This window comes from Nicotiana attenuata, unplaced genomic scaffold, assembly GCF_001879085.1.
Source record: "Nicotiana attenuata strain UT unplaced genomic scaffold, NIATTr2, whole genome shotgun sequence".
In the NCBI taxonomy this organism is placed as follows: domain Eukaryota; kingdom Viridiplantae; phylum Streptophyta; class Magnoliopsida; order Solanales; family Solanaceae; genus Nicotiana; species Nicotiana attenuata.
This window is the reverse complement of record NW_017673755.1, coordinates 18909-90997: the sequence shown is the minus strand read 5'-3', so window position 1 is coordinate 90997 and position 72089 is coordinate 18909. Positions and strand designations below refer to the sequence as shown.

Sequence of the window (72089 nt, the reverse complement as noted above, 5' to 3'; positions counted from 1 at the left end):
AACTCATCGGGGTAAGTGATTCTAACTCACATTTGGCTAAAGTACATGAATCTATCATTGAATTCATCATTTATTTCATGATTGGGATGGAATTTGGGGAGAAAATTGGTGAAATCTTCCAAAATATAAAATGATGATTTGAAGGACCAAATAGTATCGGAATTGGATAATTTTGATATGTATAGACTCGTGGCGAGATGAGGAATCCATTGATGTGAATTTTATAATTTTTCGAGAAGTGAGCTCGGGGCTCGGGTTTTGCTAGTTTCGAGATTTTTGCTATATTTTGATTGTTTTCGATTGGGTATTGTTCCCTTGGCATATTGTGATGTACTCGCTCTGATGTTGGATAGATTCGACGCGCGTGGAGGCCGATTTGAGGGGCAAAGGTGTCGCGAGCTAGAGATTTCACCGGTTCGAGGTGAGTAATAATTGTAAATGATAGTCTGAGGGTTTGAAACCCCGGGTTTGCACATCATAGTTCTTGTATTGAGGTGACTTGCACGCCGGATAGCGAGCGTGGGGTAGAGCACCGTTGGGGATTGTGACTTGGTCCGTCCCGATTGATGAAATTACTACGTATTTGACTGAAACTACTTGTTATCATCATGATTTGGGCTGATTGCCATGTTTTGGGCTTCGTGCCGATTATTTGAATCCTTCAGGGATTGCATTGCATTCAATCATATGCATTGCATTGCATTCATGCATTGGTTCCTGTTTGTAATACGTGTCATGACATTCAGCACTCTCATTTCTTTGGCATTCATGCTACTTCTTGCACTGTTTACTAGACGCCCTGGTGTTAATTGTTAGTGGAGTGCTGTGCCCGAGGGGCTGACTTATGTGCTGACTTGCACTATCTGATTACGCATTCATTTGCTTAATTGTTGGAAGGATATTTTCAAAAGAAGTTTTAACTGAGTCCAGATATTTTCTAAAGGATTTTCACTGTTTTACTATTTTCTCAAAGATTTGCACTGTCTTATATAGCATGATAGAGTGTTTTTACGTGATTTCTTACCGCTCAGTTATTATTTACTTTTATTGCTCACTGAGTTGGAGTACTCACTTTACTCCCTGCACCTCGCGTGCAGTTGCAGGTATTGTTCACCCGGTAGCGGGTTATTAGCTGATTGAAGGTATTACTATTGTAGCTGAGTAAGGTGACCGCCAGCGTTCGCGGCACCGGACGTTGTCTTTAGCATTCCAGAATTTATTTTTGTATAATATTGGCCCTGTAGTTGTGTTCAGGTTTCTTTAGATGCTCGTGACTTGTGACACCCCGGTCGGGTTGTGTTGGGTTGTAAATACTGGTTATTATTGTCGTTAAGCTATATTTATCTATTCATTTATGTTTAAAAAATTGTTAAAGAGACGATTTGGGTTAGTTGGCTGGCCTTGTCTTCACGAGAGGCGCCATCACGACCGGGTTTGGAAATTGGATCGTGACACATAACCTCAAGAACTCAAATATATAATTTACTCTCAACTTCATGTCCAAAATCGTGGTCAAAATCCAAGAATACTAATTTTCTAGGTTTTCCCTCAAACCCCAAGTTTCTGCCAATTTCCATACTTTAATCCGTAATAATATCTTGTATTTAACTCACAAAGGGTGGAATCAACTTACCTCATGTTTGATGATGAAATCCCTCTCTTGAAGCTCTCCAAAATCGCCCCAAACAAGAGAAAAATGAAAGAAAATGGCCCAATCCCGACTTTAAAATAACTCACTACCTCCAGCCCTTCCGCACCTGCAGTCACTTGACCGCTTCTGCGGTCCCGCAGGTGCGGCCCCACTACCGCATCTGCGGTCTTTCTCCGGCTGCCTCAAACCTCTTCTACGCTGCCCAGACCGCATCTGCGACCTCGCAGGTGCGGGAAATCCATCGCACTTGCGGTTTCTGACCCTTCCACTTCCATCCGCTTTTGCTGGTCACCCCCCCCCCCCTTCCGCTCTCGGTGCTCCTCACGCAGGTGCGGTTACACCAGAAGCCCAGCTGCTTCAGCCCTTCCTCCAACTCCATTTCGATCCGTTGACCATCCGGAATCCACCCCAGGCACCCCGGACCCCGTCCAATCACACCAACCAGTTCCAAAACACATTACGGACGTGCTCGAGGCCTCAAATCATATCAAACAATGCTAAGATCACGAATCACACCCCAATTCGAACTTTATGAACTTTAGAACTTCCACTTCTACATTCGATGCCGGAACCTATCAAATCACGTCCGATTGACCTCAAATTTTGCACACAAGTCATGTTCGACATTACGGACCCACTTCAGCTTTCGGAATCAGAATCCGACCCCGATATCAAAAAGTCCACTTCCGGTCAAACTTCTCAAAAACCTTCAAATTTCTATCTTTAGCCAAATGACCCACGGACCTCCGAATTCACTTCCGATCGCGCTCCCAACACCAGAATCATCATACGGAGCTGTTCCCAGGCTCAGAACCCCAAACGGACATTGATAACACTGAAATGCACTTCACCCCAAACTTATGAAATCCCTCCAAAATGCTAACTTCCACAATAGGTGCCGAAAATGTTCCCGGGTCTTCCGAAACCCGATCCGGACATACGCCCAAGTCCGAAATCATCATACGAACCTGCTGAAACCTTCGAATCCCGATTCTGAGGTTGTTTACTCAAAAATCCAATCTTAGTCAATTCTTTCAACTTAAGGCTTCCGAAATAAGAATTCTCTTCCAAATCAACTCCGAACGTCCCGGAATTCAATTCCGACCATGCGTGCAAGTCATAATACCTGAAATGAAGCTGCTCATGGCCTCAAACTGCTGAACGACGCGGTAGAGCTCAAAACGACCGGTCGGGTCGTTACAGTAACTGATTATAAAAATTTACACAAATATTATTAAAAGTTATCTATCGATCTATAATATAGAAGCTTAAAAAGCAGTTTAAATTCCGTCAAAAAATAGATATTGATTCTGTTTAGCAAACTCAATAACGAAACAATATTGTTCCACATAAGTCCTCATTGCCGTAGCTCAAATTATTTACCCATTTATTATTTGACGAAATATTTTATTTATTCCAGTAGAACGACTTGAAATCAGAATTGAAAATATATACCGACCATTTAGCTATGGAGTATGTTTGTTCAAGCGAGATTTGTATTAAGAAATTCTATTAGTATTGCTTAACTTCAAACTCTAAATATCTTTTCCTACAAGTTTTGGACTTTGAACCCCCATCTTTGTAGTTGTGTAACCACTCTAATATTAGTAGACTCTATCATTCCATATACTTAAAAACGGTGATAAAACTTTATGAAAAATTCAAAATGTACAATAGCTAATTTTGCAAATAAATCTCCATTTTTTTCTTATGATATGGTTCTGGCAAAGAAGTACTAACGTGAACATAGAATATGTACAAACATGTATAAACCTTAACAATATAAATATAAACATTATAAAAAAAATAAAATACGGAAAAAAACTTGCCTTTAAAATCCCATCCTAATCAACACTAAAACTCAATCACATGCTCCACGCGAGTGTAACGATTCGAACGATTGTTTTGAGCTTCTACACTTTGTTCGTCAGTTCCCGGGCATGACTTGTCCCGTGTGATGTATTACGACTCATGTAAATCCTTGGTTTTGGTTTTCAGGGTAATCGGAATGAGTTTGGAAAAACAGTTCCCAGTTTGGAGCATGAAATTCGAAAGGTTTGACCAATATTTGACTTGCTTGTATATGATCTCCGATCGGAATTTTTATGATTTGGTTAGCTCTGTTAGGTTATTTGGGACTTAGGAATGTGATCGGAATGCATTTTGGAAGTCCGTGGAAGGTTTAGGCTTGAATTGGCGAAATTGAGATTTTGGCGATTTTCGGTTGGTAGGCGAGATTTTGATATAAGGGTCGGAATTGAATTCCGAGAGTGGCAGTAACTTCGTGTGTCATTTTGTATGTGTGTACAAAATTTTAGATTATTCGGACGTGGTTTGGTTGAGTTTTTTATCAAAAGTGGAACTCGGAAGATTTTAGAAAGTTTGGCTTGAATCCAATGTGTTTTGGGTGATTTGATGTTGTTTGAGGTGTTTTGAAGATTGGAACAAGTTTGAATAAGGTATTAGAATATGTTTGTGCTTTTGGTTGAGGTCTCGGAGGCCTCGGGTGATTTCGGATGGTTAACGGAGAAGTTTGGATTTTGTTGCTGCTGCTGAATTTGCTGCTTCTGGTATTTTCGCACCTGCGGATTGGGGACCGCAGGTGTGGCACAGCATGAGCGGTTGATTGGTCGCAGAAGCGAAAAAAAAAAGCTTGAGTGGCAGGAACCGCAGAAGCGGCTATGTGGGTCGTATATGCGGAGTCGCAGATGCGGAAGGGTGACCGCAGATGCAGTATTTTGGCTGGTAAGTGATTACCGCAGAAGCGGAGGTAAGACCGCATATGCGGTACCGCAGAAGCGGGTATTGTGCCGCAGATGCGGAAGTGCTAGGCAGAATGTATAAAAATGCCTCTTCGTGATTTTCAGTCTTTTGTTCACCACTGTTGTGCGATTTTGGAGCTCCAAGCTGTGATTTCAAGAGGGGATCAAGTGTATCCACAGAGGTAAGCTACTTGGGCTTTATACCTTGTGTTTATGGTGAATATATCATTGTTTAATCATGAAAATTTGTGAGAAATTAGAGGAAGAGTTGGAAATTTAGGACTTGAAATTAGAGAGTGAATTTTAGGATTTGAGTGACCATATGAGGTCGAATTTTGGTAAATTTGATATGTATGAACTTGTGAGAGGATGAGGATTCCATTGATGTTAATTTTATCGGATTACGAGACGTGGGCCCGGGGGTCGGGTTTTGGTAATTTCGAGATTTGTGCTAATTGTTGATTATTTTCGCTTGGGCTTCGTTCCCTTAGCCTATTTTGACATCCTCGTTCTGATTGTGGATAGATTCGACGCGAGTGGAGGCTGATTCGAGGGGCAAAGGCGTCGCGAGCTAGAGATTTGACCGGTTCGAGGTGAGTAATGATTGTAATGATGTCTGAGGGTTTGAAACCCCGGATTGCACATCGTAGTGCTATATTGAGGTGAGGCACACGCTTGATGATGAGAGTGGGGTCGTGCACTATTGGGGATTGTGACTTGATCCGTCCCGATTGAAGATTTTTCCGCGTATTTGATTGAAATCTATTTGCTATCATTATTATTTGGGTTGAATGCCATATTTGGGCTTCGGGCCAATTATTTGAACCCTTCGAGGATTTTTGTTGATATTTCCTCACTGTTTCAACTTTATACTTGAACTCAGTCATGTTATTTCCATTGTTTCCAAAACTCAGCCATGTTCACTCAGTTTTAATACTCAAATGATATTTAAATGACGTTTTGGGCTGAGAAACATTGTTTTACTGTTGCCCGAGAGGCTTATGTGATTTTGACTAAGTAAGGCCAAGGGCCTATGTTGTGAGGATATCTTTTGGGTCGGGCTGCACGCCGCAGCGGTGATACACTGATTTTGATTATGTGGCCGAGGGCCTGAGATTGTGCGCCACAAGGTGGCTTGATATTGATATGAGGCCGAGAGCCTGTTTATGATTCCACGAGATGGCTTGATATTGCGTTTGGGCCTTAAGGGGCCCCTCCAAGAGTCTGCTAACCCCCAGTGACACGGGTACCCATTGTAATGTGAGATATAGCCCAAGGGGATGGTATTGTTTTATGTGATTGCCCGAGGGGCTGGTATTGATCTGAGATATTGCTCGAGTGACGGAGTTGTTGAGTTTTAGCCCGAGGGGCGAACCTTTATGTGTTTATCTGTTCATTTACCTGTCATTTACCTGTTTAGTTGTGTGACTGTGCCCGAGGGGCGGATTCTCTATGCTTATCTGTTCTAGTTGTTTTGCATTCAATTGCTTTACTGTTGAAAAGCCATTTTTGAAGAAGTTTTAAGCTGAGCTAAGATGCTTTAAGAGATTTCACAGCTTCATTGCTTTCTTACTAGTTTTGTACTACTTCTATACAGCATGTTGATGCACTTTTCGTGATTTCTTATCACTCAGTCTTTATTTATGATTATTACTCACTGAGTTGGAGTACTCACTTTACTCTCTGCATCTTGTGTGCAGATTCAGGTATTTTCTAAAACCGGTAGCGGGTATTGGTTGATCGGAGGCGGAGTCATCGGAGTTTAGCAAGGTAGTTGTCGGCGTTCGCAACACTGTTTTTCTCCCTCTTTATTCTATTAGTCTGTACTTAGTACATTTCAGACTTTGTCAGTTGTATTTAGACCTTAGTAGATGCTCATGACTAGTGACACCCCGGTTTGGGCTGTGTTTGGGTTGTACTTCCGCATTGTTATGATATTATCTGCTACTTAGTATTACTAAATCATGTTTTAGCCTGTTTTATTGTTGTTTAGTTGTTTAACCTCGAATTGGAAATGTGTCGGCTGGCCTTGTCTTCATGAGAGGCGCCATCACGAACGGGTCTGGGTTTAGGGTCGTGACAAGTTGGTATCAGAGCCTAGGTTATATAGGTCTCACGAGTCATGAACAGGTTTAGTAGAGTCTCGCGGATCGGTACAGAGACGTCTGTATTTATCCTCGAGAGGCTGCAGAACCTTTAGGAAAAACTTCACATTCTTGAAATTCTTATCGTGCGTCCTTGATTCAGCTTGAAATATAACTCTTTGAATTCCTTCCACGCATTCGTATGCACGAACGAGCGCTCAGTATCAAATGTGCATCGATGGCTTGTGATTCCCTGATCGAGGGGCGAGATATGATATCTGTGTGTTGATGTTGGGCCAATCTGGAAGACTTGAGTCCGAATTTCTGCCTATAGCTTGAGCCCCGAGCTGTTGATTGCGTGGGCGCGTGTTCCTGGATCTATATGTGTTATTGTGTCCCTATTAAGGGAAGTAATGACTGGATAGCTACGTGATGAGTGTGATGTGACTGTGAGATGTATTCATATGATTTGGAAGAAACGAGGAGGGTCTGCTGGAGGATAGAAGAACTATTAGGTCCGGGATGTTCATCTTGATTTGAGGTATGGCCCCGAGTTATGGGTGCGTGAAGAATCTTTTCATGTTTCCTAGTTGGGACTGAAGTAAGTTTCATGATTGCGGTATGAGTTCAGTCTCAGGAAGACTAAGTGACTGCGTAATGTTTATGATGGTGGAAGGTATACAGAAATGTTAGTTGGAGGCAAAACAGGTGGGTTATCTCCTGCGGAGCGTTCTGAGGTTGCGTGATCCTTATGTTGTCTGTTAGAAAATCTCATTTACAAGTGATATATATGTGTGTTGAAATTTAAATTTGGGTCGCTTAAGAGAGTGGGTTTAACTATTATGAGAGTGAATGCGAGATTTGCAGAAGATTTAAAGTATCAGATGGTCTGTGTTTCACGAGCTTATGAAGGATTGAGTTTAATCTCACTATGGTACTGTGGCAGCAATAGAGTATATGCGTTATGAGTTATTGTGTGTGTTTTGGTCTATGGCTTCGAGCCAAGTAGGGGGAGTCTGCTATTGATTAGGTGATTGCACGGTTAGGTGCTATGTTGGTTCCAGTTGAGGCGTGCTGGTAAGTCAGTTATGGCTTATGGAGAGTGAGACCGAGGATGGCTCGAGTAAAGGAAAATTTTGTCAAAGGATATATTATGCTTCATAGGTGTATGAGAATCACGGAATGTCTTGAGTGGTTATTGGTAAGGGTGTGCAGTGCATAGACTAGGAAGTTGCTTGATTACATTAAATTGAGGTTACCTTATGCGGTGTCGGAGTGCTAATGAGGCACAGGTTGTTCGGTTCATTTGATCAGTCTAATTGAGGTTTGAGCAGAGTGGATGACTCTCGAGAATGGTCCTAATGAGTTCAAGATTTCACATGTAAAAATTGGAAAGTTTCAAGTGTATAATTTGGCTAGAAACTAAGGTTGCACTGGAAGGGGTCAAGACTAGTGGTATTTCTATATCATTATGGGATTTTATATATCAGCATTAGGAAGTTAAAGGTAATGGCTTTGGATTCGCAGAAAGTCCCTTCAGGGTAGGTATGTTGAATGTGTTGCTTTCAGGAATATTTGAGAGGGTAGTCAGCGGCTTATGAGCCTTAAGATAGTGTGGTTTTATGCTTGGGTCTCGTGTGGTGAGTCTGGGTTGAGGAATTGTGGTGTTATAGCAAGAAGGAGTATCAAGTTGAAGGTAAATCGGAAGGAAATTGGATAGACGGGATAACTTGGTAATAGGCCGGATCGGCATGGTAAGAATATGATTAGTTCTTTGGATGTTTACGAGGTAATGAGTTTCTGCAGGTGTTTCGCGGCAATGCTCTAGGGTTTTAGTGGCCTGCGTAGCTTGGTTGAGTTACAAGGATTCAGTCCTGACGGTTTAGTTTTGTGCAAAGGGAAGTCGAAGAGTTCTTGATAGTTTCTACCACGGTTAGAGATGTATATTTGCTACGAGCATGAGGAGCATGGGATGTGTAGTGATGTTCTTCTAGATGGGATCAATGGAAAGTTCTTGGCTAGTTGAGTACGTAGCTGCTTGTGGCTCGGAAGGGACATGAAGTTCTCATGTTTATCCTAGGATGGTATGGTGTATGCGGTATGTTGTGTAGGATTGAGATTTGTATGTGTAAGGTCACGGTTCAGTTCTGAAAGGAAGGTCATAAAATTCTTAGGCAGCGGGTAATTTCGGATGATTAAGGAAATGGCGTTACTAATTGGTGTGACTTGACGGGGGTATATGTTTCAGAAAAAGGGCAATGTGATTGAGATTGATAACACTTCATTAGTATTGAGGCATTCTCTTGTTGGATCGGCTGCCGATATTCGAGTTGCTTGGTGGCACAGAAGAATTATAAGAGTACCTCCCGTGGAATGCTTGGGTATTAGAGGTGTGTTGTATATTCGGACGGCGAAATTGGGATTGGATATAGAGATTCGTGTGCTATATGGAGTTGGGGACAGAGAGTTCTCATATACAGGTTATGTTGTGGTTGTGGACCGCGTATATCGGTCTTGTGTGGTAACTATTGCAGGTTTGGAGACCCGAGTCGATCCTTTGTTGCTTGGTATGTTAGATTATGGATGTGATATTGGGTATAGACAGGTTGCCTTCGTGTTGTGTTATTCTGCGCTATTGCGCTAAGGCGGCAATGTTGGCTATGCCGGGAATGCCACGGATTGAGTGGCGAGGTTCGATGGATTATGTTCTTAGTAGGGTGGTTTTATATTTCGAAGACCCAGCAGATGGCTGGGAAGGATTGTCTTCCTTATTTGGGCCTTCGTGATGGACGTCAGTACAGAGACTCCTACCATTGATTTAGTGCCGGTGGTGAGGGACTTTTCGGATATGTTTCTTGTGGGCGGGCATGTCGCCGGATGGGGTTGTTGATTTTGGTATTGATTTGGTGTCGGTCACCGTAGCGTATGGCACCGGTGGGGTTAAAGGAGTTGAAGGAACAACTTTAGGAACTCCTTGATAAGGGGTTCATTAGTAGACCTATATGGATGTGTGTTCTGCATCGAGACGGTATTGTTGTCTTGAGTTGTTATTGGTGAGAGATGTGTTGATTCGGTTGTTATTGAGCTGTTAGTGTTCTGAGGTGATCTATGGGTTACTTTTCTGTGTTGCGAGGCGCTATGATTTGTGGTTATAGGCACATGTGGTACGGTTCTTTTGGGGTTTCGTAGTGGAATTCGAGCGAGAAGAGTATTGGGTATTGCTCGGTGAATGGCGTATCGGTTATGTCCTTTCGGGTTGTGGTGTATGTTATTTGCTTCACCGTGGGTATGATGATTTGCTTTGGTTCCAGACATCAAATTGCGTGTGGTTGTCGATTTCGAGCATAGTGACTTGAAGTGTTTCATGTGGACCAGTGTTTGGATAGGGCCGCACATTGCAGAGAAGTTATGTGGGGGTATGACCCTTCGGGTTAGATTCGCGTATTCTGTTTCTACGACGTGTGATGGGTTCTCAGCGTTTTTGTTGTGGTGGTACTGGTGAGTTGGTGGTACAGCCCTTTCGTTCGTGTCGTCTTCATGATTGGGGTACATTCAGATTGTTGTTTATTGGTGCACGGATTGTGCGAGTTGTGGCTTTAGATTGTATTGATGTGTCATGTCACCAGAGTAGTGGTGTTGGATTAGATGAGACTTTCGGGATCTGAAATGAGTACAAACTGATTCGATCTCAGCATGTTGGAAGGGTAATATCAAGGTTTGGCTCAGAAATTTGCTATGGTCTTTGCAACGGAGAAGTGGCCTCATTAATGGTTGATCTGAGAAATGGTTATGGCTTATTGCGTGTTTCATTTATCATTGGCAGTATATGAAAGTGACGAAATGAGTCTTTAGTTGATAAGAGGTTTTCTATCGATATTCGGTTGTTGTGTGCAACTGCTGTGATTAGAAGTTATTGCACCTGAGGTTACAGATATGGTTTGTTGCAGCTTGTTCGGACTTATTCACAGTATAAATATGAGATTCTGATCGTAATTTCCGAAGTGGAAATGTGGTTTTATGGTTTATGGGCTAGATTGGATTGTGAAATTTCAGTTACAATGTGTTATCGGACCTATATGAGATAGGGTGACGTGGAATCGCCCCCGGGTATATGCATGGTAAGGCTATTCAGTGAGTGGTTGGCTTTTGGAACAACTCTGGGCACGTTCGAGGACGAACGTATGTTTAAGTGGGGGAGGATGTAATGATCCGAACGGTCGTTTTGAGCTTTTACACTTTGTTCGTCAGTTCTCGGACATGACTTGCCCCGTGTGATGTATTACGACTCATGTAAATCGTTGGTTTTGGTTTTCAGGGTAATCGGAATGAATTTGGAAGAACAGTTCCCAGTTTGGAGCTTGAAATTTGAAAGGTTTGACCAATATTTGACTTGCTTGTATATGATCTCGGATCGGAATTTTTATGATTTGGTTAGCTCTGTTAGGTGATTTGGGATTTAGGAGCGTGATCGAAATGCATTTTGGAAGTCCGTGGAAGCTTTAGGCTTGAATTGGCGAAATTGAGATTTTAGCGATTTCCGGTTGGTAGGCGAGATTTTGATATAAGGGTCGGAATGGAATTCCGAGAGTGGTAGTAGCTTCGGTGTGTCATTTGGGATGTGTGTGCAAAATTTCAGATTATTCGGGCGTGGTTTGGTTGGGTTTTTGATCAAAAGCGGAACTCGAAAGATTTTAGAAAGTTTGGCTTGAATCCGATGTGTTTTGGGTGATTTGATGTTGTTTGAGGTGTTTTGATGATTGGAACAAGTTTGAATAAGGTATTAGAATATATTTGTGCTTTTGGTCGAGGTCCCGGGGGCCTCGGGGTGATTTCGGATGGTTAACGGAGAAGTTTGGATTTTGTTGCAACTGCTGAATTTGCTGCTTCTGGTATTTTCGCACCTGCGGATTGGGGACCGCAGGTGCGGCGCCGCATTGCGGTTGATTGGTCGCAGAAGCGAAAAAACAGGTTGAGTGGCAGGAACCGCAGAAGCGGCTATGTGGGCCGCATCTGCGGAGTCGTAGATGCGGAAGGGTGACCGCAGATGCGGAATTTTGGCTGGTAAGTGATTACAGCAGAAGCGGAGGTAAGACCGCATATGCGGTACCGCAGAAGCGGGTATTGTGCCGCAGATGCGGAAGTGCTGGGCAGAATGTATAAAAATGCCCCTTCGCGATTTTCAGTCTTTTGTTCACTACTTTTGTGCGATTTTGGAGCTCCAAGCTGTGATTTCAAGAGGGGATCAAGTGTATCCACAGAGGTAAGCTACTTGGGCTTTATACCTTGTGTTTATGGTGATTATATCATTGTTTAATCATTAAAATTTGTGGGAAATTAGAGGAAGAGTTGGGAATTTAGGGCTTGAAGTTAGAGAGTGAATTTTACGATTTGAGTGACCATATGAGGTTGGATTTTGGTAAATTTGATATGTATGAACTCGTGAGAGGATGAGGATTCCATTGATGTTAATTTTATCGGATTCCGAGATGTGGGCCCGGGGGTCGGGTTTCGGTAATTTCGGGATTCGTGCTAATTGTTGATTATTTTCGCTTGGGCTTCGTTCCTTTGGCCTATTTTGACGTCCTCGTTCTGATTGTGGATAGATTCGACGCGAGTGGAGGCCGATTCGAGGGGCAAAGGCGTCGTGAGCTAGAGATTTGACCGGTTCGAGGTGAGTAATGATTGTAATGATGTTCTGAGGGTTTGAAATCTCGAATTGCAAATCGTAGTGCTATATTGAGGTGAGGCACACACTTGATGATAAGCGTGGGGTCGTGCACTATTGGGGATTGTGACTTGGTCCGTCCCGATTGATGATTTTTCCGCGTATTTGACTGAAATCTATTTGCTATCATTATTATTTGGGCTGAATGCCATATTTGGGCTTCGGGCCAATTATTTGAACCCTTCGAGGATTTTTGTTGATATTTCCTTACTGTTTCGACTTTAAACTTGAACTCAGTCATGTTATTTCCACTGTTTTCAAAACTCAGCCATGTTCACTCAATTTTAATACTCAAATGATATTTAAATGATATTTTGGGCTGAGAAACACTGTTTTACTGTTGCCCGAGAGGCTTATGTGATTTTGACTGAGTAAGGCCGAGGGCCTGTGTTGTGAGGATATCTTTTTGGTCGGGCTGCACACTGCAGCGGTGATACACTGATTTTGATTATGAGGCCGAGGGCCTGAGATTGTACGCCACGAGGTGGCTTGATATTGATATGAGGCCGAGAGCCTGTTTATGATGCCACGAGATGGCTTGATATTGCGCTTGGGCCGTAAGGGGCCGTGAGCGCGGGTACCTATTGTGATGTGAGATATAACCCCAGGGGCTGGTATTGTTTTATGTGATTGCCCGAGGGGCTGGTATTGATCTGAGATATTGCCCGAGAGGCGGAGTTGTTGAGTTATAGCCCGAGGGGCGAACCTTTATGTGTTTATTTGTTCATTTACCTATCATTTACCTGTCATTTACCTGTTTAGTTGTGTAACTGTGCCCGAGGGGCGGATTCTCTATGTTTATCTGTTCTAGTTGTTTTGCATTCAATTGCTTAACTGTTGAAAAGCCATTTTTGAAGAAGTTTTAAACTGAGCTAAGATGCTATAAGAGATTTCACAGCTTCATTGCTTTCTTACTGGTTTTGTACTATTTCTATACAGCATGTTGATGCACTTTCATGATTTTTTATCACTCAGTCTTTATTTATGATTATTACTCACTGAGTCGGAGTACTCACTTTACTCCCTGCACCTTGTGAGCAGATTCAGGTATTTTCTGAACCCGGTAGCGGGTATTGGTTGATCGGAGGCAGAGTCATCGGAGTTTAGCAAGGTAGCTGCCGGCGTTCGCAGCACTGCTTTTCTCCCTCTTTATTCTATTAGTCTGTACTTAGTACATTTCAGACTTTGTCAGTTGTATTTAGACCTTAGTAGATGCTCATGACTAGTGACACCCCGGTTTGGGCTGTGTTTGGGTTGTACTTCCGCATTGTTATGATATTATCTGCTACTTAGTATTACTAAATCATGTTTTAGCTTGTTTTATTGTTGTTTAGTTGTTTAACTTCGAATTGGAAATGTATCGGCTGGCCTTGTCTTCATGAGAGGCGCCATCACAATCGGGTCTGGGTTTAGGGTCGTGACAGCGAGTCTTCTTTCTGCACAAGAATATTGAAGAACTGACCAATAATGGCTTATATAAATTGTTTAAATGTATATTATTTGAAGAAGTTGAGCAGTCTAATAACTTTACAAAAATAACAAATATCGATAAAGGAAAAGGTAGAACAAAAACAACAGTATCCATAGAACATTAGATATCTCGAAAAGTTAAATTTGTTTTGCGCCTTGAACTCATGTCGATAGGGAACTAAAAATAAGATGAAATATTCCAAAGAAGTCAAACCTAAAGAAGCCTAAACCTAAAAGAAAGTCACACGTCGCCAAAAAAAATTCTAATTCTAAACAAAAAAGCCTAAAGAATCCTAAACTTAGATAAAGAGAAGTCATAGTAGGCAATATAAACGGTAATACATGACAGTTTAAATTTTATCCCAAAATATTCTCCTATCTAATAAGGGAGAGTTAGCAGACACCTGGACGACATGCCTGCCTCACACTTCAGAGGTAATATTGTCTTTCCATCTAATTTTTATTAGCTTCGCTTGGATTATATCGACCACTTCAGAAAACCTGGCAACCACCGTTTCTTTGGCTTCTGTCTTCTTGCTCTTCTTGTTCTTATCGGTTACCTTCGCTTGGATTATATCGATCACTTCAGAAAACCTGGCAATCACCGCTTCTTTTGCTTCTGTCTTCTTACTCTCTTGTTCTTATCGGTACCAGGCAGACAGCTCTTGAAAAAATTGGCAGATGCAGGTTCTCTGTATCAAAAACCAATCTAGCAATAGTTTAAGAGCTCCAACGTCTGGAAATTGCAGTTTCCCAGTTCCACCTTTTTGCTCCTCCCAGTTGCTGATCTTATCGCCAATTTTTCTCTTTGGGTCATTATTTTTTGTGAGTTTTCTTCTTCTTATCTTCTGTTTCTCTATTTAATCTTTCATGGAATGTGAAGGCTTTATTGCACAGAAAGTTTTAAAGTGTCTATAACATTTGTTCTTCAGGTGTTCGAGGTAATTCCTGAATGAATTAGGTCTTTTTCAAGATTTCTCTTATTGTTTTAGGTTTAACTACACCTAACAAGAGCTCTCTTTTCTAACATTGCCCTACCGTATTCCAGCTAATTAACCAATTATAAACTGAGCTTCACGCAATTCAATAAAAACAGACTATCATATGTGGTTTGTTAATTGACAAAAACTGAATTGCCTTTGATTTTCAGTAGCTTTTTTCAAAAAAGTAACATTTGCCATTAACACAATTGAGCCTGTAACATTACAGAAATGTACTTATTGATCATTGGTTTATCCTTTAAAGAATTCCGTGATTAACTATTAGCTGCTCAAAACTCAAAAGAATTACCAAATCTAAAGTTTATAGAAATATCAGGGAAAGGAGGCTTTTCTTTTCTCTTCTTTAGAAGAGCAAGACTTTCGACATGTCTGCTTGGAATCTTTTTAAAGAAGCTTGAAGGAATTTGAGTCATTTCTCATTAGCTATATACGTGCCCTTTGGTGCTCTCCCCAGATATACATGTAGATTTTTTGCTACTCTCACATGTATGCTAAAGAAATTATATTATTTTTGGATGACAAACAACTAAATGAATGTTGATGTGTTAAAGAAGAAGAAAGAAAGAAAAGAATAAATTGGGAACAATTTTTTATGCTAGGTGTGCTAATTTGTTGTGAGCTTTCTTGTCATCTTCTGTTTCTCTGTTGTATCTTTTATGCCATGCTAAGCCTTTGTGCACAGAAAGTTTAATATGTCATGTGCTTCAGAAAATTCTTGATTGAATCAGTCTTATCATTGGCGGTAATTTTGATTTTGGATAAGCGGTAGGCAGTGACACATTTTTAGGCTTGAATATTTCATGAAAAATTTGGGCTGAAAATATTTTACAGATAAAAAGAAGTTGAACTTGTATAGCTGATGGATTCCAAAGAAGCAAACAAGTGCTCTTACGCGGAAAAAAGAAAGGCTACAATGCAACTCAAACGGCGTGATACGCAAAGCCAAATATCTGCTCATAGAAGGGAAGTGATGTTGCTATCGCGACGTATCAGAAGACAAGATTCTACTAAGCACAGCCTTCTTCAACACTCGATTTTCGCTGTCCCAGAGCAGTCAACATCATCTTGGGACAAAGCAGGATTTCTAAAACAAACTGGTCTTACCATACGAGAACCTCCTTCACTTCCTGAAAAAGGTTATATTGTTGTACTCATATTTACACACCATATATTATTAACGCAATAGTGCTTATGTATTTCGCTTGGAAACTAAGTATGATACTTTATTTATCTTATATGTGCCTATAAACTAAAATACTCAAATACTATGTGGTCTATTGCAGTCTATTTTGCACCTACAGAGGCTTCACTATATGCTTTTAAGCGTCTTTGCTATTCTGTTTACCAGTTGTCAGCCATCAAGCTTGCATGGCTACATCACAGGATAATTTAGAAAAAGGCAAATGTATATTGGATCCCCCTATCATTTGTGAAACAGGTAACTATACGAGAACCTTTTTCGCTGCCTTTTTGGTTATATATTATTGTACTCATATTTATACGGAGAATATTATTAATATAACGATGCTTATTTTCCTTGGAGATTGAATATCACAGCTTATTTATCTTATATGTATCTATAAACTAAAAAACATAATACTACGTGCTCTTTTACACAGTATTTTGCATCTATTGAGGGTTCGTTGTACGCTTTTAAACATTTTGGCTATTTTGTTTACCAGCTGCTAGCTATCAAGCATGTATGACTACGTCATCTCCTAATTTAGACAAAGGAAAGGGTACATTGGACCCCCCTATCATTCGTGAAACAGGTAAACCTACATTCAGATTATACTCTTTTCAAAATGACATATTGTTTATACATTACTGTAAATTCTCCTATTTGTACAATAGGGTCCACATCGGGTACATCTAACCTGCGTCATGTTACCTTGAACACCGTACCAATCAAAGGTTTGCACAAACTTAATGTTACAATAATGTCCACCATACGTATGCTTTGGTGCTCCTTTTTTCCTAATGATACTTCTTATATATTCAGCTCATAGGCGGGCCAAAAAGGTGTGCCTGGTCACTAAAGAGCAACGAAGTGAGTATGTTGCTCTAAAAAGGGTCCCAAATTGTCAATTTTGTCATGCAAAGAAGTTTGAATATGAACCTCCAGGATTTTGCTGTAACAATGGTTCAATAAGGTTGACATCTCATAAAATGCCAACTGAATTATCGGAGTTATACTTTGGAAATACTGAAGAATCTGAAAATTTCCGAACTTATATTAGAACGTACAATAACATGTTTGCATTTACTTCACTTGGTGTCAAGTATGATAAAGAGCTAGCGAGAAGAAATTGTGGTATCTACACATTTAGAGTCCAAGGACAGATGTATCATTTTATAGATGATTTAGTTCCTTCCAATGAAAAACCTAGGAATTTACAGTTGTACTTCTACTATAATGATAATGAACTAGCCAATAGGATGGCTTGTTCGACAAGAATTAATGAATCAATAGTGAAAAAGTTGATGGACATACTGAAGGTAAATCCATATACTATTTTCCTAAGATCTCTCTTAAATGTTCCTCAATTATCTGATTTCTATATTGCTCTTAAATGTCACTCAACCTTAGATCAACGAACATATAACTTACCCAGTGCATCAGAGATCGCGGCATTATGGCTTGAAGAAAATCCTAGAGACACATCTGCACCACATATTCGAATTTATACTCACAGTAATAGATCTCGGTTAGTACATTATTATTATGAATGTTATGATCCGTTGCAGTATCCATTATTATTTCCCTTCAGTGAAAATGGATGGCATTGTGGAATCAAAAAAATTGTTCAGACAAAAAATGTGACGAAACGTAGAGCTTACTGTGAACATGAATAATTGCCCGGTATATCAAATATGTGTTCAATTGATGGATTTCTTGATATGGAAGATGAATCACTACAAAAAGGAAAACGAAAAAGAGATACAGTGTCTTGTCGAGAGTATTATTGTTACAAATTTCAACTAAGAGATAATGAAACAAATGAAGTGCTACATTGTGGGAGAATATTCCAACAATTTATAGTAGATGCATATATAAAGCTTGAAACGCAAAGATTAGACTTCTTCTCATTTAATCCAGATTTATTTAGAATTGAAGTCTTGCAAGGACTCCTTGATATTTTAAGATATGGTGAAAGGGATGCCTCTAAAATTGGAAAGAAAACATTCCTCCCTGTTACATTTATAGGGGGACCAAGGGACATGCGCCGGCGATACATGGATGCTATCGCATTGGTACAATATTTTGGAAAACTTGATTTCTTTATAACAATGACATGTAATCCTGCTTGGCCAGAAATAAAAGAACATTTATCACTGGTTGATGAAGTACAGAACAGGCCTGATTTAGTTAGTCGAGTTTTCAGAGCAAAGGTAGAAGAATTAAAGACGGATATATTAAAAAGACAAATCTTTGAAAGAGTTGCAGCATTCATGTATACTATAGAATTTCAAAAAACGTGGTCTTCACATGCTCATTTATTATACTTGCTGATGAGCACTAATATTGTACTAATTATTGACTCCTGAATCCTATGAATAATTTGTTTGTGCAGAATTGCCTGATTCTAAAAAGATCACGATCTATATTCACTTGTTATTAAACATATGATGCATGGTCCTTGTGGAAAGTTAAATCTCTACAAATATTTGCATGAAAAATAATAACTGCAAATTCAAGTATCAAAAGATTTTGCTGAAACAAACATCAAAAGGGGAGAATTCATATCCAATATACAAAGGAAAAGAACCGAGAAGCTGTAAAAGGTAAGAGGTGAGTTTCTGGATAATTCTTGGGTGTTCCATATAATCCATTTTTGCTATGCAAGTATAATTGTCATATGAATGTTGAAGTTTGTTCTGATATCAAAGTAGTGAAATATATTTACAAATATATTTGCAAGGGACACGATAAAATTGCATTTCATATACATGATAATGATATAGATACAGACATAGATGAAATAAAAGAATATCAATCTGCTAGATGGGTTTCTCCTCCAGAAGCTGCATGGCGATTATTTGGTTTTCCCATAAGTGAAATGACTCCAAGTGTTTTTCACCTTCAATTACATTTTGAAGGACAACAATTTGTCTCTTTTAAAAGTATTGAAAATGTTGATAGAATACTGAGTAATCCAATGATTCGAAAAACAATGTTAACTGAATTTTTTGTTATGAACAGAATAGATAAAAATGCTATGCAACTGTTATTATTATATAAAGAATTTCCTGAGTACTTTGTATGGTCACCTAAGGAAAAAATGTGGACACGTCGAAAACAACGTACTGTAATTGGACGTGTTGTAACATGTCATCCAACAGAAGGAGAAAGATATTATCTTAGATTATTATTGATGAACATTAGAGGACCAAAATCATATCAGGACTTATGTAAAGTTGACGGCGCAAATGTTGTAGTACATTTAGAGAGGCCGCAGAAAAAAGAGGATTGTTACACTATGATAACAACTTGGTTGAATGTATGTCTGAAGCTACAAAGTATCAAATGCCATATAGTTTAAGGCGTTTGTTTGCAACATTATTAGTGTACTGTAATCCTGCTAATCCAACAGAACTTTGAAAACAATTTGAAGATTCAATGTCCGAAGATTTTAAGATTCTACCTAACATGAATGCTAAAGATATTCGTTTTAAGGCTTTAAATCATATCAATGATATTTTGCATTTGATGGGACATGATATTAATGAATATAATCTGATTCCTGAGAAAATTAAACCTTCAGCTGCTGTAAGAGAAACCAATGACTGTCATTTTGAAAGAAACATCATTGTTAGAGAAGAAGATTTGCTTCTAGAGAGAAAATTAAATATCGAACAACGAAAAGTGTATGACACGATTCTTAATAGAATATTTTCTAACAAATCAGGAGCATTTTTCATTGATGGACCTGGAGGAACTGGAAAAACTTTTCTATACCGTGCTTTATTAGCTGCTGTACGATCAAAAGGTTTTGTCGCTTTTAGCAACAGCAAGTTCAGGTGTTGCAGCTTCGATCCTCCCATGAGGACGAACTGCTCACTCCCGTTTTAAATTTTCTATTGATATCGATGAACAATATTCTTGCAACATTAGTAAGCAAAGCACACTTGCAACTTTAATACGTGATGCAAAACTAATTGTCTGGGATGAAGTATCTATGGCAAAAAAGAAAGTGATAGAAACTTTTGATATTCTGATGAAGGATTTAATGGATACAAATGCTCTATTTGGAGAAAAAGTGGTCGTTTTCGGTGGTGATTTTAGACAAACTCTCCCAGTTGTTAGGAGTGGAAAAAAAGAAGATTTTATTCAAGAAAGCTTATTATATTCTGAAATTTGGAATCAACTCGAAAAACTACAATTATCAGAGAATATGCGTGCAAAAACAGATCCTACGTTTTGTGAATATTTGATGAGAATAGGAAATGGACAAGAAAAAACAAATAGCCATGACAAAATTGAAATCCCTGATGTTTTGTTATCCCTTTCGTTTCTGAAAATCAATCATTAGATATGTTGTTTAGAGTTACTTATACAAATCTACGTACATGTTTTTCTGATGCATCTTCTATGACTTCTCGTGTAATTCTGACAACCAAAAATGACTTTGTCGATGAAATAAATGATTTGCTCATAGCTCAATTTCCTGGTGATCCTAAAACATACGTTGCATTTGATGAGACTATTGAAGCAAACGATCAAAGTCAATATGAAGATTTTTTGCACACTTTACATCCTGCTGGTTTACCTCCCCATAAATTAACCTTGAAAAAGAATTGTCCTGTTATGTTGTTACGAAAATTTAAATCCCTGTGAGGTTTATGCAACGGTACACGACTTATATCTTGTGATCTGTCTGTCACGACCCGGATTTCCCACCATCGGGATCGTGATGGCGCCTACTCGGTGTAAGCTAGGGCAAGCCAACTTATTACCTTTCATTAATAATTAAATCTGTTAACATCCATAGCATCAATAGGAAAATATGGAATTTAATAATATAATAGCGGAAGTCTAATTTATAAGTCTGAATCAAAACGCGGAATAGTCAACAATAGCCTCTACCCAAATTTGGTGTCACATTACTCACGAACCACTAAGAATAAACTAAATACAAAGGTCTAAAAGAATTATAACAGCTGTCTGTCTCGAAAACATGAGGCAACAGTCAAAAGGAAAACATAAAAGAGAGCCGGCCCTGCGAGACGCTGAAGGCTACTCAGTCTCGTGAATAGGAAAGTCTGCTCCCAGAACTACTGCTGCTGCTGCTCTCAAAACCTGGACCTGTGCAAAAATGCACAGAAGTGTAGCATCAGCACAACCGACCCCATTACTGGTAAAGTGTCGTTAGCCTAACCCCGGCGAAGTAGTGACGAGGCTAGACTGGACATCACATAAACCTGTGCAGTTATAAATATACAACGGAAACAAAATACAAACAACTAGCATCATGGGAGGGGAAAAACACATGCTGTGGGAGAACAAATATTAACAGCAACCCAGAGTACAACTAAACAGCTAGGTTCACAAATAACAAAGAATCAATACTCAATTACAAACACATAGCCTCAATAACTGTTGCGGCGTACAACCCGCTCCATAACTACTATTGTTGCGGCTGTAACCCGCTCCCAACAATACCACTGTTGCGGCGTGCAACCCGACCCATATCATTTATCATGTATAATTGTTGCGGCGCGCAACCGATCCTCACCTTTTACTGTTGCGGCATGCAACCCGATCCTCAATACCATTTAACAGTCCGACTCCCCAAACAACAGACACAATTAAGGGGCATAAAAATAAGTAAATATTTGACAAACATCCCGGCAAGGGGACAACCAACAACGCTTTCTCTTTCTTACTTTTCTTATCTTATGATTCGCTCTACTATTTTGAGCCAACGCTCCAAGGAATCAAGTCATTTCGTATAATTTCAATATTCGTATCACATTCGACCTATGCTCCAGAATCAATGATCATGTTACCGTTCACATGTTATTCACAACTATAAGAAATCCTCCAATAACACGGAGTTCACAACCAAGTAATGTATCACCCAATGTATAGATACTCGTCACCGTGCCTATACATCGTACTCGATCACATAGCAATTAGCAACAAGACTCAACTCCTATTCCCTCAAGCTAGGGTTAAACCAAACACTTACCTCGAAACCTTGAAATCCACTTAATCCTCAACTATTGCTTTACCTCGTGGTTCCACCTCCAATTCCCTCGAATCTAATCACAAATTGCTCAATTACTTTAATAAACATTATATGAATCAATTTGAATGCATAAAAATGAGTTTCCCAAGTTTTTTCCAAAAATTCCAAAATCGCCCCCGAGCTCACGTGGTCAAAACTCGAGGTTCGAACCAAAATCTGGCTACCCATTCCCCCACGAGTTCAAATATATAATTTGTTTTGAAATCGGACCTCAAATCGAGGTCCAACTCCCCAATTTATAGAAAACCTAGTTTCTACCCAAAAATCCCAATTTCACCCATGAAAATCTTTTATTTCAAGTGGAAAACATGTTTAATGATGTTAAAGATTGAAAGAATTGAGTAAAAATCAACTTACAAGTGATTTGGGATGAAGTTTGCTCTTGAAAATTCGCCTATGGTGTTTGGGTTTTGAAAGAATGGTGAAAAGTGGTGAAAATTCGACTAAGTATAAAATTTGCTGGGCCTCGGATATGGGAAATGTGAACAGAGGTTCGCATTTGCGAACAAAACAGGCGTGGGAATTGCGAACATTTTAGTTCGCATTTGCGAACTTGGGTCTGGAGGCCAAGTTTCGCATTTGCAAAAATTCGATCGCATTTGCGATCAGTGGCCTCTCGCATTTGCGAGCAAAATCCTCGCATTTGCGACCTGTGCGTAATTTCCCAGACCTCGCAATTGCGAGTCTCCCTTTCGCATTTGCGAAAACCACAGAAGCCAGCATACCAGATTTTCAAAAAATGAGAAATGCAATCCGATGCCTATCCAAAACTCACCCGAGCCCTCGGGGCTCCAAACCAAACATGCGCACAACCTCGAAAACATCCTACGGACTTGCTCGTGCGATCAAATCGCCAAAATAACATCATTTACATAGAATCAAACCTCAAGGCACATGATTTTCCTTCTAAACTTCATAACCTTTCAAGCTTTGAACTCATAGTCCGAAACACGTCAAACGACGTCCGATTTCGGCCAAACTTTACAGAAAGCGCTTAACACATATTTAAGACTTGTACCGGGCGTCGAAACCAAAAAACGAGCCCGATACCATAGTCTTTTAATCAATTTTTATTTCCATTTTCCTTAATAATTTCAGAAAAACAATTTCACGGAAAAATTCATATCTCGGGCTCTAGACTTCGGAATTCGATTCCGGGCACATGCCCGAGTCCCATATTTTTCTACGGACCTTCCGGGACCGTCCAATCTCGGGTCCGGATCCGTTTACCAAAAATGTTGACCAAAGTCAACTATAATCATATTAATATCTAAATTCTTCAAATTTTTCACGGAATTCACATATTTCAACATAAAAGCTTTCCGGCTACGTGCCCGGACTGCGCACGCAAATCGAGGCAATTAAAAAAATGAGGTTTTAAGGCCTCGAAAGCACGGAATGGATGAGGAAATAGGTGATTACCCTTTGGGTCGTCACATCTTCGAAAACATGTTATAAGTGCTAAAATTGCCACTGGGGACTTTAAGAATACACATGTATTTATTCCTAGAATACCATTATTATCATCAGCAGATGAAAAATTGCCTATTCCTTTCAAAATAACACAATTTCCTTTGAGATTATGTTTTGCTATGACAATAAATAAAGCTCAAGGTCAAACGTTGGACTTCGTGGGAGTTTATTTACGCGAACCTGTTTTTTCACACGGTCAGCTCTACGTAGCGCTATCAAGAGCAAAAGGTTCCAATTGTGTAAAACTATTAATTCGACCACCTACAACAGACAGTGATGATGATCATTCAACTTACAGTATAGTATATGATGAAATCATTCAAAAAGCTTTTGCATAAATAGTTCCAGAGGATGGCCACAACTTCTGTTCTGTACTATGCTCACATAATTCATGGCAAGTTGGCTTGAGGTTTTGCATAGTCCTAGAAGTTACTCTAATGTTGTTACAGAGGTATTTTTATCTTTACCTGTGTGCTTATTGTTCATTTAATGATTCTTGTTGAAACAAATTTTTTTGCACCTTTGCTATGCAATAACCAAGGGTTAACTTATTTTCTTGCAAATCTTTGCTAAATTTGTATGTTCTAAAAAATGGAAAAGTTTTCTGATGTGCAACAAATAGATCAATGTTGTATCTATTTGATTTTACTGTTTCTATGGTATGTATAGTCTATTCCATCTCTGTCTCATTTTGTTCATCTATCTTGCATTCTTTTTCTTGCTTCAATATTATTTGATAATCCAAATGCATTTTCTTGCATCAATAGTATTAGGTTCTTTCATGCTAATATTTTAGAATATTATAAGTACTGCATGATGAAAAAAATAACGGTTACTAACAGAAAATAAAAAACAGTGTTATAGCTCATGTATTCATATCATTTTGACACTTGCTTGGTGATGTACTTAAATAACTTGGTGGTTGTTTTAAACTTTGTTTTTCTATCAGATTGATTGTCACCTAACTGTTGTAGATACTCTNCATACTGTATCGTTTTTAGTGGAAAAACTCACGTAAGAATTTGGAGTTATGCTGCTAACACAGTCAAACGTCAACTCCGGACAAATGAGTAGCATTACTGTCTCTTAAAAGTAGATCACTAACTATATGTATATCGTATCAACATTCTTACCAACTTTCACCGTTTACTGTTGACTTAACTTCTACTTTTCGTTTTGTCTACCGTTTATTAATTAGGAATTGTATTGGCATTTGAAGCCACTTAGCTCCAAAGTTGTGGGGCTTTGAACAATCAGAACATAAATAATAACTTTCATTGGTTGTGGTTAGCATCGTGCTTAACGTATTTGGACCAACTAAAGGTCTGTACATACACAATGAGTATTCATATTCTCAACGGCATTTATTATGTTGATTTGGCGAAGCTTTTTAGGTGTCTTTCTGTTGATGGTGCCAATGGTTCAATTTTTATTGTATGTTGTCGAGTCATGTTCTTGCTGAGCATGTAATTGTCTTATTCTATTTTCCTCAGAGATTGTTGATTCACAGGTTTTGTGATTTTGTGATTTTGTAGTCAATGGACAAGCTTGGCTTGTGAGCCCCTGAGAGTTCTAGCTTCTTCGACTGCCACCTCAGTCTTTGTCCATCTCTTTCACCCGCTTCAGTAGTAGATTGTGTGAAGACAGAAACCCAGAAAAAGCTCAAGAAAATCTAGAGCTGCTACCACCCCAATGGATTTGTTTAAATTTCTTACCAGAATTTCTGCTTCTACCATACTTTTACTCTTCTTGCTTTCTTGCTTCAGCTTCTCTTCAACAGGTCAATAATCTTGGGTTTACTTTACTTCTTGATTACTTTACTACTTGGTAACTCCATTTTCTCTTAATGTGGGGTTGTTTTTCAAAGCCAGGAATTGCTTCTATTGGCTATTTTCTGAGAGACTAGCATGTTTATCTATGAAATTTAAGTATTAAAAACTTGATTTTTATGGCAATGATTATTCTCTTTTATATGGCTTTACATAATTTAGTGAGTGACTGTGTGAACTGAAATTTTACTGGAAATTTCAGTAATATATTTCTGGCCAAGCAAAAACATAGTATTAGGCAACAGAACATTGGGTGTTGATTTGGTCTATACTTGGGGAAATTTAACTCCAAGATTGGATTTTTATGTCTTTTCTCACGAAATGAAGCAATTGGAGTAGTGCTAATAGTTTCTCTATAAAAATAATCTTGGGTCAATTTAAAACTTGAGCAGTAATCAATGTTATTCTAAAAGAAACTTACTTTTGCTTCTCTTGAGGTGTGGTAGAGTAATGTAATGAATATTATAATAAAACGTTGTCGGGTTTATCCCATTTTCGGTTTTATTATGGTTAGTACTTAGTACCTTGACCATTTCAACAGGATAATGGAAAACGTAACAGTTCTAGCAATAGTCTCCGTCGTACCATGGTCAAGTTCTCTGAATACAATGATATCATGAAATATATGGCGCTTCTTTGCAGCTTCTGCATTATCTGAAATACAAGATTGAAGGAAATCAGTATAGTTGAGTCCCATGTCTGAACCAGTGACTCTGTACTTCGATCGTTTGTCTGTTGACTATGAACCTAAACGTAGTTCTAGAGTTGATAAGCAATCTGAAACAATAATGTTACTCTCTGTAGTTGGTCATATTGTGAGACTGGAGAACTTTAGGTACCACATTATATAACAGGTGGCATTTAAAATGGACGTTAAGATTTCTATCCAAAATATTGATTTCTCAAAGTAAAAACTTTTAGTGGAAGATATATTTCATGGAAACATTTTTCACCATACCAAATGCAGATATTTTTTTATATTTTGTGTACCAATATTAACATTGTATCTGAGACATGTCTTCATGTCCCCGCCTCTATTGCATATTTGCATTGCATGTGTGTGAGAATGTATAGGCAGTTTTTGACTATATCTTACTTTTTATTTGTTCCTTTCTCCAATAGATGCCTTTGATGCACTTGATCCAAATGGAAACATTACAATAAAATGGGATGTGATCACCTGGACACATGATGGATATGTGGCAAGTTTAATGAACCTATCTAAATATTTAATAAAATTAATTGGTGTATTGCTAATAGATTATCTATATATGTACATATTGAGGAACACCCTGTCGTAAAGCTAATGGCATGTTATCTGTTGAAAGCTCTTCTTGCTCAATTTAACTGATATGAGCTTTTTGTATTTACTCTCAATTTGTAGATCTGTTGAAAGACTGTTCCTTTGGATGTTTTCACTAATTATAGAAGCTGTCACTACCTTAAACTAAATTGCTTGGTTATGCTATCCGAGATTTTACTAAAAAGCCTGTGCCTTAGGAAAACAAAGGTATATCAGGTGTAAATCCTTATCTTGTTGCATTTTACGCTATTTATGAAGCTGAATTACTATAGAACATTTGTCTTACAAAAGCAAAAGTTTCAGTCGTAAATTCCTTATCCTATTGCATTTTATGCTATTTATGAAGGTAATTTGTCTCTTCATTTTCTTTTATTATCATAGTTGTAGAAGTGTTGTTGGTTACTGATTCACCAATTATCTGTGAAAGCCTCTTGTATAGATACTTTGGATATTTGACAAAAAGTTACTTCTTTCATATTCTCGTAGATCTATAATAGGTACAAACACTTCCATGTTCATCCAAGTTCAGCACTTAATTCTGGTTGTTGCAAGCAATTAAATGCTTTTTTTAAAGCAATTGGTAAAATCACATGTAAATGAACAAGTAAACTTAAGATTGGATTGACTGTTACTTTGCTTTTTTACTTATCACTTGACTCTTTTTCTCTATGTTTTGTTCATTATACACCATGTTTTCCTCTTTGTTTTCAGAATATACCTGCAAACTGGTTTATTATAAAGAGAATTGTATATTATATCAAATTGGTGATGCTTGTGCATTTAGGAGTCACTTTTCATTTAATCTGTTATCATAATCATTTGGTGTTGTTTGTGCATTTAGGAGCCACTTTTCATTTAGAAAGAATTACAAGAAAATACACATGCCTTTACACCATAACAAAAAATGGCCCATATTTTTAAGTTTTACCCCACCTAGCCCACGTTATACATATTTTGAAAACTGAAATGGTATTTTAAATTCTTAAGCATTATGACCTTTCCATATCTATGTAACGGTCACATATCCTCTCCAGGAAGAGGTCTTCTAAAAGCTTCTTCTTTGTTGCTCGTGTTTTTCAATTACAATTGCTTAAATTAGAGTGTCAATTGTTATTACTCCCTTCGTCCTATTTTTATTGATTTTAGTTGGAAATATTGTGCTTTTGAAAACACTAGCAAATTCAAAATTTGTGTTCTTACAACCATTGCTTCTAAAAGTTATGGAGTTAAATCTATGTTCTCACAACCATTGCTTTCACTCTCTCTTCTTCTCACATCATCTACATATGTTTCAAGGGACTGTGTATTTTCTGCTTGTCCTCTTGTGTCACCTGCTTGCAATGTAAGAAAATTGAAGAGTAGAAGTCCACCATTGGAGACCATTCAAAGCTTTATTTTTGAAAATGGTCTTTTTGAATTTGTTAGTTGTTTGGATTGAGTGTTGTTCCAATTGATTGAAAATATCAATAGGATTTCAAAATTGAAATTTGAAGTGATTTGGAGTAGATTTGAGCAAGATTTGAGTTAAATTTCAAAAATGACGCAAGGAAGAAGACGAAGTCAGTTTTTTGTATAATTATGTATAATCTTGTATAATAGTGTATATTAGTGTAGAAACACAGCTTATACACTATTATACACTTTTATACACCTTTATACAAGCGTCTGTAGACGAACTTCTTCCACGATTTTCAGTTGCAATTCTTGTTCAAAACCAGTCCAAATCTCCATTAAATGACTTCAAATTTTATATACAACCTCCTTATACTATTTCTAACAAGTCTAAATAACACCCACTCCAAATTTCTCATAAAATCAAATTCGGAATTTAAACCCACATATTTAAGCTTGTTAAAAATCTAATTTTCACCACCCAAATGAATTTAGTTTGTTGAATTAATATTTGAGTTACAGTTAGTTACTGATTCGAAAATAAATTTAAAAGCTTGAGGAATCTTTTTTAAAAATTAAATAGTAATTTTGAGAATCTATTGGAGTTGGATGTTGAATCTTAGCCTATTATTTTTGGGCTAGTTGATTGTAAATTAAAATATGGGCTATAGAATTGAAAAGTAGGGAGCCCAGTTGTTCTAATGTGAAATTGTCCCTTTCATTTAATCTACTATCACAATCTTTTGCCCAACGTAAGTACTTATTATTCTACATATCAGACTACGATCCAGCTCATATTTCACCAAACATATCTATATGGTTCCACAACTTATTTGTGTTTGTTACTTTTTGAACGTAATATAGAATTTTGGGTATGTTGTTGTGTTTGGAATGGCAAAGGCTGACTACTGAGCATTATAGCATTTACTCATATTCACGGAGTAGCTTTTACCTTGGTATCCCTCCTGCTGTTTTCCCTGCATGCTTAATCTTTGGTTCTAGTATACTTACCATCCCTTTCCTTTTACAGAAAGGTTTCAACGATAATGCTGATATAAAGGCAGAATGTCCTGGGAGGGACAGCGGTTAATGTAACTAATAGTGTTGATCAAAAGCAGAATAGCCTGGAAGGAGCTGTCATCAATATGACAAATGGTCATTACTAACGTATAAGTGAGTTAGTTAGATATTCAGTTCCTAGATTATCTATATAGAAATCCATTGTTAGAAAACTTCCATATCATGCTTGTATGGAACAAACTGCCATAGTTATGCCTACTAACTATATACTCAATTGGGTGAGACATCTACATAAGGGCATAACATCATATCTGATTTCTGCAATATTCCTATTTCAAAATTTACATCCTTGCCAAAGATTGTATTGGGAAAATTCAAAATTCCAAGTCATTGGGCCCGTGCTGGCACGGGCTACGACCATCTAGTACTTAGATAATGAGAAGTCATAGTAGGCAATATAAACGGTAATACATGGCAGTTTAAATTTTATCCCAAATATAGAAAAGCAATAGTGATTATAATTACAATTATATCCAACTTAAAATACACGTACAGAGGATTAAAAAGACAAACAATATTTCGATAGGGGCTTCGTATTTTTAATATAGTACTAGTTTCTATTCTCGTGCGTTGCACGTGATTTTCCGCGTTAATCAAAAAAAAATCTATATGATAAGAAGACACTTTTATAAATTATATTGATAAGTCGGTATAGATAAAGATTTGATAAAACTTACCAGATTTTGATTTCCCAAAAGGTATAGTACTAATTATCTAAATAAAACAATTGTTGTTGAGGTTTAGGAAAACAAAACCACGAAATTTTTAGACAAAATTTAACGCAAGAATAAAACAGAACTTGAGAAACATTGTAATTTGATTCCTTATTGCTCACTACATTTTTCTTACGTGATAAATACGTGCCTTCTCCAAAACTAATTCTTATTACATTCATACTGTTAAATTTGTATTCTATCACAACTCGATCTGTATCTTAACGTGTAGAATTTTCAATTGTGTCCTTTTCTTATTTACTTGTAGTAAACATTAATATAAATAATTAAGGATATAAAAGTCCATTCGTGCTTTTATAATAATATAGATAGATATAGATATAGATAGATAGATATAGATATATATTTCATTCTTTCCAGTTAGGTGTGAATGAAAGAAAAATAATGCTTACATAATAACTTTTTAAATTTTATATAACGCCATTAAAAATAGTTTGAAATTAAGACTAAAAATTAATTTGTGTATGTTTATTTCTAGGCAAGAACTCTAGTGGGAATGATGCAAATTTTAGCATGCCATTTGAAATATATTCACAGTTTTATAACATATTTAAAGATTAGTCAATTCGCTCAAATATTAGGACACGACGTCCTGAAGTTTAGGACATCGCTCAAATTTAAACTTCAGGACATCGTGTCCTAAAGTTCGAAAATTATATCTTATATCCTGAATTTTAAATTAACAGTTTAGAAATTAAGGACACTTAATTCAGAATTTCAAACTAGCAATTTAGAAATTTAGGATGTTTAGTCCTGAATTTTAAATTAGCAACACAAAAATCAAGGATACAAAAATTTAGGATATGTCATCCTAAAGTGTGAGCGAATTGACTAATCATTTGTAAGTTATGAATATATTTTAAATAACAAACTTAAAAGTGGCTACTGTTGCGCTACGCTCTGTTTTAAAAGGCAGAATTGGGACTCGCCCAGGGGCGGAGCACTCATAAAACGCCCCTGGGCTTATGTGTGGGGCTTAGTTCCGTGAGAATTGCGCCTCGGCCGTCGGGGCTTACACCCCATACACGCCCAACACCCAGCGTACTAGGCTCGCCTAATAGAACTTTATGCAATTGTGTGTAACTAACCTTGTAAATCCTCAAATTTTCTTAATAAATCGTTGACTATTCAAAGTTACTTTTTTTCTTAATCATAAATCATTAAGTAGAGAGTATTTTATGGCATAATTAAAATAAAAACTATTGCACGTTATCCACTAAGACTGCTATGATAGTAAATTTAAATAAATCTTTCATTTAAAAGTATTTATTTGTAACTTTTGTTATGTCTATATTATATAATAATCCATAAATTTTTTTTCTAAATATTATTTTATTGACGTTTACTAGATACAATACTTATTAATTTAATAACTCAGTATTAGCTAGTAATTATTTACAAATAATTAGTAATCATGGTATAGTATGGTGAATTAAGTGTCACTTTATTAACTTGTTAAAACTTAAAAATAAATGATGCTAGAGAATCATATTTAAATTGTGAATTATGTTTTTACATAAATTCTCTTTCAAATAGAAAATATATTAAATAAAAGGAGTATTTTTTTTAAAAAATATCAAATTATAATATCGAAATTCTTCCAAAATTCGTTACTCCTTAAGAGATACATATAAAATTTCGCACCGAACATTACTTTTGATGTTTGAGTTGTAACGGCATTGTAGCTAATTTCAATATTATAATATATGTCATACTTTTCGTATTATTCATAGTTGAATTATAATTTATAAGTATTGTAAATTGTAAGTAGATTATTCGTTATAATTTTTTGATTTTAATATAATTTTTATAATTATTTTTTATTTTATACTATCTTAAAATTTTTGAAATTAATAAAATTTAAAGATATGTATGACTTACGTCCCATATCTCAAGACTTACGCATCGCCTCATCAAAGGCAAAATACCTCGCCTCACGTCCCCGCCTTTTAAAAATTTGGCGCTACGCCCAAAACTCTATATGTGATCTATGTCAATTTTCCAAAAGTGGATACATCTGAAAGTAGAAGAATCAAACACACGCACGCGTAAAGTTAAGCACGTCCAAAAGTGAAATGAGAAGTGGAAAAGCCAAAAACAGAAAAATAGAGAGAAAAGAAAGGCTTTATGTGATAGCCAATGCCCAATAGACAGGAGTTCAATTGATGAATAGATTTTCGCATTAGGTCCCACACTCTTCCCCTCCAAAATTATCCACCAAACTCCATAAATAATTAATATTGTTCGCTACAGTATTAGTACCTGAAAATTTATACAGTACTTTTATATGGCGTATTTGATTGAATACAATGTTAAAATTTTAAACAAGACATTTGATTTTATGTATAATTTAAAGAAAACTTCCCTTGTTTTAATTTATGTATCTTATTTTCCTTTTTAGTCTGTTCCAAAAAGAATATATCTTTCTATAATTAGTAATTTTTTAACTCTAGCTTTGCACATGAAATATTTAAGACCACAAGATTCAATAATTTTTCTTATTTTCTTAAACTTTGTGCTTAGTCAAACTAATACACATCAATTCGATACCAAGTACTCTTTCCATTCACTTTTATTTGTTCACAATGGACTTTGCATGCCCCTTAAGAAATAATAAATAAAGTGCATATTTTTACACCATAGTGCCCATAATAATGATTGTATTTTGAGAAATAATTTGTGAAATGAGTAATTAACGATAAAAGTAAAATATGATTTGTAAAATGAATAAGTAAAAGTAAAAATATATTTTTAAATATAGCGGACAAATAAAATTAAAGTAGACGGAGGGAATAAAACATTCGCTTAGTTTATTTGCCTCAATAGGATAAGTAAGGTAAGGTTTAGCCCAGTTTGTGTTACTTTAGTCCTATGCCTTTGGAAAGATATCCAAATGGCTATGAGATTATACTGTTATGTCGAGGAAGAGGCAAACCCGAACATAAAGAAGATAAAGAACACCAAATTTTAACGTGGAAAACCCTTCAAATCGAAGGTAAAAACCACGGGATCACAAAGATCCAAAAGCTCCACTATAACAATAAGAGGGTTATAAAAGTTCTCCAAATTGGCTACACAACAAGGGCCAATCACGGAGCAACAATAGCAACAAGAGCAACAACTAATCAATTGAAGAAAGAGTATAATCCACAAAACGAAGCTGCTGTTTGAGGCTCCAAATCAGATTCTACGAGCCTCCAAATCCGATCTCCACCGTTCAAATCCAAGACCAAGATGTTACGAATACTCAGTCAAAATTTCAGCCCGATCCAACGGTTAACGAATTGAAAAACGTGATTTCAAGTTGGCTGGTCGGAATAAAAATCTGCAGCAAAACAAATACTTTTTTTCTCTTTTCTCTCTTGATGAAAGCTCTCTCAAAATCCACTCTTATGTGCTTAAGTCTTTAAAAGACTTGTATCAATGAGCATAGAACAATTCTCCAAGGTTGTCCTATTTATAGATCATGAGTGGTGCTTTCTCTTAAAGCCAAAACCCACTCAAAATAGGAATAAACACCAAATCCAATTTCGAATAGGAATGGAAACCAAAAGAGAATAGGATTAGGCCATTAGGCCTTTGGCTGGACAACATGGGCATGTGCCCAACAAACTCCCCCTCCAGCCAAGGGGCCAAATGTGTCTTCAAGTAGAGGAACTATTGACAGAGAATATTGAAGCTTCAATGCCTGCAATTTTTCTACATAAATTCATGTTTATCTGCAGCCACCGCCTTTGTCAACATATCCGAAGGATTTTCATCAGTGTGTATCTTCTCAACCTCAAATAATTTCTCTTCCACGGCCATTCTTATCCAATGATACTTTCTATTTATATGTTTGGTCTTAGAATGAAAAGTGGAGTGCTTAGTGAGACAGATAGCACTCTGATTATCACAAAATAAGATGTACCGTGGCTGCTCAAAGCCAAGATCATTAATAAACTCCTTCATCCATAATAGTTTTTTGGCTCCTTCTGTGACAGCAATATATTCGGCTTTTGTGGTGGATAGAGCTATGCACTTCTGTAGTCTAGATTGCCAAGAAACAGCTCCCTCTGCAAAAGTGATCAAATAACCGGAAGTGGATCTTGAATTATCAAGATTGCCTCCTAAATCAGAGTCTGTGTAACAAACAAGTTCAGGCTTGCCATTGCCAAAGCACAGCTTCAAATCTGCAGTACCTTTTAAATACCTTAATATCCATTTTACTGCATCCCAATGTTCTTTTCCAAGATTGGAAATGAATCTACTAACAGTGCCAACGGCATGTGCAATATCTGGTCTAGTGCAAACCATAGCATACATCAAGCTACCAACGGCAGAAGAGTAAGGAATACGAGACATCTCCTTTTTCTCTTCATCAGTAGATGGACTCTGACTAATACTCAATTTGAAGTGTTTAGCAAGAGGAGTACTAACTACTTTTGCATCTGTCATATTGAACCTCTTGAGTACCTTCTCAATGTATTGCTTTTGGGACAGAAATAACTCATTTCTATCTCTGTGTCGGTGGATTTGAACGCCCAAGATTTTCTTTGCTGGCCCCAACTCCTTCATCGCAAACGATTTGCTCAACTGCTTCTTAAGGACTGCAATTCTGGATTTATTCTTTCCAACAATAAGCATGTCATCCACATAAAGCAATAAAATAATAAAATCATCATCAGAGAACTTCTGGAAGAATACACAGTGGTCTGAAGAAGTTTTCTCGTACCCTTGTTCTTCAATGACAGATTCAAACTTCAAATACCATTGCCTTGGAGCTTGTTTCAATCCATACATGCTCTTTTTCAATTTGCAGACATAATTTTCTTTTCCCTTAGTTACAAAACCCTCAGGTTGCTCCATATAAATCTCCTCATCTAAATCACCATGAAGAATAGCAGTCTTGACATCCATCTGCTCAACCTCTAAATCTAGACTTGCGGCTAAGCCTAGAACCACACGAATAGAAGACATCTTCACAACAGCGGAGAAAATTTCATCAAAGTCAACTCCCTTCTTCTGGCCAAAACCTTTAACAACTAACCTTGCCTTGTATCTAGGCGCAGAGGTATGGTTATATTGCTTTATTCTGAATATCCATTTGTTAGATAAAGCTCTCTTACCTTTCGGCAATTTCACTAACTCATATGTGCCATTCTCATGGAGTGACTTCATCATCTTCCATTGCTTCGATCCAATGATATTTGTGATTATCTTGCATGGCTTCATCATAATTCTCAGGTTCTCCCATGTCAGTCAAAAGTATATACTCATCAGGAGGATAGCGCATGGATTTTTGCTTCTCCCTTGTAGATCTTCTAAGAGAGGTTTCAGGAGCATTCGTAGTAGTTACCTGTGCAGGAATTGGTTGCTGATCAACCACAACTTCATGAACTGGAGCATCCATAACATCTACACTATGATGATCATTTTGATCTTAATCACTATCTCCATCATTGTCTTGGGTTCCTTCATGTGCAATAGGTGCCTTAGCAATTGAAACTGGATCAATATCAACTAAGCTCTCATTACTCTGAGAATCTATCTTCTCAGCTTTGTCAATATCTTCAATAGTTTGGTCTTCAAAGAATATTGCATCACGACTTCTAATAAGTTTATTATCAACTGGATCATAAAAACGATACCCAAACTCATCTTGACCATAACCGATAAAGATGCACTGCTTAGTTTTGACATCCAGTTTCGATCTCTCATCTTTAGGTAATATGCACACAAGCTTTACACCCAAAAACTCTCAGGTGATCATAAGAAACATCTTTGGCAAACCAAACTCTGTCTGGGACATCACCATCCAAAGCAACAGCAGGAGACAAATTGATAACATAGGCAACAGTGTTAAGTGCTTCCGCCCAAAATGTATTTGGAAGTTTAGCCTCTGAAAGTAAGCATCTAACTCTCTCAACTAGAGTTCTATTCATCCTCTCTGCCAAACCGTTCAATTGAGGCGTCTTGGGCGGAGTTTTCTGATGACGAATTCCTTGTTCCTTGCAATAGTTATCAAAGGGACCACAATATTCACCACCATTGTCAGTGCGAATACATTTTAATTTCTTCCCCGTCTGTCTCTCAGCTAAGGCCTGAAATTCCTTAAACACGCCAAGTGCTTGATCTTTAGATTTCAAAGGATACACCCAGAGCTTACGAGAATGATCATCAATGAAGGTCACAAAGTAAAGTGCACCACCTTTTGACTTTACTTTAAAAGGACCACACAAATCAGAGTGTACTAGGTCTAATAAATCAGGCTTTCTTGAGGGAGGATGGCTATGAAAGGAAACCCTTTTCTGTTTTCCAGCTAAACAATGTATGCACCTTTGCAGCTTTGCTTGTTTTACTCCAGAAAGCAAACTTTTCTTAGCCAAACGCGTAATCCCTCTCTCACTCATATGACTCAATCTTCGATGCCACAATTCTGACAAACTATCACTTTCCACAGATTTATTGAGTCATTAAGAATAGAGCCTTATGTCACATATAATTGACCAGACTTGACTCCTCGAGCCACTACTAACGAGCCCTTGGTGAGCTTCCATTGGCCGTTAAAGAGAGCATTATGGTAACCTTCATCGTCTAATCTTCCTGCGGAGATCAAATTAAAAGGAAAGTCTGGAGCATGCTTCACATCTTGAAGAACTAACGTTGAACCATTATTAGTTTTCAAATAAACTGTGCCAACACCAAACACCTTAACTTCACTAGCATTGCCCATCTTTAACACTCCAGAATCAACATGAGTATAAGATGAGAAAAAATCTTTTCTTGGTGTGACATGTGAGGTAGCTCCAGAATCTACTATCCAGCTCGTCTCATGGGATACCAAATTGATGACGTTTTCATCATAAGCAAAAAGAAGGTCATCTTGAACAATAGCAGCAACATTGTTCTCGTTATTTTCAACTTTCTTTCCTTCTCTAGTGTCTTGATTCAACTTGCGGCAAAACCTTTTGATGTGTCCTTTCTTGCCACAGTGGTTGCATGTAACATTATAGTATTTGGACCTTGACTTACTTCTACTTTTACCTCTATTCCTTGAGCCTCTTGTTCTATCTCTCCCCCGGTCTTCTGTAACCAAGATATCTGCTTGTGAGGATGAACCCTGCGATTTTCTCCTTACTTCCTCGTTTAACACACCACTCTTGGCATATTCCATGGTCACCTTACCTCCAGGAGCTGAATTTGTCAAAGAAACACGAAGAGTTTCCCAAGAGTCTGGCAGAGTATTAAGAAGCCAAAGTCCTTGTATCTCATCATCAAAATTAACCCCCATTCCAGATAGCTGATCAAGGACGCCCTGAAAATCATTTATGTGATCAAGGATAGGGCTGTCTTCCTTGTATTTAAAGGTCATCAATTGCTTTAGCAGAAACAATTTGTTGTTCCTGATTTTTGAAGCATAAAGAGTCTCTAGCTTTTCCCACAATGATCTCGCATGTATCTCGTTCACAATATGGTTGCGAACATTATCTTCAACCCATTGCCGTATATATCCACATACTTGTTGGTGCTCGAAATCCCAATCTTCATCGGATATATTCTCGGGTTTATGAGCTGAAAAAACGGGTAGATGCATCTTCTTCACGAACAACAAGTCTTTCATCTTGCTTCTCCAAACATTATAATTTCTCCCATTTAAACATACCATCTTGCTCATATTCGCCTCCATTCCGTAATAACCCGGATAAATAACCAAGGCTCTGATACCACTGTTATGTCGAGGAAGAGGCAAACCCGAACATAAAGAAGATAAAGAACACCAAATTTTAACGTGGAAAACCCTTCAAATCGAAGGTAAAAACCACGGGATCACAAAGATCCAAAAAGCTCCACTATAACAATAAGAGGGTTACAAAAGTTCTCCAAATTGGCTACACAACAAGGGCCACACACGGAGCAACAATAGCAACAAGACCAACAACTAATCAATTGAAAAAAGAGTATAATCCACAAAACGAAGCTGATGTTTGAGGCTCGAAAATCAGATGCTACGAGCCTCCAAATCCGATCTCCACCGTTCAAATTCAAGACCAAGATGTTACGAACACTCAGTCAAAATTTCAGCCCGATCCAACGGTTAACGAATCGAAAAATGTGATTTGAAGTTGGCTGGTCGGAATAAAAATCTGCAGCAAAACAAATACTTTTTTTCTCTCTTCTCTCTTGATGAAAGCTCTCTCAAAACCCACTCTTATGTGCTTAAGTCTTTCAAAGACTTGTATCAAAATGAGATTAGAACAATTCTCCAAGGTTGTCCTATTTATAGATCATGAGTGGTGCTTTCTCTTAAAGCCAAAACCCACTCAAAATAGGAATAAACACCAAATCCAATTTCGAATAGGAATGGAAACCAAAAGAGAATAGGATTAAGCCATTGGGCCTTTGGCTGGACAACATGGGCATGTGCTCAATATATACGCCCTCGTGAGACTTTGCCGGCAGCTACACCATGATTCCTCTACATGAGTCTGTCATAAGGGCATTGTGAGGCGCAGATGAGCGATTATATGGCCAAGGCATAGAGGCAACATTACTGGTGCTATTGTCCCCCTTATTTGTAATCTTCCTATGTGGTTCTTTTTTTTTTTGCTTTTTATTATTAATAAAACTAGCCCTAGGCACCTGCCTAGTGGATTTGCTTAAAAAGAAAAAAAATTCGCTTAATAGTTGAAAACTATCACGAACTTATAAAAAATATAAGACACCTCCTAAAAGTTAGAAATTGCATGCTATTTGATGATGTAATAGTTCTTGCTATCATCAGTGTATAAACCTTAAGGCTTAAGTTTATAGGACTACTGTAGTATTTGGGGTTGAATAATTTTTTTTGTGAAGCAACTGTCCAAAAAGCAACGACTCCCTCCGTTTCACTAACTTTTTTTTTTTTATCCAGTAGAAAAAATGACTCCTTTTTAAATTTGATAACAAGTTAGCTTAACCTTACAATTCTACTCTTAATTATAATCAAACAAATATTCTTGGCCTCTTTTTGACTTGTTTAGGACCACAAATTTTAAAAGTAATCTTTTTTTCTTAAACTTTATGTCCAAAGTAATGTAAATTGGAACGAAGGGAGTATTTAATAGAATAATTCATTTTTTTTTCTCAAGAAACAAGAAAAAGGACGGCGAATATTTGGAGAAGTGAATAATGCAACTGAAGTTCCGAGAAAGAAGCAGTGAATGCCATGTCTGTAAGAGGGAGAAAACACACAAACAAAACAACATGTTTATGTTATGTTATGTTATGTTACACACATTAAACTCCATAAAAAGAGAAAGAAAGAGAGAGAAGGGGTTGTTTCGGGTCCTAAAATACTGGCATTGCTTCGGACGACTTTGGGACAGAGAGAGAGAGAGAGAGAGAAAGGACTCTTTCTTCTTTCTCTCCTGAACCCCATCATCGTCCTTCCTTCTCTCTCTTCTTTCTCTCTCTTACGTTCTACATTTCGATTTTCAAGAAAGCTGCTGCCTTTTTCTGTTTCAGGGTCTTTTTTTGCAGTTATATCAATCGCCAGTTCCTTATTTCTTGACCCTTCCCTTTTCAGGTACCCCTTTTTTTTTTCCTTTAATATTTTCCTTTAAGTAGATATTGAGGAAATGCCTTTGTGGCCTGTGTCTTGCTTTTTTTTTTTTTTTTTTTAATCACAAGAAAATGTGCTGCCCCTTTTTTTTTCTTCTGTGAAACTTTGCCTGTTGTAATTTGGTAAATGAAATTTCTTTCTGAAGGATTATGTATTTTGTGTTGTGGTTATTGTGTTTGTTATGTTTAAAATGCTTGCAAAATAGCTGCAGCTTAGCTGAAATCTTTTGTTATTTCCCCTCAAAGAAAGTTAAATCTGTTGTAAACATTGAATCTTTATTGGATATATGCAGGGGCCATTTTCCAAATTTAATGCTCAGGTAGACTCAAATTTGTTTAAATAAAATATAGTGATCTTCAAGAAATGTTGGATCTTGACGTAGGGTAAGACTGCGTACAATAGAGCCTTGTGGTCCGGCCCTTCCCCGGACCCCGAGGGAGCTTAGTGCATCGAGCTGCCATTTTTTTTTGGATCTTGATGTTACTTAGATGAGCTGTGATTAATTTATACATTTGAGGTTAATCTAGCACCCTTTGTGTAACAGGCCTGGCCTAATTCCTCTGGGTATCCCAATTCACATATAAAAGGAATGCTTGCATGAGGATGCCCTTCAATTCATGTCTTTTTCCTTTTAGGAAAGTTATCATGTTGTGGTGCAACTGATTTAGGCTTTCCTTGAGAGGAAAAAAGAAATGGCGCGAGGCAGGATAAGGGCAAAGATCCGAAGGAGCAGTTTGTATTCATTTGCTTGCTACCGGTCGCATGCCAAGGAAGATGGTCCCCATCAGTTAGGCCCTGGGTTCTCGCGAGTGGTACATTGTAACCAGCCCCATCTCCATGAAAAGAAACCTCTTAAGTATTGCAGCAATCACATATCCACCACAAAGTATAACATCATCACATTTCTACCCAAGGCCTTATTCGAGCAATTCAGACGTGTCGCTAACTTGTATTTTCTCATGGCTGCGATTGTGTCATCCACAACAAACCTTTCGCCATTCTCAGCTTTCAGTATGGTAGCTCCGTTGGTCTTTGTGGTCGGGTTGAGTATGGCGAAGGAAGCCTTAGAAGACTCGCGGCGGTTCATACAAGATACGAAGGTCAATCATAGGAAAGCTGGTGTCCACAAGGAAGATGGTGTGTTTGGTCATAAGCCGTGGATGAAGATTTCGGTTGGAGACATCGTGAAAGTGGAGAAGGATCAATTTTTCCCGGCGGATTTACTTCTTTTATCGTCTAGTTATGAAGATGGAATCTGTTATGTGGAAACTATGAACTTGGATGGAGAGACAAACTTGAAGGTAAAACGAGCGTTGGAGGTTACTCTACCTTTGGAGGATGATGAGGCTTTCAAGCAATTCAGTGCAACCATAAAATGTGAAGATCCTAATCCTAGTCTTTACACTTTTGTGGGCAACCTCGAGTATGATCGTCAGGTTTATCCTCTTGATCCGAGTCAGATTCTCCTCAGGGATTCAAAGCTTAGGAATACAGCTTATGTTTATGGAGTTGCTATATTTACTGGTCATGATAGCAAAGTTATGCAGAATTCTACAAAGTCTCCTTCTAAAAGGAGTAGGATCGAACTACAGATGGACAAGATTATTTACCTCCTTTTTACTGTCCTTCTCTCGATCTCATTTGTCAGTTCAATCGGCTTTGCCATATATGCAAAATTTCAATTGCCAAGCTGGTGGTATATGCAACCTATGAACGAAGTAAATAATGTGGTCGATCCAAGACGGCCTGAGTTATCAGGCCTTTTGCATCTAGTCACTGCACTTATACTATATGGTTATTTAATTCCTATATCCCTCTATGTTTCCATTGAAGTTGTGAAGGTCCTACAGGCATTGTTCATAAACCAGGATATTAGTATGTATGATGATGAGTCTGGAACTCCTGCTCAAGCGCGAACATCAAACTTAAATGAGGAGTTGGGGCAGGTCGATACTATCCTCTCAGACAAAACCGGCACTTTGACGTGCAACCAAATGGACTTCTTAAAATGCTCCATTGCTGGTACGTCATATGGAATGCGTGCAAGTGATGTAGAACTTGCAGCCGCAAAGCAGATGGCCGAGGACCTTGGTGGCCAAGATCCTGATTCACCGAGACGTGAGTATGAGAATGGTTCATCAGAAATTGAACTAGAGAGTGTCATCACTTCTAAAGACGATTTTAAAGCTGCAATAAAGGGGTTCAGCTTTGAGGATAGCCGCCTTATGAAAGGAAATTGGATGAAAGAGCCAAATGCAGATGTCATCTTGTTATTCTTTAGGATACTTTCAGTTTGTCATTCTGCTATTCCCGAGCTAAATGAGGAGACTGGCAGCTTTAACTATGAAGCGGAGTCGCCAGATGAAGGAGCATTTCTTGTTGCAGCTAGGGAATTTGGCTTTGAGTTTTGTAAAAGAACTCAATCAAGCATTTTTGTACGGGAGAGATATCCTTCTTTTCAAGAGCCAATTGAAAGGTGAGTAAACTCACATACTCGTAAGTTGCTCTCAACAACAATTGCATACCACTTGTAGTATGTCACTATTTTCTAAGCTTACATCTTGTTGCTATTCGTTTAGGGAATTCAAAGTTCTCAATCTATTGGAGTTCACTAGCAAGCGGAAGAGAATGTCTGTTATAATCCGCGATGAGAGTGGCCAGATTCTTCTCTTGTGTAAAGGAGCAGACAGGTGTTTCTTTGAATGTCCTTTTTATTACTATGAACTATGCATCCTTAAAGTAGGTGATCTAAGTGACTATTTTGTTATCAAACACGCTGTTAAATTGTCTGTCAATTACAATATGCTTATCCTTTGATTACTCTATTACCCCTTTCCTCCTATATCTTTCCTTTGTTTGGGGGGGGGGGGGTTGAAGACGGGATGTGGTTTTGCTAAAATTATTAGTATAAGTTATGATACCTCTCTCTGCTATTTCTTAAGTTGTACAGAAATGATTTATGGCTATGTTCTTAATATATAATTTCAAACCTTTTCTTTAATTATGCAGCATCATCTACGATAGATTATCAAAGAATGGAGGAAGGTTTCAAGAAGCTATGACAAAGCATTTAAATGATTATGGGGAAGCAGGGTTGCGTACACTTGTTCTTGCCTACAAAAAGCTCGATGAGGCGGAGTACTTAGCCTGGAATGAAGAGTTTGCTAAAGCAAAATCTTACATTGGCGGTGATAGAGATGCCATGCTTGAAAGAGTATCTGATATGATGGAAAGGGACTTGATCCTTGTTGGTGCAACTGCTGTGGAGGATAAACTACAGAAGGGAGTATGTACCTTATACAACATTTACGCATCAGTCCAAACAAGTTCGGATCCGCTATATGAATCCTCACTGACCATATTACTCCATTTAAACTCATCTCAGGCCAATATTATAAAAATAAAAATAAAAAGTACTAGAAGTTCTATATATTTTCTACTTACATCCAAAGAAAGCAAAGGATGTAAAGTAAAAGTGCTAACATGACTTAAACATATTCTCAACTAATAGGTATCGCCTATCTTTTGCTAAGGAATATGAGCTTGTTTAAAAATTCAAAGTATATTTTCTTGCACATAATGGCACTTTCTGAATAATTCATTATTTATCTTTTCACCAGGTTCCTCAGTGCATAGATAAACTAGCGCAAGCTGGTCTCAAAATCTGGGTACTGACAGGTGATAAGATGGAAACAGCCATCAACATAGGGTCTGTCTCCTAAAGAGAGAAATGTTTTCCAACATTAATGCTTATTCAGTCATTGGTTTATTACTGCTTAAGTACAAATTCCTGTTTCCTTGCAGCTATGCGTGTAGTTTGCTTCGACAAGGAATGAAACAGATAAGCATAACGACAATGAATGCAGACTCAGTGGCTCAAGATTCTAAACAGGTAGGCCATTCTAAACCAAGTATACAAAGTTTGTAGGAGATTTGTTATAAGTGATGGAGCCTCCATTTCTGTTTTTTACTGGTCAGGCTATGAAGGAGGACATTTTGAAGCAAATCACAAATGCTTCTCAAATGATCAAACTTGAAAAGGATCCACATGCTGCGTTTGCCTTGATTATTGATGGGAAAACTCTAGCTTACGCTTTGGAGAATGATATGAAGCAACACTTTTTGAACTTAGCAGTTAATTGTGCATCTGTCATCTGCTGTCGTGTATCTCCTAAACAGAAGGCCTTGGTAAGAAAAACCAAATTGGCTTCTGCAATTCTACCCCAATTATTCAGCCATGAAATTGGTCATATTTATATTTCCTTTGTAATTGATTTGGATCAGGTTACAAGGTTAGTAAAAGAGGGAACTGGAAAAATCACCTTAGCAATTGGTGATGGTGCAAATGATGTTGGGATGATTCAAGAAGCGGACATCGGCGTTGGTATCAGTGGCGCAGAAGGAATGCAGGTTAATGGTGCATCTACGTGGCATTTGGCCGTTATTAATCTAAAAGCTGTTTCAGCATTTTGCTTAAAACGCATCATTTTTTTCCCATAAGGATCAATTTCTAGATTTTTATGCACATAGTTCCAGTCTTTCGAACTTTGAATTGCGAATTGTAATGTATGTTATAATATCATGTAACATCAGCCTTTATTATGTTGCAGGCTGTGATGGCGAGTGACTTTGCTATTGCGCAGTTCCGGTACCTGGAGAGACTTCTTGTTGTACATGGGCATTGGTGCTACAAGCGAATTGCTCAGATGGTAATGACTGTACATAATGTTTCATTTTATGTATAGAAGATCCAATACATATGGCAAGTGACATAAAATGCCTAAGCAGATAAAAGAGTGATCTAGCTGGATCCTTCTCATATATTTTGCTGACTTGCATTATAATTTTCTGCGTTCAGATATGTTATTTCTTCTACAAAAACATCTGTTTTGGCCTCACACTCTTTTACTTCGAGGCTTTTGCTGGCTTTTCGGGACAGTCTGTCTATGATGATTCATATATGATGCTATTCAACGTCATTCTTACTTCATTGCCTGTAATTGCACTTGGAGTATTCGAGCAGGATGTGCCTTCTGACGTTTGTTTAAAGGTAATTCCTCCGGTTAATATCTTACTTCTCATAGTTTCAATAAAATCGACTTACACAGACATCTCTGCTAAATTGTTCTGCAGTTTCCAGCACTGTACCAACAAGGGCCGAAAAATTTGTTCTTTGACTGGTATAGAATACTCGGGTGGCTTGGCAATGGTATCTACACGTCCCTCATTATTTTCTTCCTCAACATTATCATCTTTTACGATCAAGCCTTCCGTTCTGGAGGCCAGACGGCTGACTTGACAGCTTTGGGTACTACGATGTTTACCTGCGTCATATGGGCTGTCAACTGCCAAATTGCACTTACTATGAGTCATTTCACATGGATACAACATATTCTTATTTGGGGAAGCATTGCTACTTGGTACATAGTTCTCTTGATATATGGTAGATTAGCACCAGTTTATTCTAAATACGCGTTCAGAATACTCGAGGAAGCTCTAGCTCCTGCTCCAATCTACTGGTGTACCACTCTTTTAGTAACTATGGTATGTACTCTGCCTTACTTAGCTCACATTGCTTTTCAACGATCGTTTAGTCCGATGGATCATCACATTATTCAAGAAATCAAATATTATAAGAAAGATATCGAAGATCGTCATATGTGGAAGAGAGAAGGATCTAAAGCAAGGCAGAAGACTAAGATTGGATTCACAGCAAGAGTAGATGCGAAAATTAGGCTGTTGAGAGGGAGACTGCAGAAAAAGAAATTATAACTATGAATGGTTGATTTTCTTTTAATTTCTTTTTGGGGGAGATTGTTTTTCCCTTTCAATTACTACACAGAACTTAGGGGGTTAGGCCATTTACAATTTTTCTTCTTTGGCCTATTTGTAACTCATTTGTAAAATTCTTTTTGTCCAGTATAGTGAGAAATCAAATGAGGTTATTCATTTGTTCCTAAGTACCGTGGCACTCTATATTGTACATTATTTATTATGTTTACTTAGAGTTTGGGAAGGTAGCTAATATATGTTTATGTTACTTTTGTTACTTTAGATTTGCTTTTATGTAGTCTTAACTTGACATGTGACTCCTGGACCAATATCAAATCCTAAACTGACTCGTGTATTGTGTATTATTAGCCTACATTCTCAGCTGCCAGACATTTTTTTTTGGGATATAGTATTATACAGTTTTGCCTCAATCTTAAAAATAGTGTCGGTTATGAATTCTTATTAATCATGTCGCTCTATACCATAGCAAATTAATTCTTGAATATTTAGGTTTTCTAGCATTATAAGTTTCTATATTTTTTACGGAAAAGGCCTAAAAATACCACTCAACTAACATAAATGGCCTATCTATGCCATCCGTTAAAAGGTAGCCCTATTCATGCCACTAACGTTATACTTTTGGCCTATTTATGCCATTGTCTACTAACAGTTCCATTTTCTGGTTTTTAAATAATAAGAATTAATTTTTCGACCCCAACTTTACCACATGTCTTTATATTACTGGTTCTTCTTTACTTAACCCTACATTTTTAACCCTCATTATGGATAATTGACCATGCCCAACCCGATAAAATCCAACCATCTTTTAACCAAACCCCTAATTGCTTGTCATGACCCAGAATCCAACTAGTCGTGATGGCACCTAACCCAACCCGCTAGGTAAGCCAATTAACAACTATCCAATTTAATGATATTTTTTAGACAAATAAATGATAAAATAACTGAACCTTAATACTTTTTCCAAGGACTGGTAGTACAATGAGCTTCTAAGATTTAGATTTTTACAAATTGAATTGAAATAAACACAACATCAGTTTCAAATAAATACAAATCACTGAACACTGATCTTATCGGGTCGTGACAAGGAATTAGGGGTTGGGTTAAAATATGGTTGGATTTTATCGGGTTAGGCATGGTTAATTACACATAATCAGGGTTAAAAGAAATGTAGGGTCAAGTAAAGAAGAACCAGTAATATAAAGACACGTGGCAAAGGTGGGGTCGAAAAATTAATTGTTATTATTTAAAAATCAGAAAATGGAATTGTTAGTCGACAATGGCATAAATAGGCCAAAAGTATAAAAATAGTGACATAAATAGGACAAAAGTATAACGTTAGTGACATGAATAGGGCAACCTTTAAGCGGATGACATAGAAAAGCCATTTATGTTAGTTGAGTGGCATTTTTAGGCCTTTTCCTATTTTTTTACTAGCATACAAATCTCTGACAAGAATAACAAACTTTAAACACTAAACCTTAACCACACTAAATGGTACAAGTCTATATCGATCTTATTCCTCCCTTCTGTCCTACTTAGTGTTAAGTCTGTATGGATTCTAAGATTGTATGTTTTCGAGACAATTCTTCCTTGTGATTTTAGGTAAACATGCGATCATCATGGTTTACCCTTAAAATTGGATAACAATTAAACTTATAAGTGGTTTTAAAGATATATAATTTCATTTGGCACAAACTGATAAATATAAGAATTAATGTTAGAAATTAACAGTAAAATAAAGCAAACCAATATGATGAACAACGGTGGCCCTCCAGCTAAATCGCCCTCGAACCAACTGAGTATGCTATTGATAAGTATGAACTGAACAACAGAGCTTGCGAGAGAAAAAATATAATATATTTCCTTGTTATGCGTGAATGTATGATGATTACAACGTGATTAGAACCCCATTTATATAGTAGAGGTATTCTACTTACGGTACAATTCTAAGTATGGAAGAAAATCCCATGATTGGCTAAATAACCGGTCCTGAGTCGATACGTGCCGAGATTTTCGCCACGGCCTTGCCCGATCACAACTATCTCGGCTTTCCATTATTCGACTTAGCAGGCTTCTTGTTCGATCCCTTCTTGCTTTGGTCTCGATCGCGACTGGTCTCGATCTTGATCGGTCATTGATTCACGAGCTTAGTACTCCATCTCCGTACCATGGTTCGATAGAATGTGAGGCCGAGCCTTGTTCTGCTACCTCGATTTCGGTTAGCCACACAAAATTAGGGAAGCTCGATTTGACCGTATAGAGATAGTCCCCTCGTTTTTTGGAGTGTAATGACAAGAAACGAATTGAGTCTTCGAACCTGCCCTCGGTTTACCATGACGTAAGCATTGTGACGCAAACGGCAGAGGTGACCGAAACGTCCTGTTGGTTCAGTTTCCCAGGCATTTAAGGCGCGTCAGTTGCCGGTCGGCCACTACTAGTATTGAACCGCCGTTGCGAAGCCAATAAATAGCCGCCTTCCTCATCCTTTCAAACTTTACTTACGATTTTTGACTTCCTAATTTTCACGGTTCTTTGCTTTCTCCAAATCTTTGTGTTTTCAGTTTCCTGGTTCCCTTTTCTTGTTTCTTCGCAAAATATCCAAGCGTTCCTCCTCTGTTTTGTTCTTCCCTATTCACAAAAATGGCTAAGACCTCTAAAACTGTCCCATACAAGGAAGCCGCTTCTTCGTCAAGGCCTGCCAGAGCCGTGGCGGAGCCTCCCCAGAGGACTTTGTTCCGACGAAGTGCCCCACTTCTTCCCTTCCGGAGGATCGTAATCCGTCGTTCCGGAGGATCGTAATCCTCCTCCGATTTTTTGTAAACAAGATCGAGGGGCATCTTTTTACCCTTGATCATCTTATGCGTCTCTACAGCCCCCGGCTTTATCTAGGAGGCTTGATCAAGCTTTACTATCGAGCCACCAAACCCCTATTCCCGAGCATAGACGAGACACGATACTGACGTTGGATGGGCCGGTTTATCCGAATAAAGACTTCGGACCTGATCCCTGTCGAAGACATGTCATTTCCTGAAAAAAAGAACATGAAACGTAAATATTTTGCTTTGCCTTTGAATATCTATCTCTGCCGTCTTACTTCTCATCATCTTGTGATCTAAGTTTTTTGGTGTTACAGATGTGGCCGTCGTGCCAGAAGTGATCCACGACCTGAGGCAGTGGATCGAGGGATTAGTGTCGCAAAAGTCTTACTCAGAACGTGCTTGGATGGAGTTACAAAGGGTCAATGGGAAGCCCGTAACCATGGTAACCTTCTTTCCTTAGAACGGCTTCCCTTCGAGCTTCGTTATTGGACTTACTCATCTTTTTCTTTTGTAGGCCTCGGGAAGGATGTAGCAATGAGGCCCCCTCTGCTGAAGAAGAGGCACTTCTTTCATCATCTGCCCTGAAGCAGGTCAAAGAGAAGAAAAGAAAGGAGGCTCCGAGCTCTCCAGGCCCGGAAAAGAAAAGACCGGCTAGGAGGCCCCATAAGCCTAAGGGGAATGTCATCCGTGTAACTCTGGAGTCCGTCCAACAGCTAAGGGACGTGACCGAAGATGATGATGAAGAAGAAGAAAACTCTGGGCTAGTGACTCGTGTGCGAGCTGGCACCGAGATTCAAGGAACCACTGGGCCCGCGGGAGCCGAAACTGCTTTGCCCCGACCTGATGAGCCCGAGCTAGAAAAAGCCGAAGATGCCTCACCTCGAGGTGGGAGGGTGTCACGTCCCAAACTACCCCTAGACGTGACTGGCACCAGCTAACACCACCCGCCAGGCGAACCATATTAATACATTATCGATTAATTTGCAGTATTTGATTAATCAAATGAGTATCCAAATAATCTAACCATTAATTACGAACAATTAATATCTTGAAATATTAATTGAAACTCTAGCCCATATCCCACACTAGACCATGGAGCATATAAGAGAATTACAAAAGACCTCATGTGAATAAATAAAAAAGAATCTTTTGGAAGCCTCCACGAACAATGCGGCGGCTCACCTCAATAACTGAATCAACTCTAGCGAACTCGTCAGCTACTAGCTCCATCTTCACCAATAGTATCTGCATGGACATGCAGGTAAGGAGTGAGTTATATGTAAATATAACCCAGTAAGATCAGGATTTGCGGCGGCATTATTGGTGGAGGAGAATGAAGAAGTATTTGTTGCATACGTAGCTCGGTGTTTGAATTATCAGCAGGTAAAGTACGAGCATCAGAGACCTGGTGGTTTGCTTCAGAAGATTGAGATTCCTGAGTGGAAGTGGGAGCTTATCACTATGGACTTCGTTGTTGAACTCCCACGGACTTAGAGGAAGTTTTATGCAGTATGGGTTATTGTGGATAGGATGACTATGTCGGCGCATGCATTCCGGTGGCGATTTCCTATTCGTTGGAGCGGTTGGTAGAGATTTACATCCGTGAGATTGTTCGTCTCCATGGTGTGCCCGTGTCTATCATTTCTGATCGAGGTACGCAGTTTACCTCGCATTTCTAGAGGGCAGTGCAGTGTGAGTTTGGTACGCGGGTCGAGTTGAGCACATCATTTCATCCTCAGACGGACGGACAGTCCGAGCGTACTATATTGATTTTGGAGGATATGCTCCGAGCATGTGTTATTGACTTTGGAGGTTCGTGGGATCAGTTCTTTCCATTAGCGGAGTTTGCCTACAACAACAGTTATCAGTTAAGCATCCAGATGGCTCCCTATGAGGCATTATATGGTAGACGGTGTCGGTCGGGATGGTTTGAGCCGGGAGAGGCTCGGTTGTTGGGTACAGATTTAGTACAGGATGCCTTGGATAAGGTTAAGATTATTCAGGATAGGCTTCGCACAACTCAGTCCAGGTAAAAGAGTAACGCCAACCGTAAGGTTCGTAATGTGGCATTCATGGTCGGAGAGCGAGCGTTGCTTCGGGTGTCGCCCATGAAGGGCGTGATGAGATTTGGAAAGAAGGGAAAGCTAAGCCCTAGGTTCATTGGACCTTTTGAGATCCTTGATCGAGTGGGAGAGGTGGCTTACAGACTTGCGTTGCCATCGGGTTTATCAGTTGTGCATCCAGTGTTTCATGTGTCCATGCTTCGGAAGTATCACGGCGATCCATCCCACCTATTAGACTTCAGCACTGTCCAGTTAGACAGAGATTTGACTTATGAGGAGGAGCCGGTAGCTATCCTAGACCGTAGGTTCGTCAGCTGAGATCGAAGAGTTATCCTTCGGTTCGTGTTCAGTGGAGAGGTCAGCCTGCCGAGGCAGCTACCTGGAAGTCCGAGTCCAATATGCGGAGCCGATATCCCCATCTTTTTACCGACTCAGGTACTTTTCTATGTCCGTTCGAGGATGAACGGTTGTTTTAGAGGTGGAGAATGTGATGACCCAAGGGGTCATCTTTTGTTTTAGAATCCGAATCCGGGTTCCGAGGCCTTGAAAACCTTATTTTCTTTCTCCTCGATTTACGTGCGCAGTCCGGGCGCGTTTCCAGAAAGCCTTTATGTGAAATTTAAAAAAAATATTGAAATTTGCCTTTAAAAGTGCTTAAAGTTGACTTCGATCAACGTTTTTGGTAAACGGACCCGGACCCATGATTTGACGGTCTCGTAGGGTCCGTAGTAAAATATAGGACTTGGGCGTACGCCCTGAATCGAATTCCGAGGCCCCTAGCCCGAGAAATAAATTTTTGAAGAAAATTGTTTGCTGGAAAATATAAGGATTTTTAGAAATGGAATAGTGTGTGATCTCGTTGCTATCGGGCCCGTATTTTGGTTTCGGATCCCGGTACAGGCCCGTCATGGTATTTAGACCTTATCTGTAAAATTTGGTGAAAAACGGAAGAGATTTGATGTAATTCAGACCCTTGGTTGAGAAAATAGAAATTTTGAACTATCTTGAGAATTTCATGAGTTTTGGTGTTAAATTCGTTGTTTAAGATCTTATTTTGGCGATTTGATCGCACGAGCAAGTCCATATGATGTTTTTAGACTTGTGTGCATGTTTGTTTGGAGCCCCGAGGGCTCGGGTGAGTTTTGGATAGGCCACAGGGTGTTTTGGACTTAGGAAAAATATTGCTGGTATGCTTCAGCTGTTGCAGGCCTCTGATCTCGCAATTGCGAGATTAAACTTCGCAATTGCGAGCTTCACAGGCTTGGCAATTACGAGCCTTTCATCGCAAATGCGATCAAAAGGCTGGGCCAACATAGTTTGCAAATGCGAACAAACCTTCGCAAATGCGAATGGAGTTTGGGAAGGGAAAGGATTGTGAGGTCTGTGATTGCAAATGCGTCACTTTCCTCGCATTTGCGAAGGCAGCAGGGATTGTGAAAGCTTCGCAATTGCGATAGCCCTTTCGCAATTGCGAGCTTCGCATTTGCGAAGCTCTGGTCGCAATTGCGACATCTGCAGCTGAGTAAAAGGGTCTTGGATGGGATTTTGAACTCATTTCTCAAATTTTCAAACCCTAAGCTCCCATAAGCGATTTTCCAAAGGAGAGTTCTTCCCCAAATCAGAATTAAACGATTTCTAACTCATTTTCTTCAATCTATTTCGTCTTTTTACATGATTTCATCTCAAAATCTAGGGTTTTTCATGGGAAATTGGGTGTTTTGGGTAGAATTTAGGAATTTCAAAATTTGGGGATTTAGACCTCAAATTGAGGTCGGATTTCAAAACCAATTGCATATTTGGGCTCGTGGGTGAATGGGTAATTGGGTTTTGGTCCGAACTTTGGGTTTGACCAAGCGGGCCCGGGGTTGGTTTTTGACTTTTTGGGAAAAATATTGGGAAATCTATAATTAAGCATGGAAATTGAGTTCTTTAGCATTTATTGATGTTATTAAGTTAATTATGACTAGATTCAAGCGGATTGGAAGTGGAACCGAGAGGTAAAGCGGAAAATCGAGGTAAGTGTTTGGTCTAACCTTAGCATGAGGGAATATGTGTTGTTGTCTTATTTTCTACGTGTTTAGTTGTTGAGTACGACGTATAGGTGTGGTGACGAGTATCTATACGTTGTTGTTGGGTCATAGCATGCAAATGAGTCTTATACTTGTAACCATTGTGTCTCTTATCACGTATTGTTCATGCTTAAGCTGGTTACTCTTCATGTTGAACAAGTTTTGTTATATTCTCTTGTTATTGGGTAATTGTTGAGTATTGCCTCAAGTTAAGACTTATATTGTGAATTTAACTGTTGAAAAGAGATTGGTTATAGCTGATTCCCTTGCCGGGATGTTATTGTTTCTATTGTTTGGGTGAGGAAAAGTGTAAAGCACGAAGGGTGATGTCGTGCACGATACTCTGAGAGAGTGTTAATGTACGAAGGGTGATGTCGTGCCATATTTCTGCGAGTGTTAATGCACGGAGGGTGATGTCGTGCCATGATTATGAGAGAGTTAATGCACGAAGGGTGCTGCCGTGCCGCTTCTGTTGATTTTTATGGTGAGGACGAGAGTAAAAACACGAAGGGTGATGTCGTGCACGTGTTACTGTGTTATCATTTCTGTTGGTTCAAAGTTTGATATTTACCTTGCTTCTTTACTTTATTACTGTCAGAATTTGATATTTCCCCTCAGCATGTTTTCCTTTCCCGTATTTATCTGTTAAATTTCTGTTATTATTATTTTTCGTATATGATTTAATTGCACAGGTTTATATTGTTGTCGTGTCCTAGCCTCGTCACTACTTCGCCGAGGTTAGGCTCGACACTTACCAGTACATGGGGTCGGTTGTACTGATACTGCATTCTGCACTTTCTGTGCAGATTTCGGTGCCGGACCTCATGAGTCGTGTTGAGGTTGCTGCCTTCAGTCCACGGGAGACCCAAGGTAGATCTGCCGGCGTTCGCAGACCCTGGAGTCCCCCTTTCCTCTATTTTAGTTTTTCCTGTCTCTTTCTATTTTGAGAACAAATGTATTTCTTTTAAACCAATGTTTGTAGAATTTCTTAGACGTTCGTGGATTGTGACACCAGATCATTGGGGTAGTCATGTATTAGAATTGTTGAACTGTTATAACACTTCCGCACTTTATCTCTGTTTGGCTTTAGCTATTATTTAATTATGTTCTGGTTAATAATTAATGTAATAAAACTGTATTTGTCAGCTTGCCTAGCTTTCAAGAGTAGGCGCTATCACGATCCCGATGGTGGAAAATCCGGGTCGTGACAGTAAGATCCTCGACCCGCCACTCTGAATACATCTGGAATAAGTTTTAGAAAATACAAACACACAAAGAACACAAAAATAATATGCACGGAAATCTTGCACCATATAATTACGTTATAAGGTCCAAACAATTATTCAACATCAATACTAAATATAGCTCAACAACAACTACACTAAGGACTTGTCATTAACGGCAGTACAGAAAATTAACCAAACACCCCAACGAGTCCACAACAACATACACAATTTTCCAAATCTACCACGGCGGCATACACAATGCCCCAAATCTATAACGGCGGCATACACATTGCCCCAAATTTATAACGGCGGCATACACAATGCCCCAAATATATAACGGCGGCATACACAATGCCCCAAATATATTACGGCATCGAAGAAATAATTTCTAACGCCCCAACGCCATAGCACGAGGCTATGCCACATCACACTACACCACAAATCATTTGTTAAAATATTTCAGCTTTTTACAAAATAATATATATTTGCGGCTGGTCAAAGACTACCGATTTTACCAAGGCACACTCGTCCCAACACATGGACCAGGCAGACAAAATATATTTTTAAAACGGGTTTTGAAAAAAGCAAGCATCGAAGCTTAAAGTCTCACTTACCTCGCTAAAGGAAAGTTCCCCAATCTTGCAACGCCTAGAACACCAACCAAACGGCTTTCAATGGCGTCAATCTATCCAAAATATTAATTAACAATGTCAATTATACTAGTTGGGCTAATTTCTTATATTAGAGTACAATTTGATACTCGGCATGTGACCTATTAACTAGTCGACTACTCTTTTAGTTACACAGATATTCGAAAAACACATTAAGGCTCATTTGGACTTTTATTCCTAAGTAGAATTTGATAGTATCGGTTTCATAAACACATGTGAATCTGTCCATGAAGAATGAAATGTAAGTCTATATTTCATGAATATATAAACAATCTTAATCCAACGTTGTATGAAATTTTCTAGAATAGATTCCTTTGCCAAGTATTCCAATTTCATAATACCAATCTTAAAGAGCTTTGTTCTTATTAAATAGCAAGGTTGATAAGAATGGACACTGGGCCTAACTCAACCCCAAAAGCTAGCTTGTGAGGTGAGGATTGCCCAAGCCATATAAGGAGACCAAGGACCTCAACTCCCACCGATGTGGGACAACTCAACACCCCCCCTCACGCCCAGGCCTTTGGAGCGTGGACAACATAAATGGGGGCCCAACATCGGTAACAATAATTGGGATGGGTCTGGCTCTGATTCCATGATAAGAATGGACATTTGGCCTAACTCAACCCCAAAAGCTAGCTTGTGAGGTAAGGATTGCCCAAGCCATACAAGGAGACCAAGGACCTCAACTCCCACCGATGTGGGACAACTCAACAAAGGTTTCTCTATAAGATTCTATGCATTTTTCCAAGGTTTTCTAGGTACGTATCTGCCATGGCCACTAGGTATTCAAAGTAATTCTTGTCATCATTACAAATAACTTTAACTACCCTTAGTTTAATTCTAGGAATATGAAGTTAATCTTATACCTGGATAGCAATATGAGTTGCAAAATTAGCCGACTCTCCTAGTTCTCGGTTTCAACAATGCTAATGTACCAAGAGACAAATTGTAACCTTTTCTTCCAAAATATGTGTGCTGCCGACTAATCCCTTATGTATATGCATTAGTTGATGACCTTACCCTCTAACTTAAATCTTTGTACGTGGGCCAGCACAGAAATAATGTGGGCCTACCACATTTTTTTAATCATTATTTATTATTCTAATTATTCTTATTACCCAACTAAATGCGTAATATTAGGCTCACTAGTTATTTAACTAATCTCAATCTCACAAATAATAATTATATCTAAAATATTGGGTTATTACAGAGGGCTACCGAAGAGGCGGTCGATGCTGGTGCAGAAACCGGGCTCGAGGTTCCCAGAACGAAGACGATGCCTCGAAAGGCCCACTTGGGGCAATAGAGATCGGGGACTCCTCCTCGTTCCCTCCAATTCCTGATTCGATGATATGTGATGCTCAGGCTGTGGAGACTTGTCTCGGGGAGGGCGCCCATGGAGAGGAAGATTTTTTCCGTGGTTATTTCGTTGAGGTAGAAGATGTCACCGGTCTTGGTGATTTGGATGTACCGAGAAAGAGCTCGAGTGAGGCTTCCTCGAGCTTTAAACTGACCAACCAATTCCCGGCCCCCAGTGTCTATCCCGAGCGTAAGCGGCCACTTATCATCTCGGTCCCGAAGGACGCTCGAGTTTTCTCTGCCCCCGGGGTGGCTAGCTATCTCCGATGCTTGGTCACTGAAGAGGACTAAGCCAAGATGGATGAAGTGGAAGTTGCTTGCTTGTTCGACGAGGCCCAACACGCTCTGAACCGAGTAAGTTCGAGGGTCGTTCCATTGTCTCTTCATGACTTTGAATCGTAGATGTTTCTAACGTTTTCTTCATGCCTTGTAGGCTTTGGTGTTGCATCAGAAGGCCTTTCTTCGAATCCGAGAGGAGCGCAAGGTTGATGTTCAGGGCCTTACCGAGAAATGCGATTCCTACAGGCTTCTTAGTGAGAAGCTTCTGGAAGATTTGGTGACGGCTCGAGATGAACATGTTGAGATGGCTGAGCAGGTATTCCGAGTCCTTCATGATAGTAAGGATGAGTTGGAGGTAACAACTAACGATCCAATTATGCCGGTCCGACAGAGGCTCGAATAGATCAAGGACTTCCAAAGGCAAATAGATAAAGTGCGAGCCGAGGCTGAAGAGTTCAAGGGATGCATGGACATTTTGGCCGCACAGAAGGGGGGTGTCCAAGCAGAGCCGAATCCGGCCGAGTCTCAGCTTCGGTCTGCGAGAGAGGATGCCTTGGTTCAGGCAAAGAGGTTCGAGGAGCTCGAATCCTATTTAGCCAACTTGGCCAAAGAGGTCGAGGTGGCCAGATCTGAGGTGGCCGCAGCCAATATCAAGGCTCAGGCTAATGCGACCCAATACAAGGCCGATGCTGAAGCCACCCTAGTGCAGGCCAAGAGCATGGTGGATCATGCGAAGTGGCAGACTCGGAGGGAGGCCTTTGAGGGGGCCCTGATCAAAGTTTTGATATATCTGCTAAAATCGAGGTTGCCAGGGTAGAGGAAACAAAGGCTCGGAAGCTGGTTTCCTGAGGAAGACTCCGAGGACTTGAGTAAATTTGGCGGTGGAGAGGATTCTGAGGGCGGAGATACTTCTACCGATAAGGATTGTGATGCTTAGGCTTTGTGCTTTTTGTAATTTTCCGCTTTTATTTGAGGTCGATTGCCCTTGTAAAGAACTCTTAATCGGGACATATGGCCCTTGTAAAGAGATTTATGATGAATATATGAAACTTTTTTCCTTCGTGGCTTTTGGATCTCGTTCGTACCCCCCCCCCCCCCCCCCCCCCTTCCTTTTTGTTATCTCTTGTAAGGGTTAAAATGCCTTAGTGTAAGATTTTGAAGTTGCGTTCGAGGATTCGAGGTTCGGAATGGTGAAGACCGTTAACAAGCCTTACCCTGGTACAAATATGTTTTTTTTAACTGACGAGGTATAATAATGCGACAATCCCAATTTCAGATTTGAGCCTTTATAAGATCTCTCACGATGAGAATTGGGGTTTTCAAGACCATCGTAGCCAACTAAAAATTAAGACACAATTGCTAATCAGGGGCAGATATACTTTTTTCTCGAGCAGTGTCACGTGACACAATTTTGTTGAATATTTTATTAAATATATACATATAAATCATAAGCAAAATAAAAATATTAAATATAAGTATAAAAATAATACTATTTGTTATTATAGTGATTTATCTATTTATTTATTTTTTCAAATACTAACACTGTTGCTAATGATTATCTATGGGTAAAGAGGTGAACCCATTATCTCCTCTTTATCTCTCCCCACTTTCGTTTTTACCTTTTCTTGTATATATTGTGAACAGCAAGTTTCTTTGGCATAATTTTAACATTAGCAATAATGGAAGCTGCTTGTCTCAATTCACTCTTTGGGTAAATTTTTTGGCACAATACTGCAACTTGGAGATGTGTGATAGAAAAGGTTGCTGGTATAGCTATAGGCTGATTTTTTATTTTCTTTTTTTTTTTGGGAGGGGGGAAGTGGTGTGTGTGGGTGGGTGGGTGGGTGGGGGGGGCTAAGAGCTAAATTTTGAAATCCTTCGATATATACTCTATATAAGTATTCGGGTTCGAGCCGTGAAAGCAGCTATTAATATTAGGGTATGTAGGTTATCTATATTATATCCTTTGGAATGCATCTTTCCTAGCATATTGCGTAGACGTAGGATATTTTGTGCATCAGCCAACCCTTTGGGCGTTGTGAATAATCCTATGGGTAAAGTAAAAATTGGTATCTTTCTAACATACTCCCTTCATGTATATAACTTATTCTAAACAGTTTGAGCTCTTTGAATTTTCCTTCTCCCTCTATTATTTTTACCATTTTTTGTTGTCCTGATATTGTGAATTATGAAGATGATGGCCTATGAGTGCCGAGCAATTATTTGGTTTGCTGTATCGTGTTGATAACTAACTCTTCAAATCTTGTAGCAGATTCCTTGTTTTGAGCATGAGAAAAGAAATCTCAAGCGTGGGTGAGAAGTTCCCATTTGTTCATATGTACCTATTCTCCCATCCCAGGGTGGATCCACCTATTGAGAAGGAGATTCAATTATACTGCTCATAAGAGTAAAAATAACATATTTGAATCTCTTATGTATATATATTGAATCTTCTTGACATAAGAGATCTTTCTAGTGTAGTGGTAAGTGGATCTAAAAATAACTACAAATTTTAGGTTCAAATGTCAAGTGTGTCATTCTTGTATATTTGAATCCCCTAATTAGCAAAACTCCTGGCTAGCCCCGAAAAGCACAAATGGGTTCCCGTTAATAGGCGCACCAGCATTTAGGTTTGATGGCTCGACTGTTACAAAGCCGAGGAGGCCAAGTATATTGGAGAAATTTAAAAATAGCCACATTTACAAGTGGTCATTCAAAAATAGCCACAGTTTCAAAAGTCATCGAAATTTAGTGAAAACACTGTTCAAAATCCGGCATACTTTGCTGGAACTCCAGTACATTATACTGGAGTTTGGAGTTCCAGTATACTTTGTTGGAACTCCAGCATAATATACTGAAGTTCCAGCAAAGTATACTGGAACTCCAATATATTATACTGGAACTTTCAGCATGTTGGAGTTCCAGCATAATATGCTGGAAGTTCATACACATGTGCACCGAACTCCAGTATATTATGCTGGACCGGTCTCTGTTGCAGCAAAATAGTGGCTATTTTTCAATGACTTGGCAAACGCGGGCTATTTTTGAATGTCCAGTCCGAAAACTAGCTAGCCCGTGCTATTTTAACCAAGTATATCACTCTTCGGTCTAAAAGAATTTCTACATTATTAAGTCATTTAATCATACCATTTAAGTACTTACTTACAAAACAATTGACACGCAAATGCCGTTAGTAAATACTTACTGGCTAATTAAAAACGATCGAAAATCGATCGGTTTTTAGTGGATTCCGACCGATTCAGTCGGTTTTTCTGGACTGTTTTGGCAGTTTTTAGTAGTGTTTGCGTTAACAATTACTCCATACAAAAGTTAAACATGACAAGTAAAAGAGATCGAAAATAACTACGAGAGAGTAGGGGTTTGCATGGGAATTGTAACATAAAACATGAGAGGGCTAACAATTCCAGCTTTCAATAAATTTCTATGTGTCGTATCATAGGCATATTTTGGGAGGAAATAGTGCCAAACAAAATCAAATAGAGGGAGTAGAAGCTTTTTTTATTAAATCAGAAGCTTCTCTGTCAAATTAGGACTCTCCCTACATTTCAGCATTAAAGTGCAGAGTCCATGTGAAGTTCTTTTGCTATTTCTCAAAAGCTTCTCTCTAAAGCAGCTGCATCCAAACCAAGAACATTTCTCCTGCTTATTCAACATACAACTCCTTTAACCCAAAAATATCTGAAATTAAAAGGGAATTGAGTTCGCCTGTGATGCTTCACCAACCTCAATGACAACTCACACCCTTAATAAACTCCCATTAAAACAGATTCAAGAACCACCTGACATAGAAAAGATGCAGATTAATGAACCTACATCATTGCCGGCCCCACAACGAACATTCCTCCAAACACTGCTAAAAAATGACTCCTCACTGATAAACTCTGACAGCCAACTTTCAATACAACCAAGTATTGACCTCTCTAAGGAAACAACACCTACTGACACTGAAGAAGATCTGTTCATCCCTCTAACCACTGAGGATAAATCACGTCTTTACACCCCCTGAAAATACTCTGTAATTGTTAAAGTATTTGAGAAAAAAGTTGGTCACCAATTACTAAGGAAGAAACTTATCTCCCTATGGCAACCAACTGAACAAATGCCTTTAATTGATCTAGGGTCTGATTTTTTTCTCATCAAATTTTAGAAGGAAGAAAATATGATCAAAGCAATTCATGGGGGTCCTTGGTTTATATTAAATCACTTTCTCTCAGTACGTCAATGGGAACCTAAATTCATCACCTCAAATACACAGCTAATGTACTCTGCTATCTGGGTGCGGCTACCTGAACTCCCTACTGAGTTTTATGATCTAGAGATTCTACAAAGGGTGGGATCTAAATTAGGCAAACTGCTAAAGGTAGATACTTGTACCACCACTACTACTAGGGGAAGGTATGCACGCATCTGTATTGAGGTACCGCTTGAGAAGTCACTAAAAACGCACCTTAACATTGGCAATCACAAACAATCTGTGCTATATGAGGGGCTCGACCTTCGTTGCACCGGCTGCGGTCGATGTGGCCATGCCTTGTTAAATTGCCGCGTAATGAGATAACTTCTTCAATTATCGCAGTCACTACGGTTGGCCAATTAAAGAAGGATACCTTTCCAACCTTAATACAAAATCACTCAGATTTACCGATGCAAATTGACACTAACTCAGCTAATCTGCATGCTACAGTAACCTATGAACCTAGGATTTCCCAAGTCCCAACAATTCAAAATGATTATGAGCCATGTGAAGAACATCATGTATCCACCACCTCCCTTTCTCTTACTATATGCACTGGCCAGCCACTGATTAAAACTCCATCCTTTAGCAAAGGAAATAACCCTCCTATTACAGATATTCCTATAGACTCAAACCCAACGACTCAGACCTCTAAGCTGCAAAACACCATCGAGCCCATACAGCCCACTGACCCCACAACCAACTCCACCTCCAACACCACCACCATCTCCAAACGTACTAGACACACAAACAAATCAGGAGTTGGTGGAAATTTTAGCGGAGATGAGGGAAACTCACACGTAATTTCTTTGGTTAAAGGGAATTCATCTTTACAACCTCAAAGAACCGTACGAAAAAAAGCTCATACTGAAATGCCCTTCAGAGTTGGTCTCACGCAGTCTAAACTTCCGTGTGACGACTACTCGAGAGGCGGGGAAATATGCCATGGTCATAACTCCGACTCTCGGACTGACTCACGCACTAGAGGATCAGGGAATGATGGCCATGCAGGCTGCCAATCCCCAGAGTCCAGTTCTAACTGAGCAGTTTCTCAATCAACCCCCAACCATGAATTTTATAATTTGGAATTGCCGGGGTTCTCATAATGCTGAATTTAGGCGCCACTTTAGATCATTGTTGGACAATCATAGGCTAACCCTCGCTATACTACTGAAGACACACATGCAGGACCACTCAGTACTTCGTGATGATTTCCAGTTTTCTAATATGACACAAGTTTTTGCGAATGGGCTCATAGGTGGATTAGTCGTATTGTGGCATGCCACACAGATTACTGTAGAAGAGCTGAGAATGTCAGACCAAGAAATTCACTGCCTTGTACAAGTATGCCCATCCACTCCTAAATGGTTATTATCCGCTATTTATGCTAGTAATTACTATGAGGTTAGGAATATACTATGGAAAAATCTAATTTCCTTCCTTGATAACTATGTTAATGGTCCCTGGCTCATAGGTGGAGATTTAATGAAATTATTAGTGCTAATGAAAAATTTGGTGGTCTCCCAATAAGAAATTTTTATTAATCAATGTAACTTAATGGATCTAGGGTTTAAGGGTAGTCGTTACACTTGGACCAATAAACGACGTCATGGTAATATAATTTTAGAAAGACTAGATCGTATCTTAGCAAATTATGATTGGCTTAATATATACCCGGAGGCTTCGGTACACTTACCAAGAACTTATTCGGACCACTGTCCTATTTTAATAACACTAGAATCTAGACGCCCTCATCATAAAAGGATTTTTCGCTTTGAGACAGTGTGGACGTCACACCCTCAATTTAATCAATTAGTACGTCAGGTCTGGGGAAATAATTCAGACCCCATTCATACCACTAAAATATTTCAGGAAGAAGTTCTTTACTGGAATAAATACACATTTGGAAATATTTTCAATCGTAAGCGTAAATTACTAGCTCGGCTTACGGGCATTCAATCTTCAATTCACTACCCTACTAGTAACTTCCTTCAAAATCTAGAGCAATAACTTACGAATGATTATAGCAATATCCTACATTTAGAGGAAGATTTTTGGAAGCTTAAATCTCGAATACATTGGCTTACTGAGGGTGACGCCAACACTAGATTTTTCCATATGGCCGCTCTTCAGCGTCGAAGGCGAAATAGAATAACGGCTTTACAAGACACAGTAGGTAATTGGACTTACAACAATGACGAAATCCAAAGCAAATAACTGACTATACCAACATTTGTTCTCAACAGATCATACCTCCTCTACTAATAATACGCCACTACACTATTCCCACATAATTGACTCCGCTGACATTCAACTATTGGAGGCAGCTCTTGACGATTTCAAAATTACTAATGCCCTAAATAGCTTCAAACCTCACAAGGCTCCTGGACGTGATGGCCTACACCCCTATTTTTATCAAAAATATTGGCGTGAAGTAGGCCCTAAAGTTATACATTTTTGTCAACAAATTTTTAGGAACAAGGCAATTCCACCTGATCTTAATCGCACTTATATTTGCCTTGTTCCAAAAGTTAAGCATGCACACACAATACAACAATACATGCCTATAATTTTGTGTAATACTGTCTACAAATTGATTACTAAAATAATTGTTAATAGACTAAAGCCTATTCTACCAAAAATCATAGGACCTACACAAACTAGTTTTCAGCCGGGAAAGAGAACTTCTGATAATGCTATAATAGTTCAGGAAATTATATCACACTTCAATAAGATGAAAGGCAAAAATAGCTACATGCTTTTTAAACTTGACCTAGAAAAGGCCTTTGATCGTCTTGAATGGTCTTTTGTACGGAAAACTCTTTTATTTTTTAATATTCCAACATCCCTAACGGATTTAATAATGTCTTGTATTACCACTACAACTACAACTATACTCATTAATGGAACACGTACTTCTTATTTTTTCCCTTCAAGAGGCATTCGACAAGGAGATCCACTTTCGCCTTACATTTTCATCATGTGCATGGAAATGTTATCGCGTATGATTAACCAGTCGGTAGACTATCTAAACTGGCATCCTATCTGCATTTCCAAACAGGGTCCACTTATATCACATCTCTTCTTCGCAGATGATATCATCCTATCTAAGGTTAATACGCAAAGCTGTCATGCTGGAAAAATACATAAGTACCCCCCTGACCTATACACGGATTCTCAACTACATACTTTTTCTTTGCGTGAATCCTATTACCCCCCTAAACTTATTTTAAATGGAATTATTTGCACCTTTAGCGCTGACGTGGCAGAGTGTGTGTATTTCACTCTCCCAAAGGAGAGTGAGAAGCAAGAGAAAACGATTTTCAGATTATTTTTTATTCTTTTTTACCATTTTTTCTTACTTTTTTTTCCTTTTCCTTTTCCTTTTCCTTTTTCTTTGTCTTTTTTCTTTTACTTTTTTTTTCGTTTCTTCTCTAATTCCGGCGGATATTCATTCACCGGCGATTTTATCTAACCGTTTTTCTTCCATTTTTTCTTTTCACACACAAATTAAACTCTAAAAAAGATCTATTCATAAGCAAAGCAAAATACACTCAGATTTGGGGGAAAAAAATTCATCATCGAAAAACCTTCCCATGCCAAAAAATAAATGATGTCTTGAAATTTTAACTGGAAAAAGTTTTCTCAGCTTATATTCATTTTTATTTCTTTTGCTCTTCCTCCCACACATAAATTATACTTTCAAGAAAAATTTATATATATATAAAATAAAACACACTTAGATCGGGATAAAAATCTGTCGCCGGAAAAAAAAAATTAGCCGGAAAAAATTGTGTTTGTGAAATTCCGACGACCACCATTTTATGCCGCCGGTGACCAAAACAAAAAGAAAGAGAATGAAATAACCAAAAAAAATGAGAATAATAATAAATAAGAAAAAAGGATAAGAAAAAGAAGAAAGAATAAAAAAAGTACTAAAAATACATGTGGGGGCGCGTGTAGCTCACCACTTGCCAAGAGTTTGGTTGTCAGCATTAAGGGTGCAAATAATTACATTTAAAATAAGTTTATGGAGGTAATAAGATTCCCGCAAAGAAAAAGTGTTTAGTTGGGAATCCGGGAATAGGTCAGGGGGGTACTTATGAATTTTCCCATTGATGTTCTTAATAATTTCAATCAGTTGTCGGGTCAAAAAATAAACTTCAACAAATCTAAGATCTTTTTTTCTAAAAACTGTTCTAATGCAAACAAGAGCTTTTTACTTCGATCCTTTTCAATGAAGGAAGGATAGTCTTTTGGGAAATATTTGGGATTCCCTATATTTACTAACAGATCTCGTAATAATGACTTCCAATTTTTTCTTGATAACCTTAAGGCCCGACTAGCGGGATGGAAAACTAAGTTCTTATCTATGGCAGGACGAACTACTCTCATTACATCAACGCTAAATACTTTTCTGAACCATATTATGCAATATATTCACATACCGACAAACATCATAAACAAAAGGGAGCGCTACCAAAGGAATTTCCTCTGGGGAACCACTGAAACAAGGCAAAAATTACACCTAATTAATTGGGAACAAATTACAACTCCTTTGATGGAGGGGGGGGGGAGATTAAACATACAAAATCTTAGAGCAAAGAACTATGCTTTGTTGGCAAGCCTCGCTTTGAGGCTTTTTCAAAATCCACAATCTCTTTGGGCAAGAACTCTCTTAAATAAATGCCTCCCTAAAAAAAATAGTCAAAATTGTTCGGCAACTTGGCGTAATATTTTAAAGGGTTGGAATCAATGTCAAAGAGGAATTAAGTGAAAAGTAGGAACGGAAAACTACATTAATCTGTGGACTGACCCATGGATTAAGCCAGGAACAACTTTGAGGTCATTTTTCACAGGACCTCTACCCCAGTCCCATGAAACTCTTACCATTTCGAATGTTCTCAAAAATAATGAATGGAATTGGTCAAATTTCTGCTTTTAAATGTTTGAGGAAATAAAAAAAATTTCTAATAAAGAATACATCTCCTTATATACTCAACAGCAAGATAAGCTAACATGGGGTCTTACTAATAATGGTCAATTCACGGTTAAAACTATGTACAAGGTGCTTACTGACAATATTTCAGCTCCCCGACAAAAAAAAAATGAGTTTAGTTGGATCTGGAGACCTCCAATTCAACTAAAACTGAAAACTTTTCTTTGGCTACTTCGACATGACAGATTACCAACACTTCACCACCTTAATTATATAGGAATATCTACAACACCAAATTGTAAAATTTGTCATGATCCTCAAGAAACAACAAACCACATCTTCCATAAATGCTCTCAAGTGAAACAATTTTGTGACTCTATAGGATTGCGCGAAATCATTGACAAATTGTCTCTCACAAGTGCCCCGAAACAATGGCTTCATACTCTGAATAACTATAAAGGCATCCAATTTCCTCATAAAGTAAACACACGCACGTTTTTAACAATTAGCTTATGGAATATTTGGAATGCTCGGAATAAGAATTTATATGAACATAAGCTAGATAAACCTAGTTCAAATAAGGTTATAAATCAGGCTATTGAATATGCCTACATGGCAGCATCATCACACAAATCTGTCAATAGAGTTCCAGTATATCTCAGATGGATACCTCCACTAATTAATACTTTTAAACTAAATACGGATGGGACCACATCTACTGAAACGGATACGGATGGGGTTGGAGGAGTAATTAGAAATCACTTGGAGGAGTGGATGGTGGGATTCACTGCATCTGTTCCCCATGTGAACTGTTTAAGCGGAACTACAAGCGCTCATTAAGGGACTAACTATAGCTGCCCAAATGCAACTACTGCCTCTTGAGGCGGAAACGGATGCAAAACCGGTAACCAAGCTGTTACATAGTGACACTCCAAGGTATTCTAACTTGCTTTGTGACTGCAGGCACCTCCTCATGATGCTACGTGATTGTAACGACCCGACATGTCATTTTGTGAATTAACGCCCCGATCCCCTATTAACTGCTTTGCTCGTGTTCGTTTCTGCTATTGTGAGATTGTCGGGAAGATTCGTTATGAGTTTCGGAGTGTATTGGGACACTTAGTCCCTAAATGAGAGATTAAGCTTTAAAATTTGGACCATAGTCGGAACAGTGTGAAGACGGCCTCAGAATGAAACTCCATCGATTCCGTTAGCTGCGTTGAGTGATTTCAGGCTTAGGGGCGTGTTCGGATCGTGTTTTGGAGGTCCGTAGCTTATTTAGGCTTGAAATGCCGAAAGTTAAATTTTTGAAGTTTCCGGATCGATAGTGAAATTTTGATATCGGGTTCAGAATCCGATTCCGAGAGTTGGAATAGCTCCGTAATGTTGAATGTGACTTGTGTGCAAATTTTGGGATCAATCGGACTTGGTTTGGTTGGTTTTATCATCGGGTGTAGGATTCTTGAAATATCAAGTTCCTTAGGCTTGGATTGGAGAATGATTCGTGAATTTAGCGTTGTTTGATGTGATTCGAGAGTTGGAATGAGTCCGTATGATGTTTTAGGATTGATTGGTATGTTTGGTTGAGGTCCCGGGGGCCTCGGGTGAGTTTCAGATGCTTTACAGAGGTGATTTCGGACTTAGGCAAAATCAGAAGGTTTGCTGCTTTTGGTATTTTCGCACCTACGGTGAGGAGCCCGCAGGTGCGGCCCGCAGTCGCAGGTACGATTTTGGCACTATTGGCCAGTGATCGCAGATGCGATTATTGGACCGCAGAAGCGGACCGTATCTGCGGAGAAGGTAGGCGCAGGTGAGGTTTGTGGCCGTTTAACGAAATCTCGCAGGTGCGAGTCCCCAGCCGCAGAAGCGGGACCGCAGGTGCCGTTCCATGACTGCAGAAGCGGATATCGCTAGGAAAATATATAGAAAATTTGAGGGTTTGAGATTTCATAACACAAAAATCGAATTGGAGCTCGGTGGGAGATGATTTTTCGAGCGTTTGTGAAGCAGAATCATTGGGTAACGATTTATATCTCGATTTTGATCTTAGTACTATAATCTATCGTTGTTTTCCTCTTCTAATTAAGAATTTGGGGGATAAAAGTTTGGAAATGGGAGGAAAGTTCCCCAAATGAGAATTCGAGTTTTGAGTGAGATTTTGACGTCGAATTTTGATGGTTTTTGTTCGAGTGTGCTCGTGAGTGATCGGGTGTTCAGAATTTGTAGATTTTACCCAATTCTGAGGCGTGGGCCCGGGGGACTTTTTGGGGCGATTTTCTTAATTTCGCGTGTTAGTTTCGAATTCATTAGTTAAATAAGTTACTTAAAGTTATAGTTACAGTATGCAATTTATTTGATTAGATTTGGGCCACTCGGAGTTGGATACTCGTGGCAAGAGCGTGGTTTCGGATTGATTTTGAGCTGGTTCGAGGTAAGTGGCTTGTCTAACCTTGTGTGGGGGAACTCCCCTTAGGATTTGGTATTGTTGTTATATGAATGCCGTGTACGTGAGGTGACGAGAGCGTACACGGGCTAATTGTTGGAAAAACCCCATTTTCATTAAGTAAATATCTATGTTTTCTTGAAATTTAGCAATATTTGTACTTGAAGCCTCTAGTTTAGTTTAGGAAAAGCATGCTTATGTGATCTAATTGGCTTACCTGCTTTAATTGCTTACTTGTATTCTGTGCAGCATGTTTAGAGTAAAATTTCTGTTTATTCTCGAATAGAGCTGTAGACTCTTTCTTGATATTGTTGTGTGTTTACTTTGGGACTACGGGACGATATCCCGGGAGATCCCCCTGCATGTTTACTTTGGGACTACGAATCGGTATTCCGGGAGATCCCCCTGCACGTTTACATTTGGGACTACGGGATCCGCTGTAATGGATATTTACTTTGGGACTACGGATTGATATTCCGGGAGTATCCCCTGCATAATTATGAATCGGACTATGGGACGATATCCCGGGATATCCTCTGGATATTTACATTTGGGACTACAGGATGATATCCTGGGAGATCCCCTGTTGCTATCTCGAGGTATATCTGCTGCGTCCGCAGACCGAGGAGTCCCTCTCTATTCTTCCTTTTAGTTATAGACCTTTTGTACTTTCTTTTGATTAGACATTCTGGAGTTAGAGCACTATGTAGTACCTACAACTTGTGATTTCATGAGATTTCGAGTTTTGGGAGTTGATCAATTTTGAGAGTGTGGCGGTATATGCCGAGCGGCATCTTAAATGTTTTATTTAAGTTTTAACCGCAGTTCTTGCTAGTTTCGCATTTCGTTTCCTTTTTCCGCAATTTGTTAGGCTTACCTAGTTGTAGAGACTATGTGCTGTCACGACAGTTCACGGAGGGCGAATTGGGTCGTGACAAGTTGGTATCAGAGCTCTAGGTTCATAGGAGTCATGAATCACAAGCCGATTTATTAGAGTCTCGCGGATCGGTACGGAGACGTCTGTACTTTTCTACGAGAGGCTATGTAACTGTTAGGAAAATTCCACTTCCTTGTCGTATGAGGTTTTTGGTATCAAAATTCTAAAACTCTGTCTTCTATTCTGTCACAGATGGTGAGGACACGAGTTACCGGAGGCGACCAGACACCCGCGCCCCATGCTAAAGCCGTCAGAGGTCGGAGCCGGGGTAGAGGCCGAGGACGCGCACGTGGTGCAGCTAGAGCACCTACGCGAGCTGCTACAGAGGAGCCACCAGCAGCTCCAACCGGAGTCCAGGCGCCTGATACGCCTACTGCTACTACTACTCCAGCTCTCCAGGAGACTCTTGCGCAGTTCATGAGTATGTACACCACCCTAGCTCAGGCAGGGTTGCTTCCCCTTGCTGCAGCCACATCTCAGGCCAGGGGAGGAGCACAGACTCCCACTGCCCGCACTCCTGAGCAGCGCGTACAGGTCGAGCAGGTCCCAGAGGTTATACCGATACCGCCTGCAGCCCCAATCTAGCCCGAGGATAGGGCAGTAGCTTCAGAGGAGGAGCAGAGGAGGCTTGAGAGGTTTAAGAAGTACCAGCCTTCTACATTCAGTGGTCTAGCATCAAAGGATGCCCAGGGATTTCTGGAGGAGGTGTTATCGTATCCTCCGCACTATGGGTATATCAGGATCGAGTGGGGTTTCTTTCACTGCCTTCCAGCTTCGAGGAGCAGCCTATCAGTGGTGGCATACTTTTGAGTTGGACAGTCCAGCTGAGGCAGCTTCCCTTACTTGGACTCAATTTTTAGATTTGTTCTTGAGAGAGTTTGTCCCTTAGAGCCTCAAGGACGCATGGCGCATAGAGTTTGAGCATTTGCAAAAGGGCACTATGACTGTTTCGGAGTATGCTGTCCATTTCATTGACTTGGCTAGGCATGCGCCAGCCTTGGTTTCTACATTTCGTGAGAGAGTTCGCCGATTTATTGAGGGGCTCATTCCCAGCATCAGGTCTAGCATGGCTAGGGAGTTGGAGATGGATATTTCTTATCAGTAGGTGGTGAGCATTGCTAGGAGATTAGAGGGTATGCATGCTCGGGATAGAGAGGAGAGGGAGGCGAAGAGGTCTCAAGAGTCGAGCCATTATTTTGGTGCCCGTGCTCTAGCTGCAGGTCGTCATGGTAGGGGTTATATGAGTCGCCCCGTTCATTCAGCTCTTCCAGCAGCAAGTGGTATTCCCGTTCCTCCTAGACCTCAGGAGCCCTATTATGTACCTCCAGTATCTAGTGCGCCTCCTACACGGGGTGCTTTCAGTGGTCAGTCCAGCAGACTTGGCCCGAGCCAGTCACAGCCGCCACATCCTCCTAGAGCTTGTTTTGAGTGTAGCGACACATGCCATATGGTGAGGGATTGCCCGAGACTTAGGAGGGGTGCACCTCCACAGACTTCTCAGCCACAGTGCTCCACAGAGTTCTCAGGCTACGATTACAGCACCAGTTGCTACCCTACCTGCCCAGCCGGCTAGAGGTGGAGGTCGGGGAGGTAGAGGTCGCCCTAGAGGGGGAGGCCAGGCCAAATATTATGCCCTTCCTGCCCGTACTGAGGCTATCTCCTCCGATTCTGTCATCACAGGTATTGTCCTGGTCTGTCATAGAGATACATCGGTTTTATTCGATCCAGGCTCCACTTGTTCTTATGTGTCCTCTTATTTTGCCCCGCATTTGGGCGTATCTCGGGATTCTTTGAGTTCTCCTGTTTATGTTTCTACACCCGTGGGAGATTCTCTTGTTGTGGACCGCGTTTATCGGTCATGTTTGGTTACTCTTAGTGGTTTTGAGACCAGAGCCGATTTGTTATTACTTGGCATGGTAGACTTTGATGTTATCTTGGGCATGGACTAGGTGTCGCCCCATTATGCTATTCTTGATTGTCACGCCAAAACCGTGAAGCTAGCTATGCCAGGTATACTGCGAGTAGAGTGGAGGGGTACCTTAGATCACACTTCCAATAGAGTTATTTCATTCCTTAAGGCTCAGCGAATGGCTGAGAAGGGGTGTGACGCGTATCTAGCTTATGTGAGAGATGTCAGTATTGATACCCCTACAGTTGATTCATTCCCAGTAGTATGGGATTTCTCTGATGTATTTCCAGCTGATCTTCCGGGCATGCCGCCCGATAGAGATATTGATTTTGGCATTGATTTGTTGCCGAGCACTCAGCCCATTTCTATTCCTCCGTACGGTATGGCTCCTCCTGAGTTGAAGGAACAGGTACAGGAATTGCTTGATAAGGGTTTCTTGGGGTGCTTCTGTCTTGTTTGTGAAGAAAAAGGATGGTTCTATGCGTATGTGCATTGATTATCACCAGTTGAACAAGGTTACAGTGAAGAAGCGGTATCCTTTGCCTCGTATTGATGATTTGTTTGACCAGTTATAGGGTGCAGGAGTGTTTTTTAAGATTGACTTGCGTTCCGGTTACCATCAGTTGATGATTCGGGAGCCAGATATCCCGAAGACTGCTTTCAGGACTCGGTACGGTCATTACGAGTTCCTTGTTATGTCATTTGGGCTGACCAATGCCCCAGCAACCTTCATGCATTTGATGCACAGTGTGTTCCGACCATATCTTGACTCGTTCATCTTTGTCTTTATTGATGACATTCTGGTATACTCCCGGAGTCGGGAAGATCATGAGCAACACCTGAGGACAGTGCTTTAGACTTTGAGAGAAAAGAGATTATATGCAAAGTTCTCCAAATATGAGTTTTGGTTAGATTCTGTGGCATTCTTGGGAAACGTGGTCTCGAGTGAGGGGATAAAGGTGGATCCGAAGAAAGTGGAAGCAGTGCAGAGTTGGCCCAGACCATCCTCAGCTATAGAGATCTGTAGTTTTCTTGGCTTGGCGGGTTATTACCGTCGATTTGTTGAGGGATTCTCATCTATTGCAGCACCTATGACCAGGCTGACCTAGAAGGGTCCTCCGTTCCAGTGGACGGAAGAGTGTGAGGAGAGCTTCCAGAAGCTCAAGACAGCTTTGACTACAACCCCAATTTTGGTATTGCCTACAGGTTCGGGTTCTTATACTGTCTATGTGATGCCTCGAGGATTGGCCTTGGAGCGGTGTTGATGCAGGACGGTAGGGTGATTGCCTACGCGTCCAGACAGCTGAAAGTGCATGAAAAGAATTATCGTATCCATGATCTCGAGTTAGCTTCTATTGTTCACGCCTTGAAGATCTGGCGTCATTATTTGTACGGTGTGTCCTGTGAGATTTATACTGATCACCGGAGTTTGCAGCATCTATTCAAGTAGAAGGACCTAAATTTGCGCCAAATGAGGTGGTTAGAGCTGCTGAAGGACTATGATATCACTATCTTGTATCACCCGGGCAAGGCCAATGTTGTGGCTGATGCTTTGAGTCGTCGGGCGGAGAGTTTGAGGAGTTTGGCTTACCTACCAACGGCGTAGAGGCCCATGGCGATGGATGTTCAGGCCTTAGCCAGCCCATTTGTGAGATTGGACCTTTCGGAGCCCAGTTAGGTCCTTGCTTGTGTGGTTTCTCGGTCTTCCTTGTTTGATCATATTCGGGAGCGCCAGTTAGATGACCCTTATTTGCTTGTCCTCAAGGACAAGGTTCTGCTTGGTGATGCCAGAGATGTGACCATTGGTGATGACGGGGTATCGAGGATGCAGGGTCGGATTTGTGTACCCAATGTTGATGGGCTTCGGGAGTTGATTCTAGAGGAGGCCCACAGTTCGCGGTATTCCATCCATCCGGGTGTCGCGAAGATGTACCAGGATTTGAGACAGCACTATTGGTAGAGGAGGATGAAGAAAGATATAGTTGGG

At 39.2% G+C, this 72089-nt stretch overlaps 3 protein-coding genes across 3 annotated transcripts; all 3 read left to right on the top strand.

The window, feature by feature from the left end:
- The first annotated feature begins 15983 nt into the window (after positions 1 to 15983).
- On the top strand, positions 15984 to 17549 carry LOC109217179. The gene is made up of 4 exons (XM_019381405.1): positions 15984 to 16131; positions 16376 to 16465; positions 16548 to 16607; positions 16696 to 17549. The coding sequence occupies exons 1-4, from the start codon at positions 16062 to 16064 to the stop codon at positions 17547 to 17549; spliced, it is 1074 nt and encodes a 357-aa protein (XP_019236950.1). The 5' UTR covers positions 15984 to 16061.
- A 1795-nt stretch (positions 17550 to 19344) lies between these two features.
- LOC109217178 lies at positions 19345 to 20227 on the top strand. Its single transcript, XM_019381404.1, has 2 exons — positions 19345 to 19715; positions 19810 to 20227. Exons 1-2 carry the CDS (start codon positions 19345 to 19347, stop codon positions 20225 to 20227), a joined length of 789 nt encoding a protein of 262 aa, XP_019236949.1.
- Positions 20228 to 39003: 18776 nt separating this feature from the next.
- Positions 39004 to 45345, top strand: LOC109217182 (probable phospholipid-transporting ATPase 7). The gene is made up of 11 exons (XM_019381406.1): positions 39004 to 39304; positions 39885 to 41816; positions 41920 to 42030; positions 42350 to 42626; positions 42961 to 43049; positions 43145 to 43232; positions 43319 to 43528; positions 43625 to 43750; positions 43951 to 44049; positions 44199 to 44390; positions 44474 to 45345. Exons 2-11 carry the CDS (start codon positions 40033 to 40035, stop codon positions 45110 to 45112), a joined length of 3615 nt encoding a protein of 1204 aa, XP_019236951.1. The 5' UTR covers positions 39004 to 39304; positions 39885 to 40032; the 3' UTR covers positions 45113 to 45345.
- The last annotated feature ends 26744 nt before the right edge of the window (positions 45346 to 72089 follow it).

What these genes read in the sequence shown, in the direction of transcription:
- LOC109217182 (XM_019381406.1), top strand. Translation starts at nt 40,033, where the DNA reads ATGGCGCGAGGCAGGATAAGGGCAAAGATCCGAAGGAGCAGTTTGTAT. An exon ending in GAAACAGCCATCAACATAGG is followed by an intron (nt 43,050 to 43,144) that starts GTCTGTCTCCTA and finishes GTTTCCTTGCAG; the next exon opens with CTATGCGTGTAGTTTGCTTC. An exon ending in ACAAGCGAATTGCTCAGATG is followed by an intron (nt 44,050 to 44,198) that starts GTAATGACTGTA and finishes TTCTGCGTTCAG; the next exon opens with ATATGTTATTTCTTCTACAA.
- LOC109217178 (XM_019381404.1), top strand. Translation starts at nt 19,345, where the DNA reads ATGAATGCTAAAGATATTCGTTTTAAGGCTTTAAATCATATCAATGAT. An exon ending in TTTAGCAACAGCAAGTTCAG is followed by an intron (nt 19,716 to 19,809) that starts GTGTTGCAGCTT and finishes TTGCAACATTAG; the next exon opens with TAAGCAAAGCACACTTGCAA.
- LOC109217179 (XM_019381405.1), top strand. Translation starts at nt 16,062, where the DNA reads ATGGCTACATCACAGGATAATTTAGAAAAAGGCAAATGTATATTGGAT. An exon ending in CCCTATCATTTGTGAAACAG is followed by an intron (nt 16,132 to 16,375) that starts GTAACTATACGA and finishes TTTGTTTACCAG; the next exon opens with CTGCTAGCTATCAAGCATGT. An exon ending in CCCTATCATTCGTGAAACAG is followed by an intron (nt 16,466 to 16,547) that starts GTAAACCTACAT and finishes TTTGTACAATAG; the next exon opens with GGTCCACATCGGGTACATCT.